Source organism: Heterocephalus glaber, unplaced genomic scaffold (genome assembly GCF_053883595.1).
Source record: "Heterocephalus glaber isolate CG9 unplaced genomic scaffold, H.glaber_assembly_v1.0 deba00000896, whole genome shotgun sequence".
NCBI classification, from domain to species: domain Eukaryota; kingdom Metazoa; phylum Chordata; class Mammalia; order Rodentia; family Bathyergidae; genus Heterocephalus; species Heterocephalus glaber.
In genome coordinates, this window is record NW_028258170.1 from 838,731 (window position 1) to 910,819 (window position 72,089).

A 72,089-nucleotide genomic window follows, 5' to 3' on the forward strand; every position below is an offset into this window, starting at 1 on the left:
AAGGAAGTTTTCACTTACTAGGTCAATTTTTTCCTAGTTGTGAAAATATAGCACCTTTATTTTTCTATAATTATGCTTTCCCTAAAGGTGGGAATATACAACACATATCTTTAAATGCATTTGCATTTTAGGAATTAGCTTGGTTTCTTTTACAATTCTGAACGAGATGATGGGAAGTCTGTTGTAAAAATATGTTTGCTGTAGCCTCTTGATACTGTTTCTGGATCCCCTAGTCAGCTATAGACTATCTTGTGTGTTGTGAAGGCACACAGGCATAAGAGGTATTTGGTCACTCTCAGTAATAGAAACATTGGTTTTCAGGACCACAGACAAGACCCAAGATGAAAGTTTATAAAAACAACAGACAAGGAAAACTGAAGGAATACTCTTGTGATAGAGTGAAATACAACTAATGTATTAAAAGTAACATAGGATGTAAGTTAATGAGGAAAATTAAGTTGAAAAAATAGAGAAATTAGTCAGAATGTACCAAATATGTACAAAATATATTTTCTTGTAGTGTTGAAGCCTGATAGGTGTTTATTTTGAATTTTGCCACATACCAAGTTAAATATGCTACATGTATAAGAAAGAAAACACTGGATTTATTACTCTATGGGATATCATATTTTTCTTGATAGGCTAACACAGAAGTATAATTATTTTTAGATATATTAGAATTAGAGGTTTTTAAACTGTATATAAAATGAGTTTCAACAGTGTAAGGGAATAAGTGTATGTTTTGTTGTGTAAGCTTGATATGGACTTTTTTTTTTGGTACCGGAGATTGAACTTGGGTCTTTATACTTGTGCAGCATGCTGCAAAACCACTGAGCTAAATTCCTGATGTAATATGGACTTTTATTTATTAATTTCAAAATCATCCCAACAAACATGCTAGTGCATATATTTAGAGAAACCTATGATTGGGGAAGTGTCTCATCTATGGTCATTACAGGTGGCTTCAAAGGCAGCTTGGACTTTTTCAGCAGATCTTTTTCTTCCTCTACTACCACAACCATGGGTGTTGGATCATCCTGCTTCCTCCTTGTCAAAATACAATTGTTCATAGGTAAATATTGCTAGTACCTATATATTCATATAACACATATTATCCAAAGACATTCAATTTTACTTTATTCTCCCAAAAGGGTTCATGAGTTACACCTATACTATTCTTCATCCCCTGTCCTAGGTCAATAATCCATATGCAATTGAGAGATTCTGGTGATCTACTCTGATACAATGCTCACAGTAGACCATTCAAAAAAGTAAAATTAGGTATTAATTATTTAAATTTTACTTGGTACCCCAAAGCAACATAGAAATTTTCCATGTAGTAATAACTACAGGAGTAGATGTTCTGTGTATCCTTATGCTAAAAATGATGAACTAGAAACACAGGGATGTTTATTAAGTTGTTGAGTGTCACCTAGATAGAAAGGAAGTAATGTGGGATTGCAACCCAAGTGTTGCCTCTCCAGCATGCACACTACTCTTGGCTGTGCTATGCTCTCTCTCAGAGGATGTCTTGGATGCTGTTCAGGTTCATACTGAATGAGAAATTGAGAGATATTATTTAGTTACTGTAGTTGTAACATCCAATTTGCCACTGAGTAGCTTTTTTCAGGACCCAGTGAGGAGCTGGAAAATTTGTTTTGATTATGTAAATATGAAAAAAGTGGAAAATGTCAACATATGAAAAGACTGGAGGGCTCTACTGATACTGTTGTACATAGTTTAATTGTACAGATTCTTGATTGTCTAGTCCAGCCCCTTTGCTTTTCAACATGAAGACTGCAGCATTTGTAATTGCATTTAAGAAATGACTCAACTCTATGCCAACTCACACCGAGTATGAATTTATGCCTTCAGTAGGCTATGTTTTTGTAGTCTACATAGTGATGTTCTGTTTCAGAGCACTCTCAATACTTATGCATTACATAAAAATCTCTCATCTACTCTTCTATATATCTTTTTTAGGTTTTATTTTCATTCTTCCTCACTACCTATTTCACAAAGGAGTCTTGAAAAAAAGCAGTACTAGGTGGTAATGCAGTAGTCAGTGACAGTCATGGGTTGGCTCAGGTTAGTTAAAAAATTTACCAAAATCAGGAGAGTGTACATAAACTTGTGAGGAATTTGGTACGAGGAAGAAAGAAATGGAAAGAATTAGAGATCTCAAAAAAGCAAAAAAATCATATTCATATAGTTTTTGCTACAAGGAGTAGTATGCTGAGTAATTTTGTAGTTTTTTGTACAGTCCCAGTTTGGGCTGTTATATTAAATGAGTGATTATAAAGATTCAAAGTCCTTTTAGATTTGCATAATAGAAGGCTCAGTCTGCAGTAATATGGTATTGACTTGGGCCTTCTAGGACAGATATCACTTTTGGTGTGATACGAATTGTCTTGTAACATTATTCCCTAAGAGAGCTATCAGTGTGAAAGACTGACTCTATGGTAATGAACATATTTAGTGTTCATCTCCATGGCTAGAGAGTAGGTTTCTGGAAAGCAAAGGCTTTTCTCCTCTTTGTCCCTTCTGATTTCTATGTCACACAGTAACATATTTGAAAGAAACTGTGAAATATATGAATGACCATGATGCCTTCATCTTTCTCCTCTACAGATATCCACTGAAAAAGAACCTCTGATTTGTAGGCCTAACAAAATCATTCAGGGACAATTAGAATTATCAACAGGTCTAGCGGGCTATTTGGAAGAGGATCTCAGTTGATGCTTACTCAGTGTGAACTGTGTGTTCACTACTGTGGAAGATATGATAATGAAGGCATGCTCTGTGAAATAGAGTGTCATTTTCCTGTTCACAATTTCATGGGAGGTCCTTTTCTCCTGAGGGTGCATCTCTGAAGCAAGACTTCAAGAAGATTGAATGGGACAAGGCAATAATGTCACAGAATTTGTCCTCCCTTAGGATCCCAGTGCACAAGCAGCACTATCTGTCATGATTTTACTCATCTACACTGTGACAATGTTGGGAAACCTGCTCATCATGGTGACTGTCCTTGCTGGCCCTTCCTTGGGCTCTCCAATGTACTTCTTCATTGCCGATCTTTTGCTCCTAGATGGTGTTTTTTCCACTGTGTTCTCACCCAATTTGCTGATAGATCTGCTCAGTGATAGAAAGACCATTTCCTTCCCTATCTGCATGGGCCAGATCTTTACAGAGCACTTATTTGCTGGTGCTGAGGTCTTACATCTGGTGGCAATAGCCTATGACCACTATATGGCCATATGTAAGCCTCTGCACTATTTGACCATCATGAGCCGACAGGTTTTCATCCTTTTTTAGTAGTGTCCTGGGCTGGGGGTTTTGCACAGTCTGTGATTCAAGTTGTGTTTGTGTATAATCTCCCCTTCTGTGGCCCCAGTGTCATCGATCACTTTGTCTGTGACATGTACCCATTACTGGAGCTTCCGTGCACTGACACCTACCTTATTGTCTTCACTGTGGTTGCCAATGGTGTAGCCATATGTACAACAGTCTTCATCCTCCTCTTTGTCTCTTACAAAATCACACTAAACTCCCTTAAAACTCTCAGGAAGGGAGATAGGCAGGTCTGCCCATGCCCTACCAAGATCCCCAGTTACACAGAATATGCTGAATCAGACCACTGCATGCAGTAAGGTCTGTGCACGCCCTACTGAGGTCCTGAGTCACGCAGAAGACATCAAGTCACCCCACTGCAGACAGGTAGCCACCTGGTTCCACACTACAAAGACACACAGGACACCAGACCACCAGAACAAGGTACTGAGTCCCACTGTTCCCAGTAGAGAGGTAGGGGCTTCTGAGCCGCCATCCAATTGCTCCTGGCCCAGAGGAAGGGGCTTCCTGGTCACCATCTCTTCTGCTGCTCCCAGCACAGAGGAAAGGGCTTTGGGGCCACCTTCTGTCCTGTAGCTCCTGGCCCAGAGGAAGAGGCTTCAGGTCCATCATCCCTCCCAGTGCTCCCAGCCCAGAGGGAGGGACTTCTGAGCTGCCATCCCACTGCTCCTGGTCCAGAGGAAGGGGCTTGCCAGCCACCAAACCTCCCACTGCTCCCAGCCCACAGGAAAGGGCTTTTAGACCATCATCACTACCACTGCTCCCGGCCCCTGTCCCAGCTCACCCAGCTCAGAGGAGGTTATCTGTGCAGGCTGTAAGAGCCCCCTGCCCCAGTCGAAATGAGAAAACACATAAATAAGTCTCAAAACCAGACTTCCAGATCACCTACAGCAACCCCAAAGGGAAATGAGATGGAACACTCTGATCCTAAACCACCTGGACCCACTGAACTGGCAACAAAAGGGGATCTGGAAAAAATGAAATCAGAAACAATTTTTCAGATAACAGGAGAAATTGTGCCCCTAGTGCAAGACATGATTAATAAATCTAGAGAGGAGCTCAGGAACATGATGGAATCCCAACATAAGAAACAAATGGAATCCATAAAAAAGATGCAAATAGATTTCCAGGACATGAAAAACTCCATTGAAAGTCTACACAGCAGAATGAGCCAATGTGAGGACAGAATTTCAGATATAGAAGATAAGATTGCAATTAGTGACCAGGAAAAGAAAAATTGCTTCAAAATTATAAAGGAACATGAGGAACCAATCCAGTAGGTGCTAGATGATGCAAAGAAGAATAACATAAAACTGATTGGTCTGAATGAAGAAACAGGAGAGAGTGCAGGTAACATAAAAAATCTCTTCACAGAAGTGATGGCAGAAAACTTCCCAAGCAGGGGAAAAGAACTTCACATACAGATAAGTGAGGCATATAGGACTCCAGCAAGCCTTGATAAAAAAAAATCTACACATAGGCATATAATTGTTAAGATTCCAGAAACTCAACAGAAGAACAAAGTTCTACAAGCAGTCAGAGAAAAGAAACAAATCACATACAAAGGAAAGCCCATCAGAATCACAGCAGACTTCTCAACACAAACCATCAAGGCAAGAAGAGCTTGGAGTGACATATTCCAAGCCCTAAAAGAAAACAGCCTCCAACCCAGATTGATATACCCTGCAAAACTATCTTTCAAAATGGATGGAGAAATAAGATATTTTCATGACAAAGAGCACTTTAGGAACTTTGTGAATACCAAACTAGCACTCCAAAGAATTTTACAAAATATCCTAGGAACAGACATTGAGGATCACAACCCCAGGAAGCAAAGCAGAATGAACCCATCTGGCACAACAAGAAATTAAATGTAAAGGGGGACCCCCCCCCCAAAAAAAAGTCATGGCAATGATGTCAATAAATTTCAGTTATAACCATCAATGTTAATAGTCTCAATTCACCAAGCAAAAGAAATAGACTGGCAAAATGGGTCAAGAAGCAAAATCCAACTATATGCTGCATACAAGAAACACACTTAATTCAAAAGGAAACTCATAGACTGAAAGTTAAAGGGTGGAAAACAATACTCCATGCAAAAGAAACCCCCCAAAAAGCAGGAGTAGCTATCCTCTTGGCAGATCAAGTAGATTTCAAACCAACACTGATTAACAGAGACAAAGAAGGACACTACATCCTTGTAAAGGGAAGACTCCAAGAGGAAGATATGACAATCATAAATATCTATGCACCAAGCACTAAAGCACCCAACTATATAAAACAAATACTAACGGACATGAAAAGTCATATATGCACTAATACAATTGTAGTGGGGGACCTCAACACCCCACTGTCACAAATAGATAGATCAACTAGACAAAAAATAAGTAATGAAATACTAGAACTCAATTGAACTCTTGAACAAATGAATTTAACAGATGTTTACAGAGTCTTCCACCCCACAAAATCAGAATACACATTCTTCTCAGCTGCACATGGGTCATTCTCCAAAATAGACCACATACTCACACATAGAACATGTTTAAGTAAGTGCAAAGGAACTGAAGTTACACCCTGTATTTTATCAGACCATAGTGCGATGAAATTGGAGATCCATACCAAAAGGAACTCGAAAAATTTCATAAACGTGGAAATTGAACAACACACTTCTGAATAACCAATGGATCACAGAGGAAATTAAAGAAGAAATCAGACAGTTCCTTCAATTAAATGACAATGGCAACACAACATATCGGAATCTATGGGACACAGTGAAAGCAGTCTTACAAGGGAAATTCATAGCAGTGAATACACATATTAGGAAAACAGAATGAGCCCAATTAAACAACCTGATGCGGAACTTCAAGCTTCTAGAAAAACAAGAGCAGGAGAACCCCAAAGCTCATACAAGGGAGGAAATTATAAAGATCAGAGGAGAAATCAATGCAATGGAGGCTAAGAGAATGATACAAAAAATCAATGAAGCCAAGAGTTGGTTCTTCGAAAGAATCAACAAAATTGACAAAACCTTAGCCAACCTTGTCAGAAAAAGGAAAGAAAAGGCCCAAATCCATGCCATTAGGAATGAAAAGGGTGAAATTACAAGAGACTCAGGAGAAATCCAGAGGATCATCAATACCTACTTCCAGAACCTATATGCCAATAAGATGGACAACACAGAAGAAATGGACAGATTCCTAGATACATATGAATTACCAAAGTTGAATGAAGAAGACCTACAAATTCTGAACAACCCAATATCAACCAATGAAATGGAAAATGTAGTTAAAAACTTGTCAACTAAGAAAAGCCCAGGCCCTGATGGCTTCACTTGTTGAATTTTACAAGACATTTAGAGAAGAACTTCTGCAACTAATGTTTAAAATCTTCAATGAAATTGAAAGGGAAGCAATACTCCCAAATTCATTCCTGGAAGCAAGCATCACCTTGATCCCCAAAGCAGAGAAAGACCCAACTGAAAAAGAGAACTATAGGCCAATCTCACTAATGAACATAGATGCAAAAATCCTTAATAAGATACTGGTAAACAGAATGCAGAAGATTATCAAGAAGATCATACACCCTGATCAAGTGAGATGCATCCCAGGGATGCAGGGATGGTTCAATATACACAAATCAATCAATGTAATACACTATATCAATAGAGCCAAGCACAAAAACCATATGATTATCTGCATAGATGCAGAAAAAGCATTTGACAAAATCCAACATGCATTTATGATAAAAACCCTACAAAAAATTGACATAGATGGTTTCTACCTCAAACTGATAGAAGCCATCTATGAAAAACCAATAGCCAATATCATACTAAATGCTCAAAAACTGAAATCCTTCACACTAAAATCAGGAACAAGACAAGGATGTCCACTATCACCACTCTTGTTCAATATAGTTATTGAAACATTAGCCACAGCAATTAGACAAGAGAAAGAAATAAAAGGAATAAAGATAGGAAATGAAGAAGTCAAAATGTCATTATTTGTAGATGCCATGATACTCTATATAGAAGACCCCAAGAACTCCATCAAAAGTCTTCTAGACTTAATAACCAAATTCAGTCAAGTAGCTGGTTACAAGGTCAACACACAAAAATCAACAGATTTCCTCTACACCAATGACAGATTCACTGAGAGAGAAATAGGGCAAATAATTCCTTTCACAATAGCATCCAAACAACTGAAATACCTAGGAATCATCCTAATGAAAGAAATCAAAGACCTCTTCTCTGAAAACTATGGCACTTTGAAAAGAGAGATTGAAGATAATATCAGAAAATTAATATAGTGAAAATGGCCATACTTCCCAAACTGCTGTATAGATTTAATGCAATTCCAATTGAGATCCCAGCAGCATACTTCATAGACCTTGAGAAAACAATCCAAAATTCATTTGGAGCAAGAAGAGACCCAGAATAGCAAAAGCAATTCTAGGTAACAGAGACATGGCAGGGGGTATCACAATGCCCAACCTGCAAATATACTACAAAGCTACTGTGATAAAAACAGCATGGTACTGGCAAAGAAACAGACCTGAGGACCAGTGGAACAGATTAGAAGATGCAGAAACAATGCCAGACACACTCACCCATCTCATCTTCGACAAAGGAGCCAAACAACCTCACTGGAGGAAAGATAGCCTCTTTAATAAATGGTGCTGGAAAAATTGGGCTTCAACTTGCCAAAGATTAAAACTAGACATGTATCTCTCACCGTGCACTAAACTAAAATCAGAATGGATTAAATATCTAAATATTGAAATAGAAACTCTGAACCAGTTGGAACAGAGGGTAGGTAGAACCCTTGAAGACATCAGTGTAGGAAAAGATTTTATGAACAAAACCTCAGTTGCCCATGAACTAGCACAAACAATCAACAAATGGGATCTCTTCTTATTAAAAAGCTTCTGCACAGCAAGAGAAACCACCAGCAGTGTGAAGAGACAACCCACAATGTCGGAAAAAAATCTTCACCTGCTCTTCCTCAGACAAAGGTCTACTATCTCAAATCTATAAAGAACTTAAAAAGATCAGACCTCCCAAATTTAAAGACCCAATCTAAAAATGGGCATCTGAAATGAACAGACATTTCTCAGACAAAGAAGTAGAAACAGCAAATAAATACATGAAAAATTGTTCAACATCACTGGTCATTCGAAAGATGCAAATGAAAACAAAACTGAGATTCCACCTCACTCCAGAAAGAATGGCTGTGATCATGAAACCAACCAACAACAAATGCTGGTGGGGCCATGGGGAAAGAGAAACCCTGCTCCACTGCTGGTGGGAGTGTAGACTGGTGCAAGCACTGTGGAAATCAGTATGGAGAAACCTCAAAGAATAGGACTGGAAGTCCCATTTGACCTCACTATTCCACTGCTGGGGATCTTCCCCAAAGAATTAAAAGAATCATACCACAGTGATATATCTGCACCCATGTTCATAGCAGAACAGTTTGTAATAGCTAAAACTTGGAATCAGCCCAAATGCCCATCAACTGGAGGCTGGATAAAGAAAAAAATTTTTTGTGCAAAGCCATTCAAGAAATTAAGAAATTAAAGAAAAACCTATTGCCTGGGGGGCAAATGATATAAACAAGCAATTAAAGGAAAAACACAGCCAAATAACAAATCAACATATGATAGGATGCTTAAGTTAACCTGCAAGCAGAAAACAGTAATTTAAAAAAACAGATATCATTTATATATATAAGATTTAGTGATAAATCTTTAATTGTGGCTGGTAAAAATATTTAATTGTGGCTGAAAAAGATATGTTCTTTTGAAATGTAAATTTTAGATGTTTCAGAACATAGTTTATTGACCTCTGTGGAAAATAAAAATATTCATGGATTTCATCAGAGTTGCATTCTTTGGAATCTATTCCATAGAAATTAAAGTCTTAGTACATAAGACATATGAACATTATGTTTTGGGGGGCATTTATAATAGCATTGAAAAAAACATAAAATAATTAAGCTGAATGGTAATAAATAAGTGGTTGAGTAGAATACAAAATCTGTTACATGGAAAAAAGCCGTGGAAAGGAACTAAGGGTCATTATATTCATACTTTAGAGAAACTTGCACAAGTTGTGGATAAAGAAAGAAATATGCATAAAACTATGATAAGATGCTATTATTATGAAACAAAAATAAAAATACCATATATGTATACACTTGTAAATGTTTGTACATAGTTACAATGAGTTTGAGGAATATGGAAAGATAGATTTTCTTTTAAATATAGTTTATATCTGTGCTGTTGATACAGGGAGAAAAAGACAATGATGTCTGAAAGGTTAAAATGACATGAACAGAAAAAAAAATCCAAACTTAGAGCAAGACAGAGAGGGAGGTGGGGGGGGGGAGAGACTGAAAAAAAAGGAAGAAGTGAGAGCTGCCACCAGCACAGAGATGAAACTTCCAGGAAGTTGTACCACTGACTCCACTGCCTAGGAGCAGAGCTACCCCCAGTGCAGAGGAGCTAAAAATTCCAGAGTGCCATACCACCTCCCCCATCCCCCATTGAGGAACAGAGCTGCCCCCAGCCCAGAGGAAGTGAATCTTCCTTGCAGCCATACCACTGTCCTGAGCCACAGCAAAGGAGCACTGCTGCTCCCAGCACAGAGGAGGTGAACCTTCTAGGTCACCATACCACCACCCCCAGTGCCAAGGAGCAGAGCTACCCCCATCACAGAGGAAGTGAGCCATGCAGGCATTAGCAGCACACATCCCTCCCCCCCCGCCAATTGAAATTAAAAGACACTTAAACAAGGCTCAAAACAAGACTCCCAGATAACCTAGAGCAATCCTAAAGGGAAACTAGAGGAAACAATCTGATACTCAACCACATGGACTCCCTGAACTGGCAACAAAAGAGCATCTGGAAAATATGAAATCAAATAATTTTTCAGATAACAGCAGAGATTGTGCCCATAGTACAAGACATGATTAATAAATCCAGAGAGGACACAGACAAAAAAAGGAGAGGAGCTGAGGAACATGATGGACTCCCAACATAGGGAATAAATTGAATCCTTAAAACAGATGCAAACAAATTTCCAGGAGATCAAAATCTCCATTGAAAGTTTATGTAGCAGAATGAGCCAATGTGACAACAGAATTTCAGATATGGAACATAAGATTGCAATTAGTGACCAGGAAAAGAAAAATTTCTTAAAAATAGTAAGGGACCATGAGAAATCAATTCAGCAGTTGCTAGATGATGCAAAGGATAACATAAGACTGATGAAGAAACAGGAGAGAGTACAGATGACATAAAAAATATGTTGACAGAAGTGATGGCAGAAAACTTCGCAAGCAAGGGAAAAGAATTTGACATACAGATAACTCAGGCATATAGAATTCAAACTAGCCTTGATCAAAAAACAACATATACATAGGCATACAATTGTTAAGATTCCAGAAAATCAACAGAAGAACAAAATTCTACAAGCAGTTAGAGAAGAGAAACAAATCACATACAAAGGAAAGCCCATTACAATAACAGTAAACTTCTCAACCCAAATCCTCAAGGCAAAAAGAGCATGGAGTGGCATATTTCAAGCCCTAAAGGAAAAAGCCTCCAACCCAGATTGATGTACCCTACAAAACTTTCTTTGAAATTTGATGGTGAAATAAGATACTTTCATGACAAAGAGCACCTTAGGAACTTCATGAATACAAAACCAGCACTTCAAAAAATTTTACACAATATCCTAGGAAAAGACAATGAGGATCACAACCCCAGGAAGGCCAGCAGAATGAATCTATTGGGGACAAAAATAAATTAAATGCAAAGGAGGAGAATCCAACAAAAAGAAAAAGTCATGTCAATGATAAGTCAATATGTATCAGTTATAACCATCAATGTTAATGGTCTCAATGTACAAATCAAAAGAAATAGACTGTCAGAATGCTTCAAGAAGCAAGATCCACCAATATGCTCTGTAGAACTAACACACTTAATTCAAAAAGAAAGTCATAGACCGATAATTAAAGGGTGGAAAACAATACTCCATGCAACAGGAACCTGGAAAAAACCAGGAGTAGCTATCCTCTTTGATGATCAATTGTATTTCAAACCAAAACTGATTAAAAGAGACAAAGAAGGACATGACAGCCTTGTAAAAGGAACAATACAAGAGGAAGAGCTGACAATCTTAAATATATATGCACCAAACACTAGTACGCCCAGCTACATAAAACCAATACTAACAGACATGAAAAACCAAATAAGCACTAATACAAAAATATTGGGATACCTCAATACCCTACTGTCACAAATAGATAGATCAACTAGATATAAAATAAGTAATGAAATACTAGAACTCCAATAAAACTCCTAAACAAATGAATGTAACAGGTGTTTACATAGTGTTCCACCCTACAAAATCAGAATAAACATTCTTTTCAGCTACACATGGGTTGTTCTCCAAAATAGACCATACTCGCTCTCATAAAACATGTTTAAATAAGTGCAAATGAATTGAAGTGATCCCCTGTGTATTATCAGACCCTAGTGTGATGAAGTTGTAGATCAATACCAAAAGAAACTGCAAGAATTACAAAAACACATGGAAATTGAACAACTGACTTCTGAAGAACCAATGGGTCACAGAGGAAATTAAAGAAGAAATCACACAGTTCTTATAATTAAATGACAATGACAAAACAACATATCACAATCTATGGGGCACAATGAAAGAAGTCTTGTGAGGGAAATTCAAAGCACTGAATACTCATATTAGGAAAACTGAGTGAGCACAATTAAACAACCTGATGCTGAACCCCAAGCTTCTAAAAAAAGAAGAGCAGGACAAATGCAAAGCTCATACAAGGGAGGAAATTACAAACATCAGAGCAGAAATCAATGCAATGGAGACTAAGAGTCAGATACAAAAAATCAATGAAGCAAAGACTTGGTTCTTTGAAAGAATAAACAAAGTTAACAAATTCATACCCAATCTTATCAGAAAAAGTAAAGAAAAGGCCTAAATCTATGCAATTAGGAATAAAAAGGATGAAATTACAACCAACACAGAAGAAATCCAGAGGCTCATCAATACCTACTTCAAGAATATATAGGCCAGAAAGGTGGAAAACACAGAAGAAATGGAAAAATTCCTGTGTACATATGAATTACAAAAGTTGAATGAAGAAGACCCAAAAATTATAAACATCCCTATATCAATCAATGAAATGTAAATGGAATTAAAAACTTACCAACTAAGAAAACCTGGGTCCTGATGGCTTCAGTGCTGAATTCTATAAGATATTTAGAGAGGAACTACTTCCACTACTGTTTAAATTCTTCAATGAAATTGAAAAGAAAGCAATACTCCCAAATTTATTCCTGGAAGCAAGCATCATCTTGTTCCCCCCCAAAAGAACTATAGGCCAATCTCACTATTGAACATAGATGCAAAAATCATTAATAAGATACTGGCAAAAAGAAGGCAGAAGATCATCAAGAAGATCATACACCTTGACCAAATGGGATTCATCCTAGAGATGCATGGATGGTTCAACATATGTAAATCAATAAATGTAATACACTATATCAATAGAGCCAAGGATAAAACCATATCATCATCTCAATAGATGCAGAAAAAGCATTTGACAAATACAACATTCATTTGTGATAGAAAAATACCCACAAAAATTTGGATTAGATGGTGACTAAATCAATCTCATAGAAGCCATCTATGAGAAAATAACAGACAATATGCTAAATGATCAAAAACTGAAAACCTTCCTACTAAAATCAGGAATTAGACAAGGATCTCCACTATCACCACTCCTGTTCAATATATTCTTGGAAACATTAGCCATACCAATTAAACAAGAGAAAGAAATAAAAGGAATAAAGATAGGACACAAAGAAGTCAAACTGTCATTATTTGAAGATGACATGATACTCCACATAGAAGACCACTAGAACTCCACCAAAAGTCTTTTTAAATTAACAACCAAATTCAAAAAAGCAGCTGGATACAATGTCAACACACATAAATCAATAGCTTTCTTCTACATGAACAACACACTCACTGAAACAAATAGGGCAAACAATTCCTTTCCCAATAGCATCCAAAAAACTGAAATACCTAGGAATCAACCTAACAAAAGAAATCAAAGACATCTTCTCTGATAACTATAGCACTCTGAAAAGAGATTGAAGATGATATCAGAAAAAGGAAAGACATCCCTTGCTCCTGGGTAGGAAGAATCAAAATAGCGAAAATGGCCATACTTCCAAAACTGCTACATAGATTCAATGTAATTGCAATTGAAATCTCAGCAGCATACTTCATGAACCTTGAGAAAACAATCCAAAAATCCATTAGGAAAAAGAAGACACCTAGACTAGCAAAAGCAATAGTAGGCAACAGAGACATGGCAGAACATATCACAACCCGCAAAAATGGAAAAATTGGAAATAAATTCTTTGTAAATAGGGGAGGGTGGAGGGGGGGTGAAGGGAGGGCTAGGAATGGGGAAAAAATAAGAACCAAGATGCATTATGTAAAGGTACAATTCCCAATGAAAATGTAATTGTGTTGTATATCTAAAATGTACCAATAAAAGAATTTAACAAAAAAAATAAAAGAAAGTGCACTATAAAACTACTGTGATAAAAACAGCATGGTACTGGCAAATATCCAGACCTGAGGACCAGTGGAATAGATTAGAAGATGCAAAAACAATGCTAGACACACTCAGCCACCTCATCTTCAACAAAGGAGCCAAATATCCTCACTGGAGGAAAGATAGCTTCTTTAATAAATGATGCGGACAAAATTGGGTTTCAACTTGCCAAAGATTAAAACTAGACCTATGTCTCTCACTATGCACTCAAGTAAAATGGAAATGGATGAAAGATCTAAATATTAAAGCAGAAACACTGAACCAACTGTAACAGAGGTTCCGTAGAACTCTTGAAGACATGGGCATAGGAAAAGATTTTATGAACAAAATCTCAGTTGCTCATGAATTAGCACAAACAATCAACAAGTGGGATCTCTTCTTATTAGAAAGTTTCTGAACAGCAAAAGAAACCACCAACAGTGTGAAGAGACAACCCACAATGTTGGAAAAATGTTTCACCTGCTGTTCCTCAGACAAAGGTCTACTATCTAGAATCTATAAAGAAATTTATAAAATCAGACATCCCAAGTTTAAAGACACAATCCAAAAATGAGCATCTGAAATGAACCTAAATTTCTCAAAGTAGAAACAGCAAATAAGCAAATGAACAAATGTTCAACATCACTGGTCATTCAAGAGATGCAAATGAAAACAATGCTGAGATTCCACCTCGACCCAGAAAGAATGGCTGCTATCATGACATTAACCAATTAACAAATGCTGGTGGGACTGTGGGGAAAGAGGAACAGTACTCCGCTGCTGATGGGAGTGTAGACTGTTGCACCCACTGTGGAAATCAGTATAGAGATACCTCAAAGAACTAGGACTGGAAGTCCCATTTGACCCAGCTATTCCCCTGCTGGGTATCTTCCCCAAAGAATTAAAAGATCATAAATTATATCATGTGTTCCTCAAATGCACAGGTTTTCTGTCTTCCCAACCTCGGCCCATGTCTCTGCTCTTTCAGGTTCATCCCTGTATCACTCTTAAAATCACTGCTCCTCCACTTCCCATGTCATTAGTTCTCCCTATACTACACCATTCTGACTGCAAATTTAGGTGACGTATCCATACCTCTGTTTTAAATATTCTTTCCTTTGCCCTCATAGCTCTTTCATGTACATGCTCCAACTCAATTCTCTGCTCTTACTTTGCATATTCTTTCTCTTTCTTAAAGCTGGAGATCAGTCTGAATCCTCTTACTTTGCCCAACATTTCCATGAATTAAACGAAAAGTGGGCTCACTCAAGTATAATACTACATTCTCTAATATCACACTTTAGCTTCTACAGATGCTATACAAGCCTTTATTTTTTTAACATTCTAAAGAACTTTTAGAAATCAACCCAGTTGACCTTGTCAAGAGATTTAAAAAACTGCTTGGAGAACAAGCAATTACAATGGAGATTAGTTTCTAAGAACACAAAGGTTTGAGATGCTCATGTGCTTCTTCATTTTTATAATATTAAAATATCGGGGTTGGGGATTAACTCAGTGGTTCCAACCCCTTCTTCACATGTGCAAGGACCCGAGTTCAATCCCTCATACCAAAAAAAATTAAAATATCCAAGAAGATCATTAAAGATTAGAATCAGTGAACACATATTTTCAGAATCACTAGGACCCCCTAATATATAACTGATCATCAGAATTAATGTTGAAATTTTAATAGATTATGAGTTCCTCTGTCATCCATCTACTGTGTCAAGCCTAGCACAGAATCATTCAAGTAAACACCCTTCCTCAGTTACCTGCATAAGGACACAGTCATTTGGTCCAAGTTGTTGATTTTGATGCTCTCTCCTAAGTGCAGAGTATAGAGTTCAGGACTCTTAAATGATAAGAGCTTCACACGCTAATGCCATTTCAGGAAATACAGGCAGCAAAACACAACACATGCACCATCACGGTCCCTTGAAACATCTCCATATGACTAATTCTCTCCATTGCTTGTATTAAAAGTCTGATTCTTCAAACTTGCAGAAAATTGCTGCACTTTTAAAAATTAATATCAAGAATGTCTTGAAAACTAAAGAATCTGAATCTTGATTATAAACAAAGATACCTAAAAATCTTCATTATTGGCAAATTTTTTCCTAAAACCAAATACTAAATGAGCATTTGGAGGTTAAAAAACTAACATTTGTGATAAAGAATCACAAACTGTTAAGACTCATATTTGCAATTTGTATTTTATAACAATAAAAGTGAAAGAATAAAATAGAGTTTAAAATATTTTGATTCCCAGTCAGGTGTACTGGTCTGGCTTTATCCTGGATATTGGAATTTAGGGTGAACTAAAAGACAGAGAAATATTTCATCCCTATCTTATCCTGATTTGAGTCTATCATTTCAATTCCTAAGAAAACAGTGAATAATTATACAGCTGAACATTCTAAAAGGTAAGTGCAAAATTCTGTGGACATTAATCTACATTTACAACACTGAACATATTGCTCAGTCATTCACTTATGGCATCACCAAGGGTGAATTTTCCCTTAATTAAGTTCATTAGGACCTTAAGCATTCTTCTGGTGGTAGACTATGCACCTCCAGAGATGCTGTGAGGATAATAACTACATAGAAAAAGATTTACAGGAACTTATCCTCTGGGGATATCTACGATCAATGAATAATGAGGTCAAATCACCAAAAAGGAAAATCAAATCTGAAAACAAATTAAATAAGCAAAGTTCTCATTAAAATCATGACCAATATCTGGAAGGCAGGCTACTATAGGAGATGCACAGGATCAAAATATATTCTATGGATCTATGAAAATACATTAAAGTCCAAAGTTTTGTAAAATCAATGAGCACTATTAAAATATATATATTTTTAAAATGACCTGTAACATAGATGAATTTGGTGAATGCATGGTTTAGCAGATGCCTTTTCAGTTGATATCTGAACTCACAACTAGAAGATGAAGAAAATTAGTTCTTGGCTTTTCTTATTTGTGAGGTTTGTAATTACTGACTCAGCTTTGAATTTTATTGATCTGCTTAAGCATTCTGCTTCTTCTGCACTCAGGCTTCTTAGGTGTTATATTTCAAGTACTAAGCTCACTTCTTGGATGTAATGGACATATGTCTATTTGAGGCCTAAAACTGTTCAGTATAATCCCCTATGATCTTTATGATTTTCAAGTTTATATTGTATGTTCTTACTCTTCTCATTTTATTCATTTGAATTTTCTCTTCTATATTAAAATTAGCTAAGGACCGGTCAATTTTGTTGTACCCTCTTAAAAGATGAAATTTTTGTTATCTTCATTTTTTACTGCTGTTTTGTGTTAAGTACTCAATTTTTCACAGTGCTTATTTGTATTATTTCCTTCTATCTGCTAACTTGGAACAGATTTGTTCTTTTTCTCATTCATTTTGTGTAAAATCTAGTTATTTTTGTGAGATCTTTCTTCCTTTTTAAAATGTCATATTTTATTACAGTAAACTTTCCTCTCTGTACACCTTTCCAGTGTTCCATGTGTCTGGTAAAAAGTGAAAGTCAAAAAAATCATAAATTCATAAAACAATATCAAGCAAGGAAGAAAACTATGAAAAAGGAAAAAGTGAAGAAAGTATATCAATAGATGTTTTCAAATGAAAACAAAAATGGCTGTTAGGTACATGCAACCATTCTCTATTTGTCTAATCACCAGAAAAATACAAATCCAAAGACCTGAAATATATCACCTCACATCTGTTAGGATGGCTATTATGGAACAGAGCAAGATAACAAATATCAGTGAGGATGAACCGAAAAGAGAGCCTTGTGCACTCTTGTTGGGACTCTATATTGTACAGTGACTATAGAACACAGTATGGAGTTTCCTCAGAAAATAAAACTAGAGGGGCCAAGGATTTAGCTCAGAGAAACTGCACCTGCCTCGGAAGTGCAAGGTCCTGAGTTCAGTCCTCAGTACCAAAACAAAAAAAGAGTTAAACAAACTATGATATGTCTGTAAACTGGAACACTATAGAGCAGTAAAAATGAATGATCTGCTGATATCTATAGGAATACTCAAAGACCTCAAATGCATTATAAGAAAGAAGCCAGATTCAAAGGGCTATATACAGTGTGGCTCATATTTATTAATGCAATATTTTGGGAAAGGCAAAATTAGAAGGACAGAAATGTATCAGTGTTTCCCAGGACATAATGGAAGAAGACAAATTGACTAAAAAAGCATAAGAAAATATTTTAGGATGAGGAACATTGAAAACACTTGCCTGATGGTTGCATAACATTGGGTACCTTTCAAAACACTGCAATTCCAACTTAGCTCTTTATGGCTTTCTTAAGCAAAATATCAAACTGTAATAAAGAACTTCAATCTGTTTTCCTCATCAACTGGATCTCATTTTTTTTAAAAAAAACTGTTCACTGATGATATTTTTAGCTGAACACAGTATCATCTTCTATACAAAAACTCTGGCTGAAAACACATAGAATTTGAACCTGAGGAGTAGAACTAATCCTAAAACAAAGGTTATAATGCAACTAACAAATCTGCTATATCAATCAAATAATGAACAGAACAGTTAAAACTTCTCTTTTAGTCCCGGAATTTATCTGAGCATTAGACATCTTCCTTTCTCATGGAGGTGGGTCATAGAATATTTCCAAAAGCACCTTCTTTCTTCTTTGAAAGGAAAGCAACCACAGTTCTTAAAAGTCTTTTTTAATCTAAACTGAGAAAAAAGCAAGTTAGAAGGTATACTGTGCTTAGGTTGATCCTTATCTTCACTTGTAGAAGAACAAAATGTGGTGCTTTTGCCACATCTTCCACATACTCTATGACATTAGTTAGAAAACAAAGGATAACTTGTAATTAATCTTTAATTGTTTTGTATAAATAAAGAGATGCAGCCCTAAACATCACAGGTGACAGCATCATTGTTTGTTAGGATTTACTGCATATTTTTTTACATCAGAAACAGTAACAGCTTCTCTCAATAGTTAAATTCTTACACCAAAGTTTTTTCCATAGAATTTTTGATCTCTGAATTTCTCAAAGTGTATATTAAAGGATTTAACATAGGAGTTACAAGACAATCTGTGCCACACCAAAAGTGATATCTGTCCTAGCAGGTCCAGGTCAATACCATGATACTGCAGTATGAGCCTTCTGTCATGCAAAACCAAAAGGGCTGTGAGTCTTCATAATCTCTCATTCAATATTAACAGACCTAACTGGGACTGTACCAAAAAAACCCTACAAAATTACTTAACACACTACTCCTTGTAGCAAAAAGTTTGTGTGATTCTTATTTTCTGCTTTTTGAGAGCTCTGGTTCCTTTCATTTCATCCCTGCTTGTACCAAATTCCTCACATGTTTATATACACTCTCCTGATTTTAGTAAATTTTTTAAGTAGCCATGACTGTCACTGGCTACTGCATTAGCAACTAGTCCTGCTTTTTTTCAGAACTCCTTGGTGAAATAGGTAGTGAGGAAGAATGAAAAGAAAACCTAAAAAAAGATGTAGAGAACAGTGAGAGATTTTTATATAATGCTTAATTATTGAGAGTTCTCTGAAACAGGATATCTTGAGGTAGACACAAAAAACAGCTTACAGAAGTCATAAGTCCACACTTTGTGTGAGACAGCATAGATTTGAGTCACTTTTTAAGTGCTATTGTAAGTGCTGCAGTCTTCACATTGAAAATCAAAGGGACTGGGCTAGACAATCTCAGAATCTGCCCAATTCAACTTTGTACAACACTATCAGTACAGCCCATAAGTCTTTTCATCTGTTGACATTTTCGACCTTTTTCACATTTACATAATCAAATAAAAGTTTTCCAGCCCATCACTCAGTCCTGAATAAAACTACCTAGTGGCAAATTGGATATTACAACTACAGTAACCAAATAATGTCTCTAGATTTCTCATTCAGTATCAACCTAGACAGCATCCAAAACATCCTGAGAGAGAGAGAGAGAACATAGCTGAGTCGAGTAATGTGCATGCTGAAGATGTTAGTGCTTGGGTTTCAATCCCAGATTAATTCCTTTTCTATCTATGTGACCCTCAGCAATTTTGTAAACATCCCTGTGTTCCAATTCATCATTTTTAGCATGAGGATACTCAGAGGATCTACTCGGTGTTATTTCAAATTGTAATGATGGATAAGCTAGGAGTTGCACATTGTGACACATTAAGTAAACCAAGTAATATCTAATCCAGCCTGAAAGAGGAAGTAGTCCAACTTCCCTCACCAACCACACACTAGCAAAGATGCCCTTCCTCACTGTTTGAGGGTCTCTACCCAAGGAATTCTGAGACTCAGACGAAGGAACTTGGAACTGGAAAATCCACTGTAGTTGTTCTAATTCTTGAAAAGACAGATAACCATAGTTTCTCACTTCTATTGGAGTGAAAGATTTTGATCAAAGCCTGAGTCTTTGTCTGATGGACCATAATGGTCTTCCTTCTATAATGAAATCTCTTAATTTAAGTCCCATATTAATTTAATAGCTGCTTCTACAAGAATGAAAGGTTTTTAAGGAAAATATGAACAGTGTTTATGGTCTTCCAAGGTTACTTCATTAATTTGTCTTGTCATTGGCTCCAATGAGCTCCTACTGTCCTGTTTAGTTAGATATTGGATCTTGTGTGTTTGAAAGTCTCAAGGTACAGGGTTACATACATACCTGACTGAACCCAATGAAGATCTGTACCAGGTGATGGGTTCCAGTCGAGCCTTCCTCACAACTGCATTAAATCCAGCACCCTCAGATGTAATGTGTATTACTTCTAAGAGAAAGTACACTTCTAATCAATGTGCCTCTCTAATTGCAAAGTAGTAAAAGATGTAGAGCTATATCTTTAATTTGGAAGAACCACATAATATGATCAAACTTCTGTTGGTTAAATTATTTCTCAAAGATGGAAAATTTATGTATTCTAATACAGCCTCTGTATCTCTTCCAGTAAAAAAATACTTCAAAAATTTTAACTGATGTAAATATTGCCAGAATATCTTGATATGCTTCATAGTTAACAGTGCATTTCTCAATGACTCAGTGAAAATAAGTCATGATAGAAGCCACTTCTTTAAATTCTTTTGCTGCTTCAGATAGTTATGTATGTGACCCTGCATCCAACCAAAGGCTTTATGACACAGAAGGTCCAATATGTAACTACACATATTCAGACAAGCTCAGTGCAGGTGCAGAAAAGCCAGAATAAGGGAATAAGACAGAAGAAAGAAACACTACTCTCTGCAAAATAGCTTTCATGTGCAATCAGTTATTTGATTAATGTTGGAGTGAAATTAAGGGACTGAACTCAGAGATGTGATGATCATTCTGGTTTCAGCTGACACAGATTCAGACTTGGAACACAAGCCTCCACTCCAACTAACATTGCCAAGCAAGGATCATATAATCTAATTCTGTGCAAGAATCTAGTGAACTACAGCAGATTTTGCAGTACATAGCTCCATGCTCCTAGCCTCAGGCTCCCTGAGCAGATGCCTCTCAGTGCTAGAGTGAGGCTGTGATTGGCTGGGCTGGGGTGGGATAGAGAACTGGAACTGCTTTCCCTTCATGCTGGTTAAATTTACTTGCCTGACATAAATAGTTCATGAAGTGTGCACCTCATAGTTTATAAATCATAATGCTGATTTTTTTTTTTTACATTACAGGTCTTCATATCACTGGGAGTCAGCTACTCTTTCTCGGCAAAACCCAAGTCTATCCTCTAGGGATTTTGCATGAGAAGAAACTTGTTCAGGGGCAATTACTGCTCTTGAGTCTGTTCCAAATACTCTAATAAATGAATCTATTAAAATCCTAGAGATGCAAAAATCATAGGTTGTATCTGCACATATAAATGGAGGAATTACTCTCCTTTCAGAATGACCCAAGAGGTTCCTGAAAACTCAGATTCTGTCCAAGCTTGCATATGTGTTCATTTGGCACCTAGTCCTGGACGTGTCATTTTTTCTTATTGCATTATCATTGCTTTTAGAAATTGGTGGAAGCACTCAATTTCCTGGGATGACATTGTGAAGATCCAGGGACAATGTTTGTAATTCCTTAGAAAAAAAGAGGCCTTGGGCAAAGGTCATTTGGATGGCTACAAGATGGAAGAGCTTTGCTTCTACTTGTGATAAACCCTTATCATCAACATTTCCAAGAAACTAAATTTCAGCCTTTGCCTTGTTAGGTACATGGCTTATTTACCAGGTATAACAATGTTACTGTAAACCATGAAAGCAAAGTCTTTTTCAGTTGTTTCACAATAATTGAGTACAAAGAGAAAATTTCACTGAACATATTTTTGCATTGTTACATTTTTGTGTATTTGTGCCTCTAAATAATGGATTTGGATCAATTAATTTACACTAACCAGGTCATTTTTTAAATTACTTCCTCAAGTTAGCATTTTTATGAAGATGGTTTCTGAGCAGGTAAGAATATTCAATTACATTTGCACAATACATATTGACATTTTACACTTCTAAAAGGCTGAGATAATGGGAAGCCTATTGCGGAAATGTGTTTACTGCAGCCACTTGGAACTATTTTTGCATCCCCTGGTCAGCCATATGCTACCATGCTGTGGGAGGTCACACAGGGATATGAGGTACCTGGAGTCACCTTACATAAAACAGGCATTGATATTCAGGGCCAAGGCAAGATTAAAATTTTTTCCAGAGAAAGGAAGCTAGTTGAATATTTCTCTTATTCACAGAAATCCAACCAATGTCTTCAAGGTCTTATATTCTCATTGGAAGTATCTGCTTAGGAAAATTAAGCTTTTAAATCACACAAAATTAATAAGAATGTACAAAGTATATTTGGTTTTCATGTTAAATCCTACTAGGTGTTTATCTTCCATTTTAGTCAAATAACAAGTTCAATATGTTATATATATAACAAACCAATGGGTGTATTGCTTTAGTTTATGAGACATATTGTCCATGATAAGGTAACACAAAACATGATTAATTCTATATATGTTTGAATTGAAATTTTTAATTTGCATATCATACCAGGAGTATGAATACTGTAAGTGAACAACTGTTTGTTTTGTGCTGCGTTTGAGAGGGGCTTCTGTATGTGAATCTAATATTCCAGCAGATATGATAATACATACATGGGGAGCAACCCACTAACAAAGAAGAATCTGTGCCTTAAATCTATAAAATTATTATTATCTTTTAAAAAGCATGCTTTTAAACTCTGTATTAATATTTTCTAGAAACTATTAGCTTAATGGTTTAAGTTGAAGGCACTGTTGTACTGTCCTTCATGATATTAAATATCTGATATATTTAAATTCTAATATGCAGTAGAGTTTAAGTACTCTATTTTACTCTATTATGCAAATAACTAAACTGGCCAATAGACTTGACCTTGTGAAATATACAAAGGATCATTAATGAGAGTTAAGCCACCTAACATTGCAGAAAGCAAGATGTGAAACAAGAGAACTGGACTTTGATTATTTATTCCTTTACATTTTCAACAAGTGTGCCCTTTTTGTCTATACCTGCAACAGCTATAGATCTTCTAAATCAAACTGAAAGATAACTGTGAAATGGACATGTTGAAGTTCGCCCACAGCTGGTTTCCAAAGAGGACTCAGACTCTGCAAATTTTCCTCCACTATCAAATCCAGTTTTAAAATACTTTTAAAAGAAAAAAAAATACTAAATGCAGCATAATGTCTTTATCTCCTCTTGCTTCCCTGTAGTCAAAATGCATTTGTTTACAGGTAATCATTGCTGTTACTTCTATGTAATGAAAATTTCCTAAGGCATTGACTTTTATTCCCTAAAACATTTATGAGTTACAGTTATAGTCTTCTTTAAATAATGGAATAATTCAATAATTCTTATTAGATCAATAGAGATCCTGATTTTTTATTTTGATTGGATGCTCCCAGAAAAGCACTGAGTGCCAAAAGTAGGTATCATTAATTTAGATTTTAGTTGTTGTCTAAACCCTTTACATGCAGCAGTAACTTTAAAAAACAGAAGATGACCCAAGTGTCTGTGTGGTTAAATGATGAAATGTAGGAAGAACAAGATTTACTAAACTGTCCAACATCACCTAGATAGAAAGGGAATGAACCAGGGATTGCTACACAAGTGTTGCAGCTTACTGTTGACTCTCCCCATGGCTGTACTATGCTCTCTCCCTGAGGATGTCTTGGGTCCTGCTAGGCACACACTCAGTGAGACACTGAGAGTCACTGTCTGGTCACTGCAGTTATCTAGTCCCATTTACTACTGGATAGGATGTCTTAAAATGCAGTGATGAGGCTATAAACCCACATTATGTTCTATAAATATGAGAAAAGAGTAAAATGCTAATAGCATGGAAAGAAGTACACTTGTACTAATGTTGTTGTACATAGTTGGACTGGAAAGGATTCTAAGATTATCTAAATTCTTTTCTTTAATGTGTAAAATGAGACTTGTCTGTAATCATATTTAGTAAAATGACAGGCACTCTTGCCTTCTCACCTTCACTGTGGACTTTTCCCTTGAGAATACTCTTTCTGGAATCTGCACAGAGAACTTCTCTTTCTGAGGACTCTGGGTTCTAAGAAACATTCTGCATAAAACCATGATAGATGTTCTCTATTTCTGTTTCTGTTTCCATCCTCTTTCTCTACCTAACTCACACCAAGGTTTCTGGAAAAAAAATGTACTAACTGAAAACACTAGTTGGTGACACTTAGGGGCTAGATTAATTCTGCTACAAAAGATTTGTTAAAGGGCTGGGAATTTAGCTCAGTGGTTCCACTACCTGCCTCACAAGCACAAGTTCCTGAGTTCAATCCCTGGTACCAAAAACAAAACAAAACAGAAAAACAAAAAAGAAGTTTTGTTAAAAACCCAAATAGTGTATGTAAATATATTAGGAATTACTATAGGCAAGGATGAAATGGACAGAATTATAGCTCCTAATAGGCTGACACTTAGAATCAGATAAAGCAATTGCTAACAGCACTAATGTGCTAAATAATTTTGTAGTTATCTGATAAATTCAAGCACCAGTCTGGCAAAATTCAGTGAGAGCTTTAACCAGACTGAAAGTCCTCTGAGAGGTGCAAGGGAGCTGCTGAGCACTAAAAGAGCACAGTGCCAAGGTGGATGCTCCAGGACAGGTGTTAGTTGTGGGACTGAACCCATAATATGTAAAATTGCTCCCCATGAGTATTAGCAATTTGGAGGCTTGTTCTGCTACCTTATATATTTAAGACTTCTTTCCATGGGTAGAAGAGTAGGTAGCTAGAAAGTAACAGCCATTTCTTTGCCATTGTTAAATTTTGTACTAAGAAATAACATTATTTTAAAAAGTAGTAAATCCTTGAATGATTGTGATGGCTTCACTCTACTCTTCAGACATGTACTGAGGCTATGAGATAAAAATGCTTACATGTAGGCCAGACAAAATCATGCTGTGGAAAAGAGCATCAGTAAAACAAGATCCACTGGGCTGTTTGGACAATGAAAACAATAGAGCCTCAGTAAACTGTTAGTGTGTGTCCACCACTGTGGAAGATATGATGATGATGTGCTCTGTCAGATTGTGTCATTGTCCTCTTCACTATTTTCTGGCAGGTCCTGCTGTCCTGAGCTCTCCTTTCTGAAGAAAGCCTTCTAGAAGACTGAATGAAACACAGTAACAATGTCACAGAATTTCTCCTCCTGGGCCTCACTCAGGATCCCAGTGCAAAAACAGCATTATTTGTCATATTTTTACTCATCTACATTGTGACAGTGCTGGGCAACGTGATCATCGTGGTGACTGTCCTTGCTAGCCCCTCTTTGGGCTCCCCGATGTACTTTTTCCTTGCCTATCTGTCACTCATAGATGCTATTTATTCCACTGTCTTCTCACCCAAGTTGCTGATTGACCTGCTCAGCAATAGAAAGACCATTTCATTCCAAGTCTGCATGGGTCAGCTCTTTATAGGGCACCTGTTTAGTGGTGCTGAGGTCTTCCTTCTGGTGGCAATGGCCTATGACCGCTATGTGGCCATCTGTAAGCCTCTGCACTATTTGACTATCATGAACTGATGGGTTTGCATCCCTTTCTTGATAGTGTCCTGGGCTGGAGGTTTATCACACTCTGTGATTCAACTTGTGTTTGTGTATAATCTCCCCTTCTGTAGCCCCAACACTATTGATCATTTCATCTGTGACATGTACCCATTATTGGAGCTTGCATGCTCTGACACCTACCTCACTGGCCTCACTGTGGCTGCCAATGGTGGAGCCATCTGTATGATAATCTTCATCCTCTTGCTCATCTCCTATGGAATCATCCTAAATGCCCTTAAAACTCACAGTCAGGAAGGGAGGCACAAGGCTCTTTCTACCTGCAGCTCCCACATCACTGTAGTTGTCCTCTTTTTCATTCCCTGTATTTTCATGTATGTTAGACCTGTCTCCAACTTTCCCTTTGATAAGTTCATAACCATTTTTATACAGTGGTTAATTCTATGTTAAATCCTTTAATATACACATTGAGAAATTCAGAAATCAAAAATTCTATGGAAAAACTCTGGTGTAAGAATTCAATGTGTTATTAACCCTGAAGGAACAAGAAACAGTGAATTCCAACAAAGGACAATGTAGCCAATTGAATGAAATTTCTAGATATACTTCCCTTTATTTTTATAAAACCATGAAGAAAGCAGAACAAAATATTCTTTGATATTTATATCAATCTAATAAATCATTACTTAACAGTACATTAAAAACCACAGGTTTTTGTCATGTTATAAGTAAAGATAAATCTAAGCTCACTTTTATTTTTCTCAGTTTAGTTTAAAATAGGCCTTATGAAAAAAACCTAACAATCATTTTTTCTAACAATCTTTTTAATGATGAAAAACAAGCCATTTTCCAAAATTTAATATTTGCAACATTCACAAGAAAACAATATGACTAATGTGTAGAAAAATTTCTGGGACTAAAAGAGAAGTTTTTAAATGTTATTGTTCATTATTTTTCAGGAGACCAAATTTATGTATCTGCATTATGCATATTGTTTTAGGATGACTTCCATTCCTCAGCTCAATGTCTATACTTTCAGTTCAGGTGTTTAGAGAGCAGGTGATACTGTCTTTAGCTGAAGACACCATCAGTGATGTTTTGTTAGTTGGGATGGTGTTCCTGAGGAAACCAAATCGTAGTTCTTAACTACAGGATAGATACATTGTTTCAGAAAAACATGATAATCCAAGTTGGAAGCATGTTTCATTAAAACACACCTTACTAGCAATTTTCTGATAGTTTCAAGGTGAGATATTTATTTTGCCTTCATGAAGATGAAGAAATTGGTAAAGAAATATGTTCTCCATGCAGCTTTGTGCCAAAAGACTGTAATTAATATCAATAACTTATTTATAGACTTGAAATATTATTTTGTTATGATGAAGATTTTGTCTTTCAATTTTACATAATAAAGAAAAACAGATTTTGGGGGTCTGCCACCCTCTTGGAGCATCACTAATCAGGAAGAGGATAGAATGAGTTTCATTGCTATGTTGAAACATCCCATTTGATTTGTAAGAATTGTCTTTTTAAAACTTATTTTGGAATATTTAATACATACAATCTGATAGGTTGGATACAGTTAATAAAAATGTTTCAGAAGTCAATCAAAATGACATATCCAACACCTCAGTAGTTACCCAAACTCCTTGCTTCTGTTTCAAGAGCCAATAAGATCCACTCCTGTAGTGTAAGTCCCCAATGCAGTGCAGTTTCATTCCCAGTCCTAAAGCACATCAGGTTGATACAAAGAAGTAGGTACAAGAGGGGGTGAAGTCTAGAAATCTATCATCAATATGTTTACTTTTGTAACTAAATATATATTTGAGATCTTTTGTTAACTTAAAATGTAATTTTCATTCATATGCAATAGTATGCACAAATTATTAATAAAATTTTTGTCTCTTGGCTAACATATTCTTGGAATAGCACTGAAGATGTTTGTGTGGACCCTCCTGATTCCAGTCCTCTATTTCTCTTCCAGTTATCGCAATGCTAACCTTTTTGTGACTAACAACTCAAAATAGTTTAAATACAAATGGATATTTTCTTAAATTATTTCACATAGATTTCCTTATTATTTGCCTTTATTAAAATTATATTATGTAGGACACAGTTTTCTGAATTTTGTATCCATAATATTCATTTTCTAAGATCTGGTCACATTGTTCCCCTGCTGAACCTCATTCCTGAGAGTGTATACCACATATGATGCATCCATTCAATCCATGATCAACAGAGTTGTTTCCTATTTTTGTATTTCAAATAGTCTTCTCATGCACATCTGCAGAGAAATTACTTGGTGTTAAGTAGGATTTTTATACATTCACTTTTATAGATTTTCCCTCATGCTGTATTATGTTACGCTACAACAAGCAATGCATAAGAGTTGCATTGCTCAGTCAGACATATGATGCACACCTGTAACTCCAAACTGGGGAGGCTGAAGCAGGAGGATCATTGCAAGTTCAAGGCCAGCCTGGGCTATGTATTGGGTTCTAGGCCATCCTGAACTACATAGTGAGATTGCTTCAAAAAAGAAAATAAAACAATAACAACAAAACTGCTTCATTGCTTTCTATACTTTCTGATTCTTGATATTGTAAGATGTTTGATATTTTTGTTAATGCAATGGGCACTATACTGCATGTTCATTGGATTAGTGGTAATTTTTTTTCTCATTGCTACCAAAGTTAATCATATTTTCATCTGTTTTTGATAATTTTTTATCAAATATGTTTGTCTTTTTCCAATTAAACTATACATTGGTTCACTATTATTATTAAATTTCTGTAGCTCATGGGTAACCTGTATACTGATTCTTTTCTATTTACATGTTCACAAAATTTTCTGTTTGTGTTTTGCTTTTTAAAAATTTTTTATGTTAGTACAAATTTTCACTATGTAATAGTTACATTCATCATGGGGAGGTGGTATGTGTACCTAAGACATCTTGAGTTGTTTTATTTCCCCCTCCTCTCCGTCCTCTCCCCTCCAACTCTTAGTACCTTTCCCACTTACAAAAGATCTGTTATAATTTCATTTGATAAATAGTAACTTTTTACTTTTTTATTAAATCTTTTTCTTTATGAATTTTGTACATGGAATTTTTATGTATTTTATAAATTGTTCAAGAAAATTATATGTATTTATGATGCATACATCATTTTGAAGTAAAGATACATTATAGAATGATTAATTGAACTAGTTTCTCCATAGTTTAACTTATACGGTTTTTATTTGTTGTGAGGGGTGAGAACACAGTCTAAGATTTTAGCCATTTTCAAGAACACAATACATTAACTTGAGTTACCCGAGTTCTGAAGTTGTTCCTCATGTTCTAATGAAAATTTGTATTCTTTGATAAAAAGTTTGCCATATCCTCATTCTAGCTCTTGGTAACCATCACTCTGCTCTCTACATTTTGAGTTCAACATTGTTCAAATTCAGTATATAAGTGAGATCTTGCAGCATCTGTCTTTCTGTGTCTGCTATATTTTACTTAACATAAATGGCAGTGCTTCCTCTTTTGTAGAGATCAAATAGTATTCCATTGCATCATATACCATGTTCTCTTTATCCATTCATTTCTTGTGGGTCATTTAGGTTGATTCCATAATTTGGAAATTGTCAATATAACTTCAATGATCATTATGATGGAAATATCTCTTCAATGATTAGATGTTCCTGTCCTTCTTATACCCAGAAGTTGGACTGCATATTTTATTTTATGTTTAAATGTTGAAGAAACTCTATGCTGCTTTTCACAATGGCTGTACTAATTTACATTCTTATCAACTGTTCAAATCTTCCCTTTTTCCACACCTCTTTCAAAATCACTTTTAACTCTTCTTGATCGCAATTTAATAGCCATCAGGTGATATTTCATTATGGTTTTAATTCTTTTTCTTCTGTCATTAATGATAATTGAGAATTTTTCCATACACTTGCTGGCTATTTGTATGTTTTCTTTCTTTCTTTCTTTCTTTCTTTCTTTCTTTCTTTCTTTCTTTCTTTCTTTCTTTCTTTCTTTCTTAATTTTATTGGTGCATTTAAGGTATACAATATAATGACATTCATCATTGGAAATATCCACCTTTACATAATCTCTCCTGGTTCTTATTTTTTCCCCATTCACCTGCCCTCCTTTCAACCCCTCCTTGCCTCCCTATCTACAAAGACTTTGTTTCCATTTTTTCATTTTCACATATTATTTCTATTCTCTTCTTTCCTTTCCCCTACACCTCCCATTTCCCCTTCCCCTTTGCCCCTTTTCTTCCTATTTCACATTTCCTATAATAACTTATTAGTCCTTATTTACACTTTATCACACTAGAGAAACTATTCAGTGTTTACACATGTGTATCCTATTATTTCACTTAATAGTATCACCTCAATATGCATGCATTTAGCTATAAGTGTCTCTACTTTCTCATTCTTTATGGCTGAGTAATACTCCACTTTACTAAAAAACCCCCACATTTTCTTTATCCAGTCTTCAGTTGATAGGCAATTGGGCTGCTTCCAAGTTTTAGCTATCATGAATTGTGCTGGCATGAACATGGGTGCACATATATCATTGTGTTACGATTCTTTTAATTCTTTGGGGAAGATACCCACAATTGGAATAATTGGGTCAAATGGGACTTCCAGTCCTAGTTCTCTGAGGTATCTCCATACTGATTTCCACAGGGGTTGCACCAGTCTAAACTCCCATCAGCAGTGGAGTAGTGTTCCTCTTTCCTCACAGCCCCACCAGCATTTTTTATTGGTTAATTTCAAGATAGCAGCCGTTCTTTCTGGGATGAGGTTGAATCTCAGGATTGTTTTTGTTTGCATCTCTCAAATGACCAGTGATGTTGAACATTTTTTCATATGCTTATTTGCTATTTCAACTTCTTTGAGAAATATCTGTTCATTTGAGAGGCCCATTTTTGGATTGGTCTTTAAATTTGGGAGGTCTAATTTTTTTAAGTTCTTTATACATTCTTGATAGTAGACCTTTGTCTGAGGGACAGCTGGTAAAAATTTTTCGCCACACTGGGAGTTGTCTCTTTATTCTGTTTTTTATTAAGAAGAGATCCCACTTGTTGATTGTTTGGGCTAGTCCATGGGCAACTGAGGTTTTGTTCATAAAATATTTTCCTACACCAATGTCTTCAAAAGTTCTATGAAACCTCTGTTCCAGCCAGTTCAGTGTTTATGTTTTAATATTTAGATCTTTAATCCATTTCAGTTTTGCTTTAGTACATCATGAGAGATATAGGTCTAGATTTAGTATTTGGCAAGTTGAAACCTGATTTTTTCAGCACCATTTATTAAAGAGTTTATCTTTCCTACAGTGAGGGTGTTTGGCTCCTTTATGGAAGATGAGGTTGGTGAGAGTGTCTGGAGTTGTTTTTGAATCGTCTAATCTGTTCCACTGGTCCTCAGGTCTGTTTATTTGCCAGTACCATGCTGGGATTTTTTAATCACAGTGGCTTTATAGTATAGTTTCAAGTTGGGGAATGTGATACCCCCAACCTTGTCTTTATTGCTTAGTATTGCTTTTGTTATTCTAGGTCTTTTTTTCTTCCAAATGAATTTTTGGATTGTTTTCTCCAGGTCTGTGAAGTATGCTGCTAAGATTTTAATTGGGATTGCACTGAATCTATATAGCAGTTTTGGAAGTATGGCCATTTTCATTATGTTGATTCTTCCGGGAGCAAGGATGTCTTTCAATTTTCTGATATCCTTTTCAATGTCTTTGTTCAGATTGCTATAATTTTAAGAGTAGAGGTCTTTGATTTCCTTGGTTAGGTTGATTCCAGCTATTTCAATTTTTGGATGCTATGGTGAAAGAATTGATTTCCCCATTTCTCTATCAGTGAGTCTGTTTTTCATGTACAGGAAAGCTATTGAATTTTGTGTGTTGACATTGTACTGAATTTGATTATTAAGTGTAGAAGAATTTTGGTGGAATTTTTAGTATTTTCTATATAAGGTATCATGTCATCTACAAATAATGACAATTGGACTTTTTCATTTCCTATCTGTTTTCCTTTTATTTCTATCTCTTGTCTAATTGCTGTGGCTAATGTTTCCAAAACTATGTTAAACAGGAGTGGTGATGGTGGATATACTTATCTTGTTGCTGATTTTAGTGTGAAGAATTACACTTATTGACTATTTATTATGATATTGGCTGTTGGTTTTTCATAGATGGATTTTATCAGATTGAGGTAGAGACAGTCTATTCCAATTTTTGAAGAGTTTTTATCATAAATGCACATTGGAATTTGTCAAATGCTTTTTCTGTATCTATTGAGGTGATTGTATGGTTTTTGCCCTTGTCTCTATTAGTATACTCTGTTGCATTTATTGATTTGCATATGTTGAAGCATCACTGGGATGAATTCCACTTGGTCAGGGTATATGATCTTCTTGATGATTTTCTGTATTCTATTTGCCAGTATGTTATTAAAGATTTTTGCATCTATGTTCATTAGTGAGATTGGCCTATTGTTCTCTTTTGCTGTTGGGTCTGTCTCTGCTTTGGGGATCTAGGTGATGCTTGCTTCCAGGAATGAATTCTGCAGTGTTGCTCCCCTTTCACTTTCACTGAAGAGTTTAAACAGTATTGGCAGCATTTACTCTCTAAATGTCTTGTAGAATTCAGCAGCGCAGCCATCAGGACTGGGGCTTTTCTTAGTTGATAAGTTTTTAATTACATTTTCAATTTCATTGATATTGGGTCACTTAGAATTTTTAGGTCATCTTGGTTCAACTTTGGTAATTCACATGTATCTAGGAATCTGTCCATTTCTTCTGTATTTTCTATCTTATTAGCATATAGGTTCTCAAAGTAGGTGTTGATGATCCTCTGGATTTCTGCTGGATCCATTGTAATTTCACCCTTTTCATTCATAATTGAATGGATTTGGGCATTTTCTTTCCAGTTTTTAATCAGACTGGCTAAGGGTTTGTTAATTTTATTTATTCTTTTGAAGAACTAACTCTTGGCTTCATTTATTTTTTGTATTTTTCTCTTAGTCTCCATTGCATTTTTTCTGCTCTGATCTTTATAATATCCTCCCCTGAATGAGCTTTGAGTTTGTTCTGCTCTTCTTCTTCTAGAAGCTTGAGGTTCAGCATCAGTTTGTGTAATTGAGCTCACTGTTTTTTCCTAATGTGAATATTCACTGCTATGAATTTCCCACATAAGAATGCTTTTATTGTGTCCCATAGATTCTGATATGTTGTATTGACATTGTCATTTAATTGTAAGAACTGTATGACTTCTTCTTTAATTTCCTCTGTGACACATTGGTTATTCAGAACTGTGTTGTTCAATTTCCATGTGTTTATGAAATTCTTGTGGTTTCTTTTGCTATTGATCTTGTAACTTCATCACACTATCCTCTTTAATATACAGTGGATAACTTCAATTCCTTTGCACTTACTTAAACATGTTCTATGAATGAGTATGTGGTGTATTTTAGAGAATAACCCATGTGCAGCTGAAATATATGTGTATTCTGATTTTTGTGGGGTGGAACACTGTAAACATTTGTTAAGTTCATTTGTACAAGAGTTTGATTCAGTTATAATATTTCTATATATTTGTGACAGAGGGGTATTGAGGTCCTCTACTACTATTGTATTAGTGTCTATATGATTTTTCATGTAGATGAATATTTGTTTTATATAGTTGGGTGCATTAGTGTTTGCTGCATATATATTAATGATTGTCATCTCTTCCTCTTGGACTGTTCCCTTTACAAGGATGTAGTGTCCTTCTGTGTCTCTCTTAATCAGTGTTGGTTTGAAATCCACTTGGTCTGCAAAGAGGATAGCTAGTCCTGTTTTTGGGGGGGTTCCTGTTTCATGGAGTATTGTTTTCCACCCTTGAACTTTCAGTCTTTGAGTTTCTTTTTTAATTGTGTTCCTTATATTCAGCATATTGTTAGATCTTGCTTCTTGACAATTCTGCCATTCTATTTGTTTTGATTGGTGAATTGAGACCATTAACTTTGATGGTTGTAACTAATACTTATTGACTACTCATTGTCATGACTGTTTCTTTTTGTTGGTTTCTCCCACTTTGTATTTAATTACTTCTTGTGCCTGATGGATTCATTCTGCTAGGCTTCCTAGGGCTGTAATACTGATTGTCTTTTCCTAGGATATTTTTTGGGGGGGTTGTCCTGCTAATATTTGTCTAATATTATTTGGAGTGCTGGTTTGGTATTCTTGAAGTTCCTAAGGTGCTCTTTGTCATGAAAGCATCTTATTTCTCCATCAATTTTGAAAGATAGGTTTGCAGGGTACATCAATCTGGGTTGGAGGCTGTTTTCCTTTTAGGGCTTGAAATACATCACTCCATATGCTTCTTGCCTTGAGGGTTTGTGTTGAGATGTCGTCTGTGATCCTGTTTGGTTTCCTTTGTATGTGATTTGTTTCTTTTCTCTAACTGCTTTTAGAATTTTATTCTGCTGTTGGGCTTCTGGAATCTTAACTATTGTGTAGTATGTGTAGATTTTTTTGTATCATGGCTAGTTGGATTCCTATATGCCTCATTTATCTCTATGTGAAATTATTTTCCCCTATTTGGAGAGTTTTCTGCCATTTATTCTGTGAACAATTTTTTTTAATGTCATCTGGCACTCTCTTCTGTTTCTTCACTGACTCCAATCAATCTGATGTTATTCTTCATTGCCCCATGTAGCTGCTGGATTGATTTCTTGTGGTCACTTATTATTTTTAAGAAAAAAATTTTTGGTCACTAATTCCAATCCTATCTTCTACATCTGAAATTCTATCATTGCATTGACTCATTCTGCTGTGTAAACTTTCAATGGAATTTTTAAACTCCTGGAAATCTGTTTGCATCTGTTTTATGGTTTCCATTTGTTTCCTATGTTTGGATTCCATCATGTTCCTCAGGTCCTCTATTTTTTTAATCTGTGTCCATTCTAGGTTTATTAATAATGTCTTTTACTATGGGCACAATCTCTGCTGTTATCTGAGAAATTATTTCTGATTTCATTTTTTCCATATTCACTTATGTTGCCAGGTCTGGGAGTCCAGGTGGTTGAGTATGAGATTGTTCCATCTCATTGCCCTTTGCGGTTGCCTTACGTTATCTGGAAGTCTGGTTTTGAGACTTGTTTATGTGTCTTTTCATTTCAACAGATGCAGCCTGCTGTGCCTTTGTTGAGGTGACTTTTTGCTCACTCAATGGTCTGCAATTCTCAGCAAGCCATCAAGGAGCCTTTAATATGCTGCTCACTGGTACATCAATTTCTGGGTTCAAACTGGTGACCTTCTAGATCCTGAGCTGACCTGTTGTCTCAGCGGGCTTCTGGCTGGTGCCTGTGCACTCTTGGGATGGTATCCGGCATGTCTCTCATTGGGCCCCCTATGTAGCTGGAAGGCCTTTCACTGGTGGCTGTGCACCCCAGTTCCTGTTGTCTGCACAGGCTTTGGCTAGGATCTCCATGCATTTACCTAGGTATGGGGGCAAGCTTCTGGGTACTGCTTGTGTGCATGTGAGGCTCTTTTCTAGGCATTCCTTCACCATGGCCAATGGTATGGCAGGCCTCTGGCTGAACCTTGTGCACCTGTGAATTTCATTTTTGGCAGGTCTTTGGCTTGGGCAGGTGTGCAGGAGCCTCTGGGTCAGGGTGGAGCCCTGGCTGTGATCTGCCTGAAACTGGTAGGGTCTGAGCCTCACAGCTGCTCTCTGAGATCTGCACACATTTACCCATGGAATGGTGGGGCTCTGGCTGAAGCTTGTGCAACTGTGCAGCTCTTTTCTGGGTGGGAGTTTGGCTTGGGTGGGTCTTCAGGAGCCTCTGGGGTCAGGGCAGAGCTCTGGCTGGGATCTGTCTGCAACTGTGAGGGTCTGGGCCTCACAGCTGCTCCCTGGAATCTGTTTGCCCTTACTGATGGAATGGCCAGCCTCTGGCTGAAGCTTGTGCCTTGTATATCTTGAGAAATTTCTGCTCAAAAATCTTTGTCCAATTTTTCCACATGATATTTGTTTTCTTACCATTATAACTATTTTTGTTGTCCTAAAGTATACCTTGACACCTTTTTAAGAAATGTGTATCTATCTGGTACTGATAACAGAGGATTTCTTAGCAACACAATTTTGAGAAATGTGTTAAGATCCTGGCTGCCTCCTCCATCTGGCTAAAGAGAACTATTATCACTTTTCTTACTGAGAGAGGAAAACTGTCAGGTGTATGATGCTATGAGAAGTCAGGGTCAGTACCTTACTGACGCTTCCTATTTAATTCCATTCATCAGCGATATATTCATCCCCTTTAAGACAACCAAAGAATCTCAAAAGCACCATGTAGGGTCTCACTCCTCACAGGCACTGAAAAGCAAATCATTTTGGTTGACTTTGATTATGTTGTGAATGATTGATCAAAGTTCACTTTTCACAGATGGATACCGAATCACCTCAGCACTATTTCCTGAAAAGAGAACTGTTTCTCTAGTGACTTTCTTCTGCAGTTACAAAAGAATCATCTAGGGTTCATGTCTATTTCTATTCCAAGAAATTAATCTGCTTGAATAATCTATATATGTACCCTTTCTCCATTACTACACTTACTGTTATGTGTAGAAATCCATTAATATGAGATAGTCAACATTATTCTTTTTCAAAATTATTGTGAATATTCTAGTTATTTTGTCTTTTCATAAAATCTTTGAACAAGGTTGTCAATTTGTACAAGAAAATCCATGGGTTATTATTACAAAGTTCTTTGAATCTGCAGGTCTCCTTGTGTTTTAACTTCCTTTCATTTATTTCAACAATATCTGTATAGTTTCACAGTATAGTATATAGTCGAATATCTCCTCCTTGACATTGTTCTCTGAGGTTTTCAACTACTGATTTAATCTTAAGTTTTATTGGTCTGCTTAGACCATTTTATCTGGCTTGGGTTTTATTTGATATTAAGTTTTCAGTCCTGTGTCCATTTCTTAGATGTTTGAATAACTGCCAATTTATTGCTATATATAATACTCTCTCTGGACAATCCCTTACAATCTTTATCTTTTTGAAGGCATCTATTGTGATGTGGGCTCTTTCTTTTCTGAATTCTTTTCCTTGAATTATCTTCTTTATTTTCTATATTAGTCCAGTGTTTGTCAATTTTGTTTGCCCTCTAAAAAACATTTTGTGTTATTGAACTTTTCACTGCACTACTCTTTTTATCTCATTAAACATTGTTTTAATTGGTCTCAAAATTCTGTAACAGATTTTTGGTCAAGTTGCTTCCATTAAAAAGTGTTGATTTTAAAAACTAATAACTTAAAACTGCCACACGCAAAAAAATACAAATGGTCCATAAAACATTCTCCTTTCCTCCTGAAGCTTTTATGATGCATTGTTATCATTAAGCGGTCTTTCACTATTAAATGGCCAATTGGGAGAAATGGTTTTGAGACCCATCTTCCACCACTGATTAAGACTGGGGTGGCAGGGTTAGGGAAAATATTCATTTAATCTTCTGAGCTTTCTGGACAGAGTTGGTGACCTTACCAGCTCCAGCAGCCTTCTTGTCCACTGCTTTGATGACACCCATAGCAACTGCCTGTCTCATATCATGAATAGTGAAACGACCCAGAGGAGGATAGTCAGAGAAGCTCTGCGCACATGCAGGCTTGCCTGGAACCCTGTCAAAAATGACAGCATCACAGATTTCAAGAATTTGGGGCCCTCTTCCAGCTTCTTACCAGAGCGGTGATCCATCTTTCCTTTCAGCTCAGCAAACTCGCAAGTGATGTGAGCTGTGTGGCAATTCAGTATGGGGCACAGCCAGAACTGATCTGGCCTGGATATTTCAGAATAATCACCTGAGAAGCAAAACCAGCTGCTTCTATTGCTGGCTTATTTTTGCTGTCACCAGCAACATTGCCATTATGAACATCTTTGACAGGAACATTCTTGCCATTTCCTTATTTTTGCTATGAGCTGATTTAGTTCCCTAAATTTTGGTGTAAATTTTGGTTATTTCTGTGAGTTCCTTTCTAAATACAGATTTTTGTTCCAATAAAGTTTTGTCTTTGTACTCTTTCTTTTGTACTTCTTTGTGCTCTATGTTTTACATAGTGTGAATGTAAGAATGTCAGCAACTAAATTGCAAGAAAAAAAGTAAATAAAGAAGGAGATGTGAGAATAGTATGTCAGTAGAAATTTTCAAAAGAAAACATACAAGTGGCCAAGAGTTATGTAAAAAGGCAGTCAATGTTACTAACTGTCAGGGCAAATCCAAGTCAAAGCACAGGGAGATATGACCTCACATCTGTTAGAGTAGCTGTTATAAAAAAGACAAAGATAACAAATTTGGTGAGGATGTGGAGAAAGAAATCCTGTACACTGTTGTTGGAAATCTCATCTGGTACAGTTATAGAAGACTGTATGGAGGTTCCCCTCAAAATTTAAAGTAGAACTACAACATCAAGCAGCAAAACTACTTCTAGGTATTTATCCAAAACAAGTAAAAAATTTATCTCAAAGCAATCTTAACTTTGCAGCATTTATCACAAGAATCAATATATAAGAACACTAAAGATTCTATCTCTTAATGAATGCATAAACAAAATGCGATGCACAAAAATATATACTATAATCCCATTGTTATATATATGTGTTATATTACATGTAAGTAATATATTAATTATATATGTTAATTATAATAATCACTCAACATATATGTTATAAAATATATTTTAATTGACATATATAATAAATGTAGATAGTATGAGACCTAAAACCACAAGGTGTACTTTGCACACCTGCTTGTGATAGTGTTCAGCTGTCCCCTAGCAACAGCTACCCCAATGTCCCAGGTGTAACCGTTTGCAGCTTGGGTGCGCAAGGCACAACCAATCAGGTTTAATTGCCAATCTAGAACCTTGCTGTAACTACTATAAAAACCCCTGCTGATTTGGAGTCAGGGCTCCCAATCTTGACCCGCTGCGGTGGTGACGGTTGGGAGTCCCTGCTCGAGCTTGAATAAATGACCCTCGTGTGTTTACATCGGAATCGGCTCCTTGGTGGTCTTTAGGGACCTCGAAATCTGGGCACAACAATAGCACAATGACATATTTGAATAAGCAAGCTTTTATTTTAATCCTGGCTCAAGTAAGAGGAAGAATCATTTTGACCATTGGACTTCCAATGTATATGGAAGTACATTGTATAAGAGGAGTAGAAAATTGAGGGTGGTAGGCTTGTTTCAAAGTGATATGGGACCAAAGGATAGATTGTTTTAACACTGAGGTATACTGCATAAACTCTGAGAAATATTGTATAAATATATGGGCAGAATGGTGCAATACAAGAAAGAAAATTGATGATGTAAGAAATGGAAGGGAGAATTGCAGGAGCAGTGTTCTTGTTTTTTTTTTGGTACCGGGGATCAAACTCGGGTTCTTGCGCTTGCGCAGCAGGCAGCGAAACCACTGAGCTAAATCCCTGGCTGAAGCAGTGTTCTTAATAGTTACAAAGTAAGATAAAATCTACTGCATACATAAACTGGTGCCATAGTTAGGAAGACAGATAATCATGTTTATGAAGAGGAAGCAGGACAGAATTCATGAAGTCAGATTTGAAGTAAGTGTCAACAAATACTTAGAGAGTAACTGTAATTACTAGGATTATTTTAAGAGGAAACTGGGCTAGTGAATTTTGACCCTGGATATGGTATAGGTTTTATTTCTTGTGGGAAATCTTTCTCTCTGTCTGTCACTGGTCTGCTTGCTCTCTCTTCTTTTCTCTTCCCTTCCCTTCTCTTCCCTTCCCTTCCCTTCTCTTGCCTTCCATTCCCTTTGCTTGCTTCTCTTCTTTCTCTTCTCTACAGTTTGGATCCACCCATCTTGTCATCTTAACCTTAACACACAACCACTGGCTTCTCTCTGCCTCAATACCACAAGAATCAACCACGATTATAACAACACATGTACACTTTCATTGTCCCTGTGGTCATATATCCACATGGAAATATTTATAAGTTGATAAATTCATGGTGATTTTTCTTTCATAGTAGTATCATGTTATATGTAGTGTTATGTTTCCTTTTTATTCAACAGTAATGTGGAAATTTTCTAAGAGTATTGACATAAATATAATTAATCCACTTAAATATCTGTTCTATCTGATAGATTCTGTGTTCTATTTGACCATTGCTAGAATTCACCTTACATTTGTTTTTATATTTTTGTTAAATGCCATTATAAATATGCCACAAATCTGCTGTGCATATATCAGGACATTAATAGCTATGCAATAGATGTCCAAAAATGAAATTGTCATGATGAAAGGTATTTATAACTTTATTTCCAATATACATGGTAAATAATATTCCAACATTATACAATTCATTCTGTAAGAAAATACCCTTGTCATTTTTGCTAGTCATTTTGAAAGCTTTGCCACTTTTGATGTCTGACATACATATACAAAGTGGTATCTGTGTATTTCATTCTGTTTTCTCTATTTGCAGGTGAATATCAGCATCCTAGCATGTGTTTGTTGGTCATGTGGGTGTAGTTTTCATTTAGTTGCTTGTTTATATAATTTGTCCACTTTGCTATTGGTTTATCTTTTATTTATTAATTTCTTACACATTCCTGCTTATTTTAGATAATAACTATGTCATCTAAATGTTAAGTATCTTCTCTAAACTACTTTTATCTATTAATTTAGGGTATCATTTATCACACTCTGATAAATTTTTGAAATTGCAAAGTGTTTACTTGAAATTTCTGTTGATAGTTGGGAAGATTCTTCTGCTGCAAGAATGTAAAAAGTAATCACATTTTATTACCTAGAAATTTTGTCAGCCCTTTACATAAAATATTTCATGTTTCTTTATATTTGTCTATTATGTAATAAATACATATAATTTTATCAGATCACAGTTGGAAGGCTTGTTGTAGCATACCCCTTTACATTTCATAATCCATTCTTTCCCTGCATATTTCTAATTTCTCATTTCTGATATTAACATTCTCTATGACTGCTAAGATTGGGCACCACACTTTAATAAACCTTTTATTGTTATAATGTCTAATAGTTCTATAATATCATAAGCCATAATGCTTATTTATGGAAGAAATAAATTATCCTAAAATATTATGTGTTTACTAGTAATAAATACATTTACAGATAATTTTGCTCTCAGAAATGATACAAGGACACACAGAAGGATGTATGGAACCACGGGAAAAATGTGACTGAATTTCTGCTCTTGGGGCTCACTCAAAGCCTCCAGGGTCATTAAATATTATTTGCAATTTTTTAAATGATATATGTGGTGACAATGGCAGGCAACCTAAACATTGTCCTGACTGCGATGCTCAGCTCACCCTTCGATGCCCCAATGTACTTCTTTCTTGGCCACTTATCGTTTATGGATGTCCTTTATTCTAACACAGTTACCCCACAAATGATGATAGACTTACTCCATGAGAAGAAAACCATTTTCTTTGAAGGTTGTATTACTCAGATACTTTTAGAACATTTCTTTGGTGGTGCTGAGATTTTGCTCCTGTTTGCCAAGACCTATGACTGCTGTGTGGCTATCTGCAAACCCCTGCATTATCTGACCATTATGAACCAAGAGTGTGTGTTCTATTGTTGGTGTTGCCCTGGGTTGGGGGTTTTGTGCATGCTGTGGTTCACATTATTTGTTTTTACAATCTTCCTTTTTGTGACCCCAATGTCATTGACCACTCCCTCTGTGACATGTACTCCCTACTGAAACTTGCCTGCTCTGAAACCTACGTTATTGGCCTCACAGTGGTGGCCATTATGGGACAATCTGTGTGGTCATGTTTTCACTCTTGCCTTTCTCCTATGGGGTCATTTGGCACTCCCTGAAGTACCTGAGTCAGGAAGGGAGGTGCAAGGCCTTGTCCATGTGTGGCTACAACATCACCATGGTAGTCCTCTTCTTTGTTCCTTGCATTGCATGTGAGACCTCCCTGTACCTTACCCATTGATAAATTTTGACTGTGTTTTACACTGTTATGACCCCAATGTTGAACCCCCTCATCTATACTCTGAGAAATGCAGACATGAAAAATGCCACTAAGAAGCTCTGAACTAGAAAATAAACATGTGTTAGCAGAGAAATGTATCTCATATGTCCCTGACCTTTTGCTTCTTCAGGGGAGTTATGGAGTGATTTTTTCATTGTTTTCAATTTTTGTTTAGATTCAATAACTTTCCACAATGGAAAATTTTTATCCTGTGAATTTTTCCGACAATAAACATATAATTAATGACTCTTAGAATTTGTTAGAAAAATAATTTTTAGTATAAAATGGTGCTGTTGAGTCTATAAATGTATGTGCCATAATTAATATTGTAATACTGTAATTTTTTAACTTAATGAATAATATATTTGTTTCTTACTTAAATTTATTCATTTTAAAGATTAATAGTTTCCACGACAGATATTGAAATAGCAATATAAGAAAAAAATGTGTTTTTTTCTTCAAAAATATTAATATATTGTATTCAACTTGAACTATATATGTTGCATTTGTAACACACTGTAAATATATAATTTCCATATTACTAAGCATGTTATAGTCAAATGGAAAGAAAATTTTAATTTTATTTTATTTTTTATTTATTTATTTTTTTTTGAGGCAAGAAAGGATGGGTTTATTTAGAGCTCCAGGAAATCCTAATTCTTCCACTCATTTGCCCTACTTTCTTCTCTCTTCTTGTCTAGGCTTACATTGCAGTAGAAATATGGGTAAGTTTTTTTTTCTTTTAAAAAAGGAAATTTATTAGATGTATCACAGGTTTCTATCCCAATAGTCCTTCTTTATCTCATGCTTTTTAAAGTTCTTCTATTTAAAATGAAAGTTTCTCCCTATTATATATTTATTTGCCTGCTTAAGAACTTACCTCAGTGGAATATATATGTTATGGTAAAAAAAATAAAGCATCAACACACATTATCTTTACACATTTAAGAATGTTTTTCCTGCTCCTTCCCTCTTCCTGAACATCTTCCCTCTTCTATTTTTACTTTTTAAATTTTTTCCCCCATTAGCTGTGCACCCTTCAACTGCTCTGCCCTTCCCTATTTACATAGATTTCATTTCCATTTTTTTTCTTTTCTCATAGTTTTTCCTTTTCTTCTTTTCCTTTCCCCCTCCCTTCCCTTCACTCCTTTGTCTTTGGACATTTTTTCCTATTTAAAATTATCAATTATTCATTTTAATCATTTTAACCCTTGTTTATACTATCAGTTTCTCACACTAGTGAAACTATTTGGTATTTACACGTGTGTCCTATTTATTTCACTTAAGAGTATGGCCTCAATATGCATCCATTTAGCTATAAATGACTCTAGTTTTTCATTCTTTATGGCTGAGTACTACTCTATTTTATAAAAAAGACACATTTTCTTTATCCAGTTTCCAGTTGATGGGCACTTGGGCTACTTCCAAGCTTTAGCTATTACAAACTGTGCCGCTGTGAACATGGGTGCACATATATCACTGTGGTATGATATTTTAATTCTGTTGGGAAGATAGCCAGCAAGGGAATAGCGGGGTCAAATGGGACCTCTAGTCCTAGTTCTTTGAGGTATCTCCATACTGACTTTCACAGTGGTTGCACCAGTCTGCATTCCCACCAGCAATGGAGAAGGGTTCCTTTCTCCCCACAACCCTGCCAGCATTTATTTGGTGATTTCTAGATAGCAGCCATTCTTTCTGGAGTGAGGTGGAATCTCAGTGTTGTTTCCATCTGCATCTCTCAAATGACCAGTGATGTTGAACATGTTTTTATATATTTGTTTGCTGCTTTTACTTCCTTGTCTGAGAAATGTCTGTTCATTTAGATGCTCATTTTTGAATTGGGTCTTTGAATTTGGGGGATCTGATTTTTTTTCAATTCTTTATATGTTCTAGATAGTAGTCCTTTGTCTGAGGTAAAGCTGCTAAAATTTTGAATATAATCATAAAGAGAAAAGTATAAAAGATAAAATTAATGAACATAGGAGATCCATAGAAAAACAACTAAAAGTTCCTTATCTTCCCAAAGGGAAATGCTCTTCATTGCTGACATACAGGCAATTTGTTTGATGTCATATTTTTATAAAATGATGATCTGAAAGAAAACCATCATGGTGGATTGGAGCTAGCAGCACAGTGCAGACTCTGGGTGGATGCTCGCTGGCATCTGCAGTGACTCAGAAAGAAGGATAAATAAAAATCCCTAAGAATCAGCCCACTGCAGACAGGCAGGTCTTCCCATGCCCTACTGAGGTCCTGAGTCATGTGGAAGTTGCCGAATCACCCCACTGCAGACAAGCAGGTCTCCCCATGCCTTACCCAGGTCCTGAGTCACACAGAACATGCCAAATCAGCCTGCTGAAGACAGGCAGGTCTGTGCATGCCCTACCGAGGTCCTGAGTTGCACAGAACACACAGAATCAGCCCACTGCAGACAGGCAGGTTTGCCCAGGCCCTACCGAGGTCCCCAGTCATGAGAAATACACTGACTCAGCACGCTGCACACAGGAGGGTCTGTGCAAGCCCTATAGAAGTCCTGAGTCACACAGAAGACACCGAATCACCCCACTACAGACAGGCAGCCAGCTGGTTCCACACTACAAAGAGGAAGAGGACACCAGACCACCAGACCAAGATACTGAGTCCCACTGTTACTGGCCCAGAGGTAGGGGCTTCTGAGCCGTTGTCCCACTGCTCCTGATCCAGAGGAAGGGGATTTGCAGTCACCATCCCTCCTGCTGCTCCCAGCCCAGAGGAAAGGGCTTTTGGGCCACCTTCTGTAATGCTGTTCCTGGCCCAGAGGAAGGGGCTTCCAGGCCACCATCCCTCCCACTGCTCCTGATCCAGAGGAAGGGGCTGCACAGCCACCATCCATCCCCCTTCTCCCAGACCACAGGAAAGGACTTTTAGGTCACCATCCCTACTGCTGCTATTGGCCCCTGTCCCACCTCACCCAGCTCTGAAGAGGTAATCTGTGCAGGCCCTAACAGCCCCCCGCCCCGGTCAAAATGAGAAAACACATAAATAAGTCTCAAAACCAGACCTCCAGATCACCTACAGCAACCTCAAAGGGAAATGAGATGGAACACTCTGATACTCAACCACCTGGACCCACTGAACTGGCAACAAAAGGGGATCTGGAAAAAATGAAATCAGAAATAATTTCTCAGATAACAGAAGAAAGTGTGTCCCTAGTGCAAGACATGATTAATAAATCTAGAGAGGAGTTGAGGAACATGATGGAATCCCAACATAGGAAACAAATGGAATCCATAAAACAGATGCAAATAGATTTCCAGGACATGAAAAACTCCATTGAAAGTCTACACAGCAGAATGAGCCAATGTGAAGACAGAATTTCAGATATAGAAGATAAGAAGATTGGAATTAGTGACCAGGAAAAGAAAAATTGCTTCAAAATTATAAGGGAACATGAGAAATCAACCCAGCAGCTGCTAGATGATGCAAAGAATAACATAAGACTGATTGGTCTGAATGAAGAAACAGGAGAGAGTGGAGATGACATAAAAAATCTCTTCACAGAAATAATGGCAGAAAACTTCCCAAGCAGGGAAAAGAACTTGACATACAGATAAGTGAGGCATATAGGACTCCAAATAGCCTTGATCAAAAAAAAATCTACACATAGGCATATACTTGTTAAGATTCCAGAAACACAACAGAAGAACAAAGTTCTCCAAGCAGTGAGAGAAAAGAAACAAATCACATACAAAGGAAAGCCCATCAGAATCACAGCAGACTTCTCAACACAAACCATCAAGGCAAGAAGAGCTTGGAGTGACATATTCCAAGCCCTAAAAGAAAACAGCCTCCAACCCAGATTGATGGACCCTGCAAAACTATTTTTCAAAATGGATGGAGAAATAAGATACTTTCACAACAAAGAGCACCTTAGGAACTTCATGAATACCAAACCAGCACTCCAAAGGATTTTACACAATATCCTAGGAACAGACATTGAGGATCACAACCCCAGGAAGCAAAGCAGAATGAACCCATCTGGCATGACAAGAAATTAAAAGTCAAGGGGGAGAACCCAACAAAAACAAAAAGTCATGGCAATGACAAGTCAATATGTTTCAGTTATAACCATCAATATTAATGGTCTCAATTCACCAATCAAAAGAAATAGACTGGCAGGATGGGTCAAGAGGCAAAATCCAACAATATGCTGCATACAAGAAACACACTTAATTCAAAAGGAAACTCATAGACTGTAAGTTAAAGGATGGAAAACAATACTCCATGTGACATGAACCCGAACAAAAGCAGGAGTAGCTATCCTCTTGGAAGATCAAGTAGATTTCAAACCAACACTGATTAAGAGAGATGAAGAAGGACACTACATCCTTGTAAAGGGAAGAATCCAAGAGGAAGAGATGACAATCATAAATATCTATGCACCAAACACTAGTGCACCCAAAAATATAAAACAAATACTAACGGACATGAAAAGTCATATATACACTAATACAATTGTAGTGGGGGACCTCAACACCCCACTGTCACAAATAGATAGATCAACTAGACTAAAAATAAGTAATGAAAGAGTAGAACTCAATTGAACTCTTGAACAAATGAACTTAACAGATGTTTACAGAGTCTTCCACCCCACGAAATAAGAATAAACATTCTTCTCAGCTGCACATGGGTCATTCTCCCAAATAGACCACATACTCACTCATAGATAGAACATGTTTAAGTAAGTGCAAAGGAATTAAAGTTATCCCCTGTATATTATCAGACCATAGTGTGATGAAATTGGAGATCCATACCAAAAAAACCTGGAAAAATTTCATAAACACGTGGAAATTGCACAACACACTTCTGAATAACCAATGGATCACAGAGGAAATTAAAGAAGAAATCAGACAGTTCCTTCAATTAAATGACTATGACAATACAAAGTATCGGAATCTATGGGACACAATGAAAGCAGACTTACGAAGGAAATTCATAGCAGTGAATTCGCATGTTAGGAAAACAGAATGAGCCCAATTAAACAACCTGATGCTGAACCTCAAGCTTCTAGAAAAAGAAGACCAGGACAACCCCAAAGCTCATACAAGGGAGGAAATTATAAAGATCAGAGGAGAAATCAATGCAATGGAGACTAAGAGAATGATACAAAAAATCAATGAAGCCAAGAGTTGGTTCTTTGAAAGAATCAACAAAATTGACAAACCCTTAGCCAACCTTATCAAAAAAAGGAAAGAAAAGGCCCAAATCCATGCCATTATGAATGACAAGGGTGAAATGACAACAGACCCAGCAGAAATCCAGAGGATCATCAATACCTACTTCCAGAACCTATATGCCAATAAGATGGAAAACACAGAAGAAATGGACAGATTCCTAGATACATATGAATTACCCAAGTTGAACGAAGAAGACCTAAAAATTCTGAACAACCCAATATCAACCAATGAAATGGAAAATGTAATTAAAAACTTATCAACTAAGAAAAGTCCAGGCCCTGATGGCTTCAGTGGTGAATTCTACAAGACATTTAGAGAGGAACTGATGCCACTACTGTTGAAACTCTTCAATGAAATTGAAAGGGAAGCAATACTCCCACATTCATTCCTGGAAGCAAGCATTGCCTTGATCCCCAAAGCAGAGAAAGACCCAACTGAAAAAGAGAACTATAGGCCAATCTCATTAATGAACATAGATGCAAAAATCCTTAATAAGATAATGGCAAAAAGAATGCAGAAGATCATCAAGAAGATCATATACCCTGATCAAGTGGGATGCATCCCAGGGATGCAGGGATGGTTCAATATACACAAATCAATCAATGTAGTACATTATATCAATAGAGCCAAGGACAAAAACCATATGATTATCTCCATAGATGCAGAAAAAGCATTTGACAAAGTCCAACATGCATTTATGATAAAAACCCTACAAAAAATTGACATAGATGATCTCTACCTCAAACTGATAAAAGCCATCTATGAAAAACCAACAGCCAATATCATACTAAATGGTCAAAAACTGAAATCCTTGACACTAAAATCAGGAGCAAGACAAGGATGTCCACTATAACCACTCTTGTTCAATATAGTTATTGAAACATTAGCCACAGCAATTAGACAAGAGAAAGAAATAAAAGAAATAAAGATAGGTGATGAAGAAGTCAAGTTGTCATTATTTGCAGATGACATGATACTTTATATAGAAGACCCCAAGAACTCCACCAAAAGTCTTCTACACTTAATAACCAAATTCAGTCAAGTAGCTGGTTACAAGGTCAACACACAAAAATCAATAGCTTTCCTCTACACCAATGACAGACTCACTGAGAGAGAACTAGGGCAAATAATTCCTTTCACACTAGCATCCAAACAACTGAAATACCTAGGAATCATCCTAATGAAAGAAATCAAAGACCTCTTCTCTGAAAACTATGGCACTCTGAAAAGAGAGATTCAAGATGATATCAGAAAATGATCAGATATCCCCTGCTCCTGGGTAGGAAGGATTAATATAGTGAAAATGGCCATACTTCCAAAACTGCTATATAGATTTAATGCAATTCTAATTTAAATCCCAGCAGCATACTTCATAGACCTCGAGAAAACAATCCAAAAATTCATTTGGAACCAGAAGAGACCCAGAATAGCAAAAATAATTCTAGGTAACAGAGACATGGCAGGGGGTATCACAATCCCCAACCTGCAACTCTACTACAAAGCTACTGTGATAAAAACAGCATGGTACTGGCAAAGAAACAGACTTGAGGACCAGTGGAACAGATTAGAAGATGCAGAAACAAAACCAGACACACTCACCCATCTCATCTTCGACAAAGGAGCCAAACACCCTCACTGGAGGAAAGATAGCCTCTTTAATAAATGGTGCTGGAAAAATTGGGCTTCAACTTGCCAAAGATTAAAACTAGACCTGTATCTCTCACCATGCACTAAACTAAAATCAAAATGGATTAAAGATCTAAATATTAAAATAGAAACTCTGAACCAGTTGGAACAGAGGTTAGGTAGAACCCTTGAAGACATCGGTGTAGGAAAAGTTTTTATGAACAAAACCTCAGTTGCCCATGAACTAACACAAACAATTAACAAATGGGATCTTTTCTTATTAAAAGGCTTCTGCACAGCAAGAGAAACCACCAGCAGTGTGAAGAGACAACCCACAATGTGGGAAAAAATCTTCACCTGCTCTTCCTCAGACAAAGGTCTACTATCTCGAATCTATAAAGAACTTAAAAAGATCAGACCTCCCAAATTTAAAGACTCAATCAAAAAATATGCATCTGAAATGAACAGACATCTCTCAGACAAAGAAGTAGAAACAGCAAATAAATACATGAAAAAATGTTCAACATCACTGGCCATTCGAGAGATGCAAGTGAAAACAATGCTGAGATTCCACTTCACTCCAGAAAGAATGGCTGCTATCATGAAATCAATCAATAACAAATGCTGGTGGGGAAAGAGGAACCCTGCTCCACTGCTGGTGGGATTGTAGACTGGTGCAACCACTGTGGAAATCAGTATGGAGATACCTCAAAGAACTAGGACTGGAAGTCCCATTTGACCCCACTATTCCACTGCTGGGGATCTTCCCCAAAGAATTAAAAGAATCATACCACAGTGATATATGTGCACCCATGTTCATAGCAGCACAGTTTGTCATAACTAAAACTTGGAAACTGCCCAAATGCCAATCAACTTGAGACTGGATAAAGAAAATGTGTTTTTTAATAAAATGAAGTACTACTCAGCCATAACAAATGAGAAATTAGAGACATTTACAGATAAGTGGATGCACATTGAGGCAATACTCTTAAGTGAAATAAATAGGACACACATGTATAAATACCAAATAGTTTCTCTGGTGTGAGAAACTGAAAGTGTAAATAAGGATTAAATGTATAATAGGTAATGCGAAATAGGAAGAAAAGGGGCAAAGGTGAAGGAAGTGGGAGGGCTAGGGGAAAGGATAGAAGGGAATGAGATTAATATGAGAAAATGAAAAAATAGGAACATAGTCTTTGTAAATAGGGAGGGCTGGAGCAGTTGAAGGGAGGGCTGGGCAAGGGTGAAAAATAAAGACCAAGAGAGATTATGTAAAGGTGCAAATTTCCAATGATGAATGTCATTATATTTCATACCTAAAATGTACCATTGATTAGAATGAATAGTCTATAATGCAAAATAGGAAGAAAAGGTCCAAAGGGGTAGGGGTTTTGGGAGGGTCAGGGGAAAGGAAAGAAGGGAAAGGAAAAATGCTGAGATATGGAAAAAATGGAAATAAAGTCTTTGTAAATAGGGAAGGTTGGAGGGCATGAAGGGAGGGCTAGGAATGGGGAAAAAATAAGAACCAAGATGCATTATGTAAAGGTATAATTCCCAATGAGAAATGTAATTGTGTTGTATACCTACAATGTACCAATAAAAGAATTTAATAGAAAAATAATCCCTAATATTGGAAGACAATGTGTTGGAGAAGTCCACTGGATCATACTCATACTAGTAGTGTTTGGAGAGAGAAGTAGGAATGGCACTGGGTCCTGACACTGTTTGCCCCTCAAGTCTGGTGCAGAAACCATGTTAGGAGAGTAACCTGTCCCCCAAGGGAAGAAGCCAGGTAAAGCAGAGGTGCCCCAGTTGCTTACAGACTGAGGCACCAGATTGAGCTCTCCAGTGGCTCAGGATCCCCAGCACTACTTTCAGATCAAGGCCAGTAAAAATACTATCTTGGGGAACATGTACCCTGAGGCACAAGGCAGTGTAGAGCACGGGCAGCTGGACTGCTGCATGCAGGGTCTATCTGAGCAGTCAGATCGCTGTGCAGTCAGGCATCTCTAATTTTAGCTCAGTTCTGGTGTATGCCATCTTGGTAGAGGGTCTACTCTACTGAAGGATGAGCCTAGCACATCATGGCAGCAGGCCTGCAGTTGGGCAGCTCCCAAATACAGCACTGATTGCAGGTTGAGGAGAGTGCCATTTTTTCAGAGCTTCCAATCCCTTGAGAGGTGGCCAAGTGCACCAGCAGTAGCTGTGCTGCTGAATTTGGCAGCTGGGTGAGCAGTCACTCCCCTGTGCCCACCTGTCCTAGCTGTATTCACACTGAAAGACAGAGCCCAGAGAGTAATATATGCACCGGATAGAGTCCATCAAATTAGGACACCAAGCAAGGCATGCTCTAGAGATCACTGAATTAGCACCAGTGAGCCCAAGGAACTAGGAACAGACAGGAAATGGCTGTGACTAGTGTGATCTGGTGGTAGAAATTAGATGGTGGAGCAGCACCACAGTGGGCACAACACCAGAGCTATACAAAGGTCCCCAAGCTCTGTGCTCATCAGGTGCTCCATCCCTTCCCCCTCTCTCCAAATGTCACAGAGTTCAGACTCCTGCTGCACCCTTTCTGTGGCCCGATAAAGCCTGCTGAGCTATAAGCCCATGTGAACTCCCTGCTATTCACTCCTAGATGCTCCTGAGTTCCAACTTATGCACTTCGGAGCACAGGAAAGCATTGAATTTATGGGATCCTTGGAGAACACATGAGAGGTGTGGACAGAGAGTAAAGGATGTGCAGTGCATCATAGAGGAGCAGCAGCATCAGTGAGAGCCACATGGTGTCTCCCTTGGAGCAGTGTGGAGAGAGTAGATGTAGATAGCTGCAGGGATTACCCTGGAGGGAAGGTCTGCCCTCACAACCTCTGAAAGAGTGGAAGATGTCAGACCACAGGAGAGAAAGAAAAACATCCAGCTCGTGATGCCCTTGACACAGCTGAAGCATAACAGAGCTGTGCCTGAAGAGGGAACCACAAGCCACCCCATGTTTCACCTGAAGAAGACCCTTTAGCTTTGTGCTCTTATATATCTATTTATGTCTTTTTTCTTCTCTTTTCATTTGGTATCTGTGCAAGGTGTTTGTATATGTTTCACAAAATATAATAATTAATTAGTGCCTCGGTTTCTGTTTACAAAAACCACAGAAATATGAGATACATGATAATGAGATATACCCCCCAAATAGACCATATGCTAGGCCATAAGGCATGCTGAAAGAAATACAAAAAAATGAAAATTAATCCCCTCCATAATATTGGATATAGTGGAATGAAAGTAGGAACCAATAGCAAAAGAAATTGCAAAATTATACAGACACATTGGAGATTAAATAATATTCTCTTGAATAAGCATTGGGTCAAACAAAATCAGATAAACATAAAAATTTGCCTTATAAGACCTAGGTCTTTATACTTTAGGGATTGTGCATAGGATGAAAGCTGTCTGGGGAGATTACTTCATTAGAACTTGTTTCACAAACCGTAACAAATGAATCTATCAAAATAGCAATAATACAAAAAAGCTATGGAATGAATCTGCACACAGTTGGAAGGACTGGTTTCCTATTAGAATTAACAAGTGAGTTTCTAAGAACTAAAATGCTGCCAAAGCTGGAGTATATCTCCAGTCAGTATACATCCTTATTGTATCATGTTCTGTTAGTCAGCTATGCTGTCACTTGGACAAAATCACTAACGTTCACAATGTCGAATATAGAAGTTTAATAAACTTGTGAATTTTGGGGATTCATTTCATGGTTAACTGATTCCAGGCAGTAAAGGTATGATGAAAGGGCATGGCTAAAGTAGGTTGCTCAATCCATGGCTGGCAAGAAGCAGCATGAGGGAAGGAAGGGATAAAGGACAATAACACATTCATCCAGGTTACACCCAGTAAACCACTCCCTCTGACCAGGCCCTACCTCTGAGCACATGAAATTTGGGGTAGGACATTGTAGTTTTACACATTTTGTTCCAATCCCCAAAATGATTATGTTTACCTCACTAAGTGTATTTAGTTCATCTCTAAGAGTTGCAAATCTTAAGAGTTTCAGCCCTGCCAAAAAGTCCAAGTTCAAATCTCTTCTGAGACTCAAGGGAAACTGTTAGATATGGACCCTTGTAAAAATTGAAAAGACATTTAAATACTTCCAACATACAATGTTACAATGTCCCAGAGCCACCATTCTCATCCCCAAAAGTAGGAATAGGCAAAATGAAAGGAAAAAGCAAAGCAGGAAAATAATCCAGCAGGACAAATATTAAGTTCTGCACCTCCAAATCTAGTCTCTGGGGCACATGTTGGTGAGAGGTGACCTTCATAGGGCTTGGGCTGATCTGCTCTTGTGTCCTTGCTGGTTGCCACCCACATGGCATCTCTCTTAGGCTGGCTCTACACATAGCCCTCAGGTGTTTTGAAGAATATTCCATGTTCTTGGCATGACCAGCTCTCTGGTATATCCACTATACTTCCAGCTGTACTGTCACGGCCTTCTGCATCATCATTTATGGTCCACATTGCATAATCACCCAAAATGTCTTTTAAAAGCAGGGCAGGAGCTTCAGGGGTCTCTAGCCTATAAGTGCTTGGTTTCTGGCCAAGCTGGCATTTTTAAAAAATCTTCCAGCTCCAGTAAATAAGAAAGATAAGCTGTCCTTTATCACAACATAGGTAAACATGGAGGATATTATGATAAGTCATAGAAGTCAGACACAAAAAGACAGGTCATTAAGTCACATATAGAATATGCAATAGTCAAACACATTGAAGTAAAGAGCAGAATAAGGGTTAAGAGAGCCTGGAGAATGAAAGAAATCGAAGTCTTTAAAGTATCCATTGTCCTTTGTAGTGATTGGTACAGCTGAAAAGTTTGGATACAGAAGACAAAAGATTTCTGCATTCTAGTGTACAGCATGGAAGCTACAGTAAAGATGACTATATTGTATACCTTATACTTGCTAAAAGAACTATATTGTATAATTGAAATAAAATAAAAAGATTAAATATTTTAACCACACAAATAAACCAAAGAAGAAAAATGTTGATTTTCCTGAGGGATGAAAGCATTGATGAGCCTAATTGTGGTGATCATTTGATATTGTATACATCAAGTTCTATGCCTTAAGCACATGTGATTCTTTTTTGACAATTATACCTCAATAGCGCTGAAAAAAATAAAAACCAGAAAACAGTACCAACAATACTACTAAAATATGACTTCTTCTGAAATCAAGTGAACATTTCTTTGAAGTTGTTTTTATTTTTAGAATATATTCCAGTAGAAATGGACAGTTATTGTGTTTCAAATTCACATGAGTTGTGATATTAGTAAATAATTGGGGAAATTCAGAGGTGAGAAAATGGGCAATGATAACAGTTGCACATTCTATTTATATTCATTCCCAATATTTTCCTTCTGTAAACCAATAAAGAACTTATTTTTCCTGTTCTGGGAATGGAACTCAGGACCTTGCACTTGCCAGGCAGGTGTGGCACCACTGAGCTACATGCCTGGCTCAAGAAAGGATTTCAATAAGAGAGTTTTATATGTTTCAGCTCTGCCCAGACTGGATTTTTCCTTGTTGGTGATGTGACCTCAAGTTGTTCAATTATGATAATTCCCCCAAAGGACCTGTCTGTGGAAATGGTGTTCTAGGTAGTTTTTATTCTTCTGACATCTCAGTGCATTGCCTACCTCAGAATCCTGCTTATGGTCTCATTGTGTTTAATTAAAGAAACTTCTCCCATTGAGACACAGCAACTGAATGATTCAATAATATGAATTGTGATTCAAACACAGATAAAGCATCCTAAGTTTTGCTCCTTGCCTCAGGGAATGTTTGTCTATACTAGTAGTCATATAACTCTTTTCTTTGGAATAAACATAATATATTTAAGGTATGATAGGATAGGGATTCAATTTTCCTTGATTCTTTAGTTAGTCTTAATTTCAACCATGGTATATGAAGTCAGGCCACTGTACCTGACTGGAAATCAAAATATTATGCAGGGTCAAACATTGTTTGTTTATAATAAAAAAATCCAAATATATGTCTCAGGTATTCATGATTCCTTTTTCCATAAAACTTACCTTTTTAAATCTCAAAATGCTTAAGTAACAATTATTTGTTTTAGAGACATATTTTGTCAAAAATAAAAATCTGGGTCTCCGTATAGTACATTCAGATTTCTTGATGTTACAGAACATTGTTTATATTAATTTGAAAATTTTCAACAATTTTAAAAGTACATTTTTTAATGACTGATGAATCAACCATCCTACAAGCATGGAAAGAATTGGTCACTGGAAATATTCCAAGGTGCAGCTATGGTTCCTGCATAACTTTTCTTTCTGTATATGGAGAGATTGCATTGGTGCATGAAGGTGTTTTCAGTTAGGACCAAGGAGAAGCAGCAGAATACAGAACTGGGAACAAATCACTCTATCCTTGTGCAGGTAACTCAGGAAGGCGATGTACTTGTGTGAGCTTAAGGGAGGCTTTTCACTATGTACACTGATGACATAGGTACTCACAGTCTTTAAAAAGTTTTATATGATTCTGGTAGTTACATGGTGGGGTCCTTTGTTATTGCTAAGATGTGTATATTGATTCTAATATTGAACATGATTCTTGTGTATTTCAAGATTATAAAAATGAAGAATAAATTTTCCTCCTCTAATAATCAGTGTTCTCGCAAAATAATTGCACGTGTAAGCATTTGGGAGACTTTTGGTGATCAAGTGCTTGTCAATTTCTTGATAGTCTTAATGGAGCTGTCTTTTGAACTTTATTTGGAATGCTAAAAATTAAAGTATGATTTGGCATCTGTAGAAGTTAAAGAGTGACTCTAGAGAATGTAATGTAATACATACTTGAATCAGCCAGCTCCTGGGTTAATTCAAAATGCTGTGTCAATTAAGAGAAGAACTCACACTGACTTTGGACTTACGTGATGGAGTTTGTATAACATGAGCAGAAAATTATGTTTGGATGCGTGCTTGAAAGGGAAGTCGGGTCAATAACAGAATTTTAAAATATGAAGACATACTATGTGCATATGCTAACAGAAGGCTGCAATATAGGAAGAAAAGTAGGGATGTAGGAAATGGAGGGGAAGATTGGAAGAGCAGTGTCAGGAGTGAAAAAGATGATAAAATAAACAGCACAAGCAGAGACAGGGGCCATAGTTCAAAAGAAAGATGTTCTATGTCTATGAAGAGGGAGCAGAGCAGAAATAATAAATCAGATTGAAGTAAATGTCAGTAGAGATTTAGAGAGCAACAGTAATTACTAATATTAAGAGAGAATATTGTACTAGTGAAGATGATTCCACTTACAGCAGTTTTCTTTCTCGTATGCCATCTTCCCTTCACTCTGTCTTTCAACATCTCTCACTGCCCTGCTCTCCTCCATTTCCCTCCTCTCTTCTCCTCTCCTCCTCTCTAAACTACTTTTGTGTATTTATTTATTGTACCATTTTGTTCATTCTTAAAATATTTTTAAATTGTTCAATGTGTCATCCTGAGATTTCTATTAGCTGAGAAGATTCTTCTATGCCAAGAAAGTATAAAATCACATTTACTTTGTTAATGAGAAGTTAAAACTTAAAAAAAGTCTTGCTGTCATGTTAAATTAAATACTTAATCCATCCTTTTTTTATGGTGTTAGCACTGTGTGCACTTCCATTAGCTTCCAGACACAAGCTAGTTGTGGGAGACTCATTTTTCTTTCACAGACTGTCCTTTGCTCACAGGATCCTGATTTTTTTCTTTCTGTCATGGTTATTCTGTAAGATCCCCAAAGTTAGACTCCCTGCTGCATCAAATCTGAATTCTTAGGAAAAGGACAGTTTAGGAGCAGAATATTCATAATGCCTATTTAAGGAATGAATAGGCATCCTAAAATTTCCTAAACTTCCTAGTAATAATTCTTTTTGCACATAATTTTGTTCTGAGCAATGATAAGAGGACACGCAGAAGGACATATGGAACAAAGGAACAATGTGACTGAGTTCATGCTCTTGGCACTCGCTCAGAGCCTCCAGGGTCAGAAAATATTATTTGCAGTGTTCTTACTGATCTACTTAGTGACAATGGGAGGCAACCTACTCATTATCATGACTGTGATGCTCAGCCAAGCCTTGGATTGTCCAATGTACTTCTTTCTTGACTACTTATCCTTTATGGATGTTGCTTATTCTAACACAGCTACCCCAAATTTGCTGATAGACCTACTCCATGTCAAGAAAAACATTTCCTTCCAAGCATGTATAACTCAGCTGTTTTTAGAACATGTATTTGGTGGTTCTGATATTTTCCTCTTGGTAGTCATGGCCTATGACTGGTATGTGGCCATCTGCAAACACCTGTATTATCTGACTATCATGAACTGACAGCTGCATGTTCAATTGTTGGTTTTGGCCTGGGTTGGGTTTTTTGGATACTATAAAACACATTCTTTTTTTTTATAATCTTCCCTTCTGTAGCCCCAATGTCATTGATCATTTCATCTGTGACATGTACCCCTTATTAAAACTTGTATGTGCTGACACCTACATTATTGGCCTCACAGTGGTGGCCAATGATGGAGTGATCTGTGTGGTCATCCTTATGCTCTTGTTCATCTCCTATGGGGTCATCCTGCACATGCTGAAGAACCTGAGACAGGAAGGCAGGCGCAAGGCCTTTTCCACCTGTGGCTCCCACATCACCATGGTGGTCTTCTTCTTTGTTCCTTGCATGGTTCTCTTTGTGAGACCTCCTTCTACCTTGCCCACTGATAAGTACTTAGATGTGTTTTACACTGCAATCACTCCTATGCTGAATCCCCTCATCTATACTATGAGAAATGCAGAGATGAACTATGCCATGAAGAAGCTCTGGAATAGAAAATAACATGAAGTGACAGAGAGTCATATCATTTGTGTTCCATGAAGAGAGTTTCTTTTTCCAAAGAAGCTACATGTGATTATTTATTAAATTAAATTTCCTCTTAGGTTTAGTAATTGTACATAATGAAAAACTTTTATTACATGAGTGCTTCCAATGATAAATATAACTTTTTAGGACTATTAGAAATTGAGAGGTCTCTGGTGGCTATGAGTCCCACTGGTCTTCCTATCTCTGGGCTCCTGCTCCACCATAGCTACAGAGACACCTCTAAGCTGCAGTCCTGGAGGACCTGCCCTGCCGGATTTTAGCCACAACTTCTAGAGTCTTCTGGACTCTTCTTCAGGATACATTCATGCTGTCTGTCTTTCCCATCTGATCATTTTGGGATACATGGCATGTGGATCTTCCTCGGTCTGCTGCTTTCTATAGAGGGACAAACCTGGTAAGGACTTACTTAGTAGCCTTTGTGAACAAAAAAATTTGTTCTCAAGTACAAAGTAGCACATAAGAGGGATAATGCTTTTTCCCAAGATTTGATTCAAAATCTTTCTAGAGTCAAAGAAAGAGATTTGTCTCTTAAGGAGAAAGAGGGTAGAGCCTTGTAAATGAAGAAGGAAGTTGCTCTTTATGAAGCTACATTTTCTGTCTTCTGTTACAACAGTAATCCTGGTCTCAGTCACTGTGGCTGCATTCTGTGTGCTGAAAACTCCAATCCCTCAGGGAACATTTTGTCCATAGTGAACCATCAGGGGCCATCACCCTCCTGCCTAAGGGGTCCAAGGAGACCTTGCCAGTTTAGCTTCTTGATTTTGTTACTTATAGGTTGGCTCAGGAAGAGGAGCAGGCTGGTCAGGGTGAGAGAGACACAAGAAGTTTTTAAAATCTCAGGTGAGGGTTTAAAAATGTATTAGAATGTAACTCAGTATTTTTTTATTGTCTCTTTTTGCCCAATGACTGAAATTAAATGAATTGAAAGGGAAGCTCCGAGTATCAGCAACTTTATTAAAAGGCTAGAAGTCTCAAAATAAGGTACACTCACAAGAAGAGGAAATAACCTGTTTCCTTGATCCTTCAGAGGTCACAGCAAGCTGGGCTGAGCTCTTATTACTTGTTACAGTAGGAAGAAGTTAATAACTGCTTCTCTTTTTTTCCAAGCACAATATTACTACTGTTTTTTAACCATACAATTGGAATGAATCCACTTCCCATGGGATTGAACATCAGCCTAATATTTACAAGGCTCTGAATTTGTGACTTAAACCCTCCATTTTTTAAAAGAAAAAAGGCAGCCAAGGGAGTAGCCTAACAAGGTAGTGGTATGACTTTGGGTGGAATTTGCCCTGACTCAGTCCTGCTGGTTTAATATGTTATCATTGGAATCACAGTTATGTGTGACCATGGTTTGATACCAAGGGAAGAATGTTAAGTAAGAGAGAGTACCTCTCTCCTGAATATTGATGAATAAGACCAAAGTAATGTTTGGAAATTTACTTCGTGTGTTCTAAAATTTCACTGAGGAATTTGCAATAGTTTAAGTGGGGTCAGCATTTTTTTTCACTAGGACTTTCATAAATTTGACTCTTTAGTCTTATCTGTTGTAAACAAAATAAAGCTCTTTTTGGCCCTAGGGTTCCAGCTGAGAGTAGTCTTGCATCTTTTTTTACCAGTGCATACACAGATATTATCCTTTCCTGTGTGTAGCATGAATTGAAAAAGTTTGAGGAGCTCTTTTTTCACATTTCTATAAGCTTTTGAGTAAATCTAGTAATGTCCTACAATTTGTAACCCAAAGGAAATACCATGTATTACTGATCTTTAGTTTCTGCTTCTAAATTTAAGTTGAACTTAGTAAATGATATATATTCATAACCTTTTAAACAGGTAGTCATAAATTTAGCTTCTGCTGCTGTGCTACTGGATGAATTGGTAGGCTGCATTCAAGAAATTTTGAAGGAAGACAGGGCAGGAGTACATTTGCACAGCGACCCAAATCATCATAGTCTGCAGGTGAGGATTACTTTTCATCATTGTTTCTAGAGCTTTGCAATTCTTCACTTTTCATTTCTTCATGATTATGTGTGTGCCATCATTGGATAAAGATGAAATATGAGATTGACTGGAAACTGGATAAGACATAAGAGTTCCTTTTTAATAATCTTCCATTTTCTTAACATTTGATTAAAAAATCAGTGGATTGGCTGGTAGCATCGCATTTGTGTATCCATGCATTTGTTTACTTGATGAAATAACTGTTCCACAAATCCTAAGTGTAACCAGTCAGAGCTAGACCAAACGTTATTAAATTGCGAGTGAAAACTTGCCACTAGAGGGCAGTGCCTGAGTAATGGGAAAAACATCATCACCAGTCTTGATATAATACAGAGATTCTTGCATTAAAGAGCTAACTGTTTAACCACAGTTCGAATTTAAGGCAGAGGCCTGCTATTCGGATTTATGATTCGTCTCTCAGACTTACAACCCATCTTTTTTTGTACAGTTCTGTACGTATTGTCGATAGAACCTCAATATCTTTTTTACAGCACACTTTGTTTATACAATACTGTAATTTTTGCTGACTGTACTGTACAATGCAGTACTGTAGTTTTCTGTCCTGTTATACATTACAGTACTGCATATAAGAGTTATGCAAATAAAATCAAATCCATCAAGTTAGAGTATCCTTTGGCCATTTCTGTGTCCAGAAAATTGTAATGTACATATTATATACAATTCATCAATTAGCGACCAATTCATTTAATGACTCAGTTTCAGGAAGGAAACTCAGTCATTAAATGAGACGTGTCTGCACAGTGTGGGTGAGGTTGGGTGATGAAATGGTGGGATCAGCCGAATATTTTTAATAGAATTTCTCTTGCATTAGTAAAGCAAAAATTTGCAGGAAAGTGAGTAAGCGAAATTTGTTTTCTGTCCTGAATATTTCCTATGGCACTTTAAAAAATGATGATTTCTTCTTTAAAAAATGATGATTTCTAACCTTCTATATTGCTAGATAAATTGTATGTTTTTTTCTTTCCTTAAATTCTTTTATTGGTAAATTTTAGGTGTACATTCAGCTTTATCAGTGGGAACTTTTAACTTTACATGATATATCTTGGTTCTTATTTTTCCCCATTACATGCACTCCCTTTACCCTCTCCACACTTCCCTATTTACAAAGACTTATTTCCATTTTTCCTTTTCTCATAATTTTTTCTTTCCCTTGATAAATAATGTTTACATGTGAACATTTTCATTTTCTCATATTAATTCCATTCTCTTCTTTCCTTTCCCATACCCCTCAAATTTCCCCTTTCCCTTTGCCCCTTTTCTTCCTATTTCACATTATCTATTATACCATTTAGCTCTTACTTACACTTTCAGATTCTCACATTAGAGACACTATTGGGTATTTACACATGTGTGAGTAGTACTCCATTTTATTTTAAAAAACACATTTTCTTTATCCAGTCTCTAGTTGATGGGCAATTGGGCTGTTTCCAAGTTTTAACTATTACAAATTGTGCTGTTATGAACATGGTTGCACATATATCACTATGGTATGATCCCTTTAATTCTTTGGGGAAGATACCCTGTAGGGGAATAGCTGGATCAAATGGGACTTCCAGTCCTAGTTCTTTGAGTTATCTCCATACTGATTTCCACAGTGGTTGCACCAGTCTACACTCCCACCAGCAGTGGACCAGTGTTCCTCTTTCCTCACAGACCTGCCAACATTTGTTATTGGTTAACTTCATGATAGCAGCCATTCTTTCTGGGGTGAGGTGGAATCTCAGTGCTGTTTTCATTTGGATCTCTTGAATGACCAGTGATGTTGAACATTTTTTCCATATATTTCTTTGCTATTTCTACTTCTTTGTTGGAGACAAGTATGTTCATTTCAGATGCCCAAATTTGGAGTGGGTCTTTAAATTGAGGATGCCTATTTTTTTACGTTCTTTATAGATTCTAGATAATAGAGCTTTGTCTGAGGCATAGCAGGTGAAAATTTTTCCCCATATTGTTGGTTGTCTCTTCACACTGCTGGTGGTTTCTCTTGCTGTACAGAAGCTTGTTAATAAGAAGAGATCCCACTTGTTGAATGTTTGTGCTAATTCATGGGCAACTGAGATTTTGTTTATAAAACCTTTTCCTAAACCACTGTCTTCAAGACTTCCACCTAACCACTCTTCCAGCCAGTTCAGCGTTTCTGTTTTAATATTTAGATCTTTAATCCATTTAGATTTTAATTTAGTGCATGGTGAAAGACATAGGTCTAGTTTTAATCTTTGGCAAGTTGAAAACCAATTTTTCCAGCACCATTTAGTAAAAAGGGTATCTTTCCTCCAGTGAGGGTATTTGGCTTTTTTGTCAAAGATGAGGTGGCTGGGTGTGTCTGGGGTTGTTTCTGCATCTTCTACTCTGTTTTACTGGTCCTCAGGTCTGGTTCTTTGCCAGTCTCATGGTGTTTTTATCACAGTAGATTTGTAGTATAATTTCAAGTTGGGGGTTGGAATATCCCCTGCCATATCTCTGTTGCTTTTGCTGTTCTAAGTCTCTTCTTGTTACAAATGAATTTTTGGGTTGTTTTCTCAAGGTCTGTGAAGTATGCAGCTGGGATTTCAATTGGGATTGCAGTGAATCTATATAGCAGTTTTAGAAGTATGGTCATTTTCACTGTGTTTATTCTTCCTACCCAGGAGCAAGGGATGTCTTTTCATTTTCTGTTATGGTCTTCAATTTTCCTTTTCAGAGTGCTATTGTTTTCAGGGAATAGGTTTTTGATTTATTTTGTTAGGTTGATTACTAGATATTTCAGGCTTTTTGGATGCTATTGTGAAAGGAACTCTTTGCCATATTTCTCTCGGTGAGTCTGTTGTCCATGCAAAGGAAAGCTATTGATTTTTTTGGTGTTGACCTTGTGTACAGCTACTTTACTACATTTGCTTATTAAGTCTAGAAGATTTTTGGTGAAGTTCTAAGGATCTTCTATATAGAGTATCACGTCTGCTAATAATGACAATTTGACTTCTTCATTTCCTATCTTTATTCCTTTTATTTCTTTCTCATGTCCAATTGCTGTGGATAATGTTTCCAAAACTATGTTGAACAGGAGTGGTAATAGTGGACATCCTTACCTTGTTCCTGATTTCAGTCTGAAGGATTTCAGTTTTTGACCATTCATTATGATATTGGCTGTTGGTTTTTCATTGATAGCCTTTACCAGTCTGAGATAGTGACTGTCTATTCCAATGTATCACAGGCTTTCATCAGGATGGTTGTTGGATTTTTGTTGAATGATTTTTTGGCATCTATTGAGATGATCATATGGTTTTTGTCCTTGGCTCTATTGATATAATGTATTACATTTATTGATTTGCATATGTTGAGCCATCCATGCATCCCTGGGATGAATCACATTTGGTCAGATAGTATGATATTCTTGATGACTCTCTGTATTCCGTTTGCCAGTATCTTATTAAGGATTTTTGCATCTCTGTTCATTAGTGAGATTGGCCTATAGTTCTCTTTTTCCATTGGATCTTTCTCTGCTTTGGGGATCAAGGTGATGCTTGTTTCCAGGAATGAATTCAGGAGTATTACTTCCCTTTCAATTTCATTGAAAAGTTTAAACAGTAGTGGCAGTAGTTCCTCTCTAAATGTCTTGTAGAATTCAGCACTGGAGCCATAAGGACCCGGGTTTTTCTTAGTTGGTAAGTTTTTAATTAGGTTTTCAATTTCATAGATTGATATTGGGTTGTTGAGAATTTTTAGGTCTTCTTCGTTCAACTTTGTTAATTCATATGTACCTAGGAATCTGTCCATTTCTTCTGTGTTTTCCACCTTATTGGCACATAGGTTTGCAAAGTAGGTATTGATGATCCTCTGGATTTCTGCTGGGTCTGCTGTAATTTCATTCTTTTCATTCCTAATTGCACAGATTTGTACCTTTTCTTTCTTTTTTCTGATAAGGATGGCTAAGGTTTTGTCAATTTTGTTGATTCTTTCAAAGAACCAACTCTTGGCTTCATTGATTTTTTTGTATCATTCTCTTAGTCTTCATTGCATTGATTTCTGCTCTGATGTTTATAATTTCCTCCCTTGTGTGAGCTTTGGTTTTGTTCTGCTCTTCTTTTTCTAGAAGCATGAGGTTCAGCATCAGGTGGTTTAATTAGGCTCACTCTGTTTTTCTAATATGAGTATTCACTGCTATGAATTTCCCTTGTAAGACTGGTTTCATTGTGTCACATAGAATCATATATTTTGTATTGGCATTGTCATTTAATTGTAGGAACTGCCTGATTTCTTGTTTAATTTCCTCTGTGACCCATTGGTTCTTCAGAAGCATTTTATTCATTTACATGTGTTTATGAAATTCTTCTGGCTTCTTTTGCTATTGATCTCCAATTTCATTGCACAATGGTCTGGTATTATACAGGGGATAACTTCAATTCCTTTGCATTTACTTAAACAAGTTCTATGAGTGACTATGTGCTCTATTTTGAAGAATGACCCATGTGCAGTTGAAAAGAATATGTATTCTGATTTTGTGGGTGGAAGACTCTGTAAAGATCTGTTAAGTTCATTTGTTGAAGAGTTTGATTTATTTCTAGTATTTCATTGCTTATATTTTGTATAGTTGATCTATCTATTTGTGACACTGGAATATTGAGGTCCCCCACTATTATTGTTTTAGGGCTTATTTGATATTTCATGTCCATTAATATTTGTTTTATATAGTTGGGTGCATTAGTGTTTGGTGCATATATATTTATGATTGTCATCTCTTCCTCTTGGATTGTTCCCTTTACAAGGCTGTAGTGCCCTTCTTCCTCTCTCTTAATCAGTGTTGGTTTGAAATCCACTTGATTTGCAAAGAGGATAGCTGCTGTTGCTTTTTTTTTTTTGGTTCCTGTCACACGGACTATTGTTTTCCACCTTTGAACTTTCAATCTTTGAGTTTCTTTTTGAATTAAATGTGTTTCTTGTATGCATCTTAATGTTGGATCTTGCTTCTTGACCCATTCTGCCACTTTATTTCTTTAGAATGGTGAATTGCGATTATTAACATTGATGGTTATAACTGATACACATTGACTTATCATTTTCATGACTTTTTCTTTTTGTTGGCATCTACCCCTTTGTATTTAATTTCATTTTGTGCGCAATGGATTCATTCTGCAGGACTTCATGTGGTTCTGATCCTCATTGTCTTTTCCTAGGATATTGTCTAAAATTTTTTGGAGTGCTGGTTTGGTATTCATGAAGTTCCTAAGGTGCTCTTTGTCATGAAAGTATTTTATTTCTCCATCAGTTTTGAAAGATATATTTGCAGGGTATGTCAATCTGGGTTATAGGCTGTTTTCCTTTAGGGCTTGAAATATGTCACTGCAAGCTCTTCTTGCCTTGATGGTTTTGTTGAAAAGACTGATATGATTCCAATGGGATTTCCTTTGTATGTGATTTGTTTCTTTCCTCTAACTACCTGTAGAATTATTTGTTCTTTTGGTTTTCTGGAATCTTATCTATTACATGCCTATATAGGTTTTTTTAATCACAGATAGTTGCACTGTTATATGTGTCACTTATCTGTGTATCAAGTTCTTTTCTCTTGCTTGGGAAGTTTTCAGCCATCACTTCTGTGAACAATTTTCTTATGTCAATCTGGGTTATAGGCTGTTTTCCTTTAGGGCTTGAAATATATCACTCCAAGTTCTTCTTGTCTTGATGGTTTTGTTGAAAAGACTGATATGATTCCAATGGGATTTCCTTTGTATGTGATTTGTTTCTTTTCTCTAACTGCCTGTAGAATTATTTGTTCTTTTGGTTTTCTGGAATCTTATCTATTACATGCCTATATAGATTTTTAAAATCACAGATAGTTGTAGTGTTATATGTGTCACTTATCTGTGTATCAAGTTCTTTTCCCTTGCTTGGGAAGTTTTCAGCCATCACTTCTGTGAACAATTTTCTTATGTGGTCTGAACTCTCTCCTGTTTCTTCATTGATTCCAATCAATCTTATTTTGTTCTTCTTTGCATTATCTAGCATCTACTGTATTGATTTCTCATGGGCTCTGACTATTTTCAAGAAATTTTTCTTCTCTGGTCACTATCTGCAATGTTATCTTCTCTATCTCAAATTCTGTCCTCAAATTGCCTCTTTCTGCTGCATAAACTTTCAAAGGAGTTTTTAATCTCCTGGAAATATGTTTGCATCTGTTTTATGCATTTCATTTGTTTCCTATGTTGGGATTCCATCACGTTCCTCAGCTCTATTTATTTTATCTGTGTCCCTGGATTTATTAATCATGTCTTGAACTATGGGCATAATCTCTGCTGTTATCTGAGAAATTATTTCTGATTCCATTTTTTCCAGATCCTCTTTTTTTGCCAGTTCAGGGAGTCCAGGTGTTTAAGTATCAGACTGTTCCATCTTATTTTCCCTTGGGGTTGCTGTAGGTGATCTGGAAATCTGGTTTAGAGACTTGTTTGCATGTCTTCTCATTTCAACAGGAGGGGAGTGTTATGCTGCCAGCACCTGCAAGGCTCACCTCCTAGGCACTTGGTTGGGCTCTGTTCCTCTGTGCTGGGTGCAGTGGTATGGGAGATGGAAAGGCTCAGATGCTCAGAACTGGGATCCTGTGCTCCTCTGGCCTGGAGGCAGTGGTGTGTTGGGCAAAAAGGCTCACCTCCCAGGCCCTGGCTGGGGCTCCGCTCCTCTCTGTTGGGAGCAGTGTTATGGGAGCCTGAAAGGCTCAGCTGCCCAGTGCTGGGGGCCTCTGCTCCTCTTTGAGTATAGAGTAGAGGATACTACAGGTCATGCTAGATCACATGGGGAGCACTCAAGAGCAGGGGGAACCAGAAGAGGCTGCAGGATTCAACAATGAGTTTCTTAAAACATGTTTCTGTATATTAGACACAGATAAAATTTTATTTCAAACCAGAATCACAGAAAATGTCATACAGATTTCATGAATGAGGTCACAGTCAAATAAAGTGTATATTCTGGCCCTTCCATTACATAATAATCTGCAATTCACTAATATTGGAGTTTAAAATTTGCAAATATAAAATAAGGTCAAGGAGGTGGACCCATTCATTACCCTGACATGACCAGTACACACTGTCTACTCACACAAAATTACCACATTGTACACCAGAAATATATCTTCATGTTTTAATCATATTTTTTAAGGTTTAAGGAGATGAAAATGCAAACTATCCTGAGTTGATCATTACACAGCATTTACTACTAACAGTTATCACCAGATCATATGTATAATTAAAATAATAATTAAATCATAAATATATACCATTAAAAAGTTAAAAATATAGGCAGCAAGAATGAAAACAGCATGTATTTTCAGCATCTTCCTTGGCAAAATATCTCCTGGCGAGCTGTTTAGTGTGTATTTATTGTTCATAGATTAAGAACCTAATAGTGCACTATGAGGTCTGGAGCTTCCAAGACAGGTGTCATTTTGTATATTTCACAGAACGTATTGTAGAATTACTTCCAACAAGTACTACAAATTCAAGAACCCACTCTATATTACTTTGTGTATTTAGGTTTAGTCCCATGATTGGCCAGTGGGTTTCTTGAAAGCAAGTAATCATCCCCTGATTGTCTTTTCTGACTTCTTTGCTGAGAAGTAATATGAAATAAAGAGTTAATAAACATGTGGATGGCTGTAAGGCCTTTATCTACTTTGTAGAGATCCATGAGGCTTTGAGATAGGGCCTTACTCATAGGTCCAAAAGAAACATCTTACTTGAGTTTATCAACAGTAGGTCTGTTGTGCTGTAGGAAAAGGAATGGAAATAACACTTGGTAAATATTTCCTGGAGGAGACACAATGATAAAGATGCATTCTAAAACAGAATGGATTCATCTCATTATCCAATTTAGTGGAAGATCTGGCTCTCCTAAGCCTGACTCTCTAACATATTAAGCAGAATGAATGAAACACAGTAGAATTTGTTCATAGAATTTGTTCTTCTGGGTCTCACTCTAGATCTCCATGGACCGAAGACATTATTTGTCATGCTTTTACTCATCTCCTTTGTTGCAGTGGTGGGAGAATCATTGTGACAGTGGTGCCTGCACTGCCAACCTGTCCTTTGGCTCCCATGTAACTCTTTTTTGTTGATCTGTCACTCAGGGATGCTGTTACTCCATTGTTGTTTCATCCAAGTTGATTTTACCTGGCATGGTCATTTTGACTTTAGGGAAGAGCCAGAATGTGTGTGGTGGAGGTCCATCTAGAGTTTGTTGTTTTTTCCACTAAGTTTTTGGTACATTTTAGGTATAAAATACAGTTACATTCATCTTTGGCAACTGTACCTTTACATGATGTATCATGGTTCTTATTTTTTTCCCAATTAACCTGCTCTCTTTTCACTATCTCCACCCTTCCCTATGTACAAAGAATTTGTCCCCATTTTTTTCCTTTTCTCATATATTTTTTTCTTTTCTCCTACCCCTCACACTGCCTCTACACTTTAGACCTTCTCTTCCTATTCAAAAATATCAATTAATCATTTTGATCCATATTTACACTTTTAGTTCTTCACACCACAGAAAATTCGGTATTTACACATGTGTGTCCTATTTATTTCACTTAAGAGTATGGCCTTAATGTGCATCTACTTAGCTAAAAATGACTCTAATTGCTCCTTCCTGGATTGAGTAGTACTCCATTTTATAAATAAACACATCTTCTTTATCCAGCCTCCAGTTGATGGGCAATTGGGTTGTTTCCAAGTTTTAGCTATTAAAAACTGTGCAACTATAAACATGGGTATGCATATATTGCTGTAGTAGAATTGTTTTAATTCTTTTGGGAAGATAACCAGCAGTGGAATAGCAGGGTCAAATGGGACTTCAAGTCTTAGTTCTTTGAGGTATCTCCATACTGATTTCCACAGTGGTTGCACCAGTCCACACTCCCACCACCAGTGGAGCAGGGTTTCTCTTTCCCCACAGCCCCACCAGCATTTGTTTTTGGTTGATTTCTTGATAGCAGCCATTCTTTCTAGGATGAAGTGGAATCTCAGTGTTGTTTTCTCCTGCATCTCTCGAATGACCAGTGATGTTAAACATTTTTTCATATGTTTATTCGCTGCTTTTAATTCTTTGTCTGAAAAATGTCTGTTCATTTCAGATGCCCATTTTTGGATTGGGGCTTTATATTTGGCGGGTCTGATTTTTTTGAATTCTTTATATATTCTAGATAGTGGACCTTTGTCTGAGAAACAGCTGGTAAAATTTTTTTCCACAATGTATGTTGTCTCTTCACTCTGTTGGTGTTTTCTCTTGCAGTGCAGAAGCATTTTTTATAGGATGAGATCCCAGCTTTTGGTTCTATGTGCTAGTTTCCATGCTACTCAGAATTTGTTCTTAAAGTCTTTTCCTATACCAATATCTTCAAGAGTTCTACCTAACTTATCTGCAGCAAGTTGAGTGTTTCTATTTTAATATTTAGATGTTTAATCCACTTGGATTTTAGTTTCCTGCATGGTGAAAGTTAGGGGTCTTGTTTTAATTTTTGACATTTGAAATCCAGCTTTTCCACCACCATTTAGTAGTCTATCTTTCCTCTGGTGAGGATGGTTGGCTCCTTTATCAAAGATGAGGTAGCTGAGTATTTCAAAAGTAGTTTCTGCATCTTCTTGTTGGTTCCACTAATCCTCATGTCTGTTTCTTTGCCAGTACCATGCTGTTTTTATCACACTGGCTTTGTAGAATAATTTCAAGTTGGGGATTGTGATACTCCCTGGCATGTCTCTGTTGCTTAGAATTGCTTTTGCTATTCTAGGTCTCTTCAGGTTCCAAATTAATTTTTGGATTTTTTTCTCTGGTTCTGTAAAATATACTGTTGAGATTTCAATTGGGATTGCATTGAATCTTTATAGCAGTTTTGGATGTATGGCCATTTTCACTATATTGGTTCTTCCCACCTAGGAAAGGTGAATTTCTTTCTATTTTCTTGTATCCACTTCTATCTTCTTTTTAAGGATGCTGTAGTTCTCAATGTAGAGTTCTTTTTCTTCCTTTGCTAGATTGATTCCTATTGTGAAATGAATTGTTTGGCTTTTCTCTCTTTCAGTGAGTCAGTTATTTGTGTACAAGAAGGCTATTGATTTTTGAATGCTGACCTTGTATCCAGCTACTCTCCAGAAACTGTCAGTTAAGTCTAGAAGTCTTTTGGCACACTTTTTTTGTTCTTGTATGTAGAGTGTCATATCATGAGCAAATAATGAGAGTTTAACTTCTTCCCTTCCTAGCCTTATTCCTTTTATTTCTTCCTGTTGTTTAATTGCTGTAGTTATTGTTTCCAGAAGTATATTGTATAGGAGTGGTGATAGTTGCCATCCTTGTCTTGTTCCTGATTTTACCTGAAAGATTTCAGTTTTTGATCATTTAGTGTGATGTTTGCTCTTGGTTTTTCAGAGATAGCCCTTATCAGATTAAGATAAAGACAATCTATTGCAATTTTCTGTCTGGTTTTTATCATGAATGGGTGTTGGAATTTGTTGAATGCTTTTTTGCATCTATCGAGGTGATCATATGGATTTTGTCCTCAAGTCTGTTAATATATTATATTACATTTATTGATTTACATATGTTGAACCATCCTTGCATCCCTGGGATAAATCTGACTTAGTCAGAGTGTATGATCTTCTTGATGACCCTCTGTGTTCTGTTTGCCAATATCTTGTTGAGGATTTTTGCATCTATGTTCATTAGGAAAATTGGCCTGTAGTTCTCTTTTTTTGATTGGGTCTTTATCTGCTTTTGGAGTCAAAGTAACATTGCTTCCAGGAAAGAATTCTGGAGTATTACTTCTCTTTCAATTTCAATGATGAGTTTAAACAGTAGTGGCCGAAGTTCTCTAAATGTCTTGTAGAATTCAGCAGTGAAGCCATCAGGACCTGGGCATTTCTTTGTTGGCAAATTTTTAGTTATGTTTTCAATTTCACTGATTGTAATTGGAGTGTTTAGAATTTTTATATCTTTCTCATTCAACTTTGGTAATTCATATGTATCTAGAAGTCTGTCCATTTCTTCTCTGTTTTCCATTGTACTAAAGTAGAATTTTTCAAAGTAGGTTTTGATGATCCTCTGACTTTCTTCTGGATCTGTTGTGACTTCACTTTTTCATTCCTAATTGCATGGATTTGAGCCTTTTCTTTCCTTTTATTTTGATAAGGTTGGCTAAGGGTTTATTGATTTTATTTATTGCTTTAAAAAACCAAATCTTCAATTCATTGATTTTTTTCTATCATTCTCTTCATCTCCAATGCACTGAGTTTTGCTCTGTTCTTTCTAATTTCCTCCCTTGTATGAGCTTTGAGTTTGTTTTTGTCTTTTTCCTAGTACCTTATGATTCAGCATTAGGTTGTTTATTTGAGCACTCTCTGTTTTTCCAGTGTGGGCATTCACTGCTATGAATTTCCCTCATAGAAGTGCTTTGTGTCCCATAGATTTCTGTGTATTGTACTGGCATTATCATTTAATGGTAGAAAATGTCTAATTTCTTCTTGAATTTCCTCTGTGACCCATTGGTTGGTCAGGAGAGTGTTATTCAATTTCCTTGTGTTTGTGGTGTTCTTTCCATTTCTTATTCTATTGATCTTCAGTTTAATTGCACTATGGTCTGATAGTATACAGGGGATAACTTCAATTCCTTTGCATTTACTTAAACATGCTCTATGAGCTAATATAGGGTCTATTTTTGGGAATGACCTATGGGAAGCTAAAAAGAATGCATATTCTGATTTTGTGTGGTGGAACACACTGTAAACATTTATTAAGTCCATTTGTTCAAAAGCTTGGCTCAGTTCTCATATTTTGTTGTTGATTTTTTGTCTAGATGATCTGTCTATTTGTGACAGTGGGGTACTGAGTTCCCACACTACAATTGTATTAGTGCTTCTTTGGTTTTTTATGTCCATTAATATTTGTTTGGTATAGTTTGAGTCATTAGTATTTGGTGCACATACATGTATGATTGCCGTCTCTACTTCTTGGATTATCCCTTTGCAGGGATGTAGTGACCTTCTTTGCATCTCTTAATTAGTTTTGGTTTGAAATTTACTTTGTCTGCAAATAAGGTAGCTACCCCTGCTTTTTTCTGTGTTCCTGTCACATGGAGAACTGTTTTTGATCCTTTTATTTTCAGCCTATGAATTTCTTTTTGAACTAGGTGTGTTTCTTGTATAAAGCATATTGTTGGATTTTGCTTCTTAATCCAC

The 72,089-nt window shown here is 36.7% G+C and overlaps 4 pseudogenes; all 4 read left to right on the forward strand.

Moving 5' to 3' along the window:
* The first annotated feature begins 2,895 nt into the window (after positions 1–2,895).
* Positions 2,896–3,650, forward strand: LOC101698650 (olfactory receptor 4A8-like; annotated as a pseudogene).
* Positions 3,651–25,656: 22,006 nt separating this feature from the next.
* LOC101699014 (olfactory receptor 4A5-like) lies at positions 25,657–27,192 on the forward strand (annotated as a pseudogene).
* A 128-nt stretch (positions 27,193–27,320) lies between these two features.
* Positions 27,321–42,156, forward strand: LOC110347367 (olfactory receptor 4A47-like; annotated as a pseudogene).
* Positions 42,157–56,924: 14,768 nt separating this feature from the next.
* LOC101699729 (olfactory receptor 4A47-like) lies at positions 56,925–57,834 on the forward strand (annotated as a pseudogene).
* The last annotated feature ends 14,255 nt before the right edge of the window (positions 57,835–72,089 follow it).